The 63,158-nt window shown below is 41.9% G+C and overlaps 3 protein-coding genes across 3 annotated transcripts; 1 reads left to right on the top strand and 2 right to left on the bottom strand.

The window, feature by feature from the left end:
* Window positions 1-5,001: 5,001 nt before the first annotated feature.
* Window positions 5,002-16,813, bottom strand: LOC308296368 (gypsy retrotransposon integrase-like protein 1). The gene is made up of 8 exons (XM_080739628.1): window positions 16,533-16,813; window positions 15,316-15,509; window positions 14,957-15,068; window positions 14,557-14,695; window positions 6,433-6,487; window positions 6,007-6,267; window positions 5,520-5,642; window positions 5,002-5,424 (listed from the first exon to the last, which is right to left on the bottom strand). Exons 1-8 carry the CDS (start codon window positions 16,699-16,701, stop codon window positions 5,170-5,172), a joined length of 1,308 nt encoding a protein of 435 aa, XP_080595754.1. The 5' UTR covers window positions 16,702-16,813; the 3' UTR covers window positions 5,002-5,169.
* Window positions 16,814-17,138: 325 nt separating this feature from the next.
* Window positions 17,139-20,225, top strand: ogfod2 (2-oxoglutarate and iron-dependent oxygenase domain containing 2; the record flags this gene model as incomplete). The annotated part of the gene is made up of 7 exons (XM_080738558.1): window positions 17,139-17,270; window positions 17,504-17,560; window positions 17,809-17,919; window positions 18,243-18,342; window positions 18,450-18,574; window positions 19,107-19,364; window positions 19,793-20,225. 7 exons carry the CDS (start codon window positions 17,139-17,141, stop codon window positions 20,048-20,050), a joined length of 1,041 nt encoding a protein of 346 aa, XP_080594684.1. The 3' UTR covers window positions 20,051-20,225.
* Window positions 20,226-22,025: 1,800 nt separating this feature from the next.
* On the bottom strand, window positions 22,026-59,181 carry slc4a5a (solute carrier family 4 member 5a; the record flags this gene model as incomplete). Its single annotated transcript, XM_080737946.1, has 23 exons — window positions 59,114-59,181; window positions 58,698-58,858; window positions 57,795-57,941; window positions 47,243-47,359; window positions 47,025-47,080; window positions 44,404-44,561; window positions 43,687-43,774; window positions 41,125-41,279; window positions 40,494-40,616; window positions 39,196-39,370; window positions 38,564-38,697; window positions 35,114-35,385; window positions 34,598-34,659; window positions 33,650-33,841; window positions 32,861-32,974; window positions 31,980-32,141; window positions 28,849-29,027; window positions 28,578-28,650; window positions 27,384-27,452; window positions 26,651-26,824; window positions 25,358-25,513; window positions 25,002-25,060; window positions 22,026-22,200 (listed from the first exon to the last, which is right to left on the bottom strand). The coding sequence occupies exons 1-23, from the start codon at window positions 59,164-59,166 to the stop codon at window positions 22,026-22,028; spliced, it is 3,054 nt and encodes a 1,017-aa protein (XP_080594072.1). The 5' UTR covers window positions 59,167-59,181.
* Between the last annotated feature and the right edge of the window lie 3,977 nt (window positions 59,182-63,158).

The raw sequence follows: 63,158 nt of genomic DNA, 5'->3' as shown, positions 1-63,158 counted from the left end.
TGTGTGTGTGTGTGTGTGTGGTGTGAGTGTGTGTGTGTGTGTGTGTGCGTGTGTGTCCAGAAACGTTTTGGAAACGCCACCTTAATTGTCTTCTTGGCGATCATAAATAGCCTACGAATAACAAAACCACCAGCAAAATATCCTATAGGCCTATCCTTCATCAGATAAATTAAGGGGACTGGGGTAAAGGGATATAAGAAATTGTCCATTTTAGAAGTAGGCCTATTTAAGCCTTTTTGTTCGTTTAATGCACTTGCATGGAGCGATTGGAGCCTATTAGGCTATCTTATAGGCCTATGGGCCGTCAGGCGCGCAAATATGGATTGTTTATGTGATGATGATGATAATGAATCATTATCATCATTAGGCCTATTGTCGCGCTGTTGCATTAGTCCTATTCCTATATCATTATTAATGATATAGGAATAGGACTAATGCAACAGCGCGACAATAGGTGCATTTACATGACCAATCTGATCTAAATAAAGACAGACAGACAGACAGACAGACAGACAGACAGACAGACAGACAGACAGACAGACAGACAGACAGCGTCGTGCACAACTGTGCGCCTTGTCAGTAGCTATATATTCCATGTCCATCAGTTTTGGGCCGAGATATCATTTGATAACAAGACAGACCCCAGCCAAACTGCGAAAAATTGCCGATCTACAAGCTCACAACGAGGTGTGTCTACAGACTACACAACATGCATGCTTGCGAGTTTTCAGATCTGGTGAGCTACCCAAAGGCGTAGGCCTACTATAAAGCTTTGATCAGATTTGATTAAATAAGCCATGTCACAGTGACCCATTGTAATTTGGCAACTTTCTTGAGCCTATTTATTGTTAAATCAAGTAGGCGTATAGACTATATTTATTGCTCCTAATAATTAAAAATTAAGCCAGCAATATAGCCTACATTACAGCTACGTGATTTCATCTGTTCTGTAGGATATTATTCAATCATTAACGTTGCTGTCCGTGATTCTGGAGGCTCCAGTAGGCGGCTGCCCGGGGCTCCGGTGGGCCTGGCAGGCTGGCCCAGGTGCCCACTGAACGGCGGGGTGACAGGCGGTGGTCCGTGGGGCCCGGGGACCCCCGGAGGAAGCTCCGGGCCTGCCTGGGTGTCGGCGCCGCCTCGGTGGACGCACAAAGCCTTATTGCTCGGTCAATTCTCAAGCGATTTTTCTAATTTTAAGTACTGTGTATCTGTGAAGTGTCTGTATTCATTCAATGTATATAAATCATGTTTTACTTGTCTGGAGAGAGAGAAGAGGGAGAGAGAGATGGAGAGAGAGAATGAGAGCAGGAATTAGTCATTAGTAGCCTATTACGCACCAGGCACGGACAAAACCTGCGCCATAATAATAATAATTATAATAATAATTAATTATATAATAATAGCAATAATAAAGAGAGAGAGAGAGAGGGGGGGGGGGGGGGGGGATGGAGAGAGAGAAGAGGGAGAGAGAGATGGAGAGAGAATGAGAGCAGCATTAGTAGGCTATTACGCAATTTACGCACCAGGCACCAGGCACGGACAAAACCTGCGCCATAATAATAATTATAATAATAATTTATGATATAATAATAGCAATAATAAAGAGAGAGAGAGAGAGAGACAGAGAGAGAGAGAGATAGAGGGGGGGGGGTGTCGAAGTGTGTGTGTGTGTGTGTGTGTGGGGGGGGGGGGGGGGGGGGGGGGTCGGAATAGGGGGGGGTCGAAGTGGGGGGGTGAGGCGAGGTCGAAATGGGGGGGGGTCGAAGTGGGAGGGGGTCGAAGTGGGGGGGTGAGGCAAGGTCGGAATGGGGGGGGGGTCGAAGTGGGGGGGGGTCGAAGTGGGGGGGTTTCGAAGTGGGGGGGGGTCGAAATGGAAATCTGTCCCCGAACAGGTTATGGTAATGATTGCTATCAGAATAGCTATTTAACACATATTAAAAACTGTGCAGGCCAGTCAAAGTATTCCTAACTGGTCTCAACAAAGTAAACCATGTATCATGGAGGAGCATGGGGGTATTGTCATTCTGAAACAGAAAAAGTGTCTGTAATGGAAATTCAATTTACGTATATTTCTGGCTAATTATTCATGTATTATATATTCATCTATTATAACTATGTCTGGATAGAGTATTCTAGCAGGGAACATAAACAGGGAGCCATCTGCTTTAGAGTTTACTGGCCTGGGAAAGGAGAAATGCTTAGCCAAAATACTGCATCAGGGTCGCCTGATTACACTGTAGTGGTTAACCTTTCATCCTCCTAGAACTCTGTACCACAGTATGTGGGTTTTAGGAACATTGAGTTTTGTGTCAAACTCCCATTGTCTTTCGAGGCTGTCCATTTTCTTTTAGCACTGTCTATTCTCTTTTCAATATATTACTCTCCTTTTAACAGATCCCTGATGTCATAAATACACATCCTTGTCCCTTTTATGCCCATCTATGGAGATCTCTGATGTCATCAAAATTAAGAATACCCATATATGGACATTGTGTCAGTCTCATAGTATACTACTATAGGCTGATCTGTGCCATATTCCTTGTGCATGTTGACAGCAGACCAGCTCAGTGGCCTTGTGGTTAGTGTGCAACCTGGAGGTCAGGGTTCAATAGCAAGTTGAGCCATACCAAAGACTAAAGAAATGATACCCAACGACACCACAGCATCAAGGGTTGCAGGATAGGCCTACTAGCAATAGCATCATGTCCACGACGAGGTGATCTTGTACATCAATAAGTTGCCCAACATTACACACTGCTTGGAGATTGTTGGTTCCCAAAAGGTTACCTACTTACGTCATGCATATGAATTCGTAATAAATCGCAGAGCACTTGTCTCTGGAAGCTATGGTATACATTGTAAGGAAGCAGACAATTCAAATTGGACAAATTGCCTGTCCATCGGGTTGATGAGATCTATACTAACTAATCTGAGTTCCCATGAATGTGGGGCAAAGACAAACCGACACTTGACATAATTTGAAGCCTTTGATTTACTGGTGATATACAAACATAATGTTCATAAATAATGAACAGATTTTGTGGACTAGAGAAATATAAATAACATAACTCTGATAAAATTGGCGAAAAATAGACAAGGTGTGACAGGGAAGTAGACAATAGAGTAGACATGTCCTGTATGTCTTGTAATAACATCCTGTGCTAGTATGTAGACATTTCACTGCATACATTGCCATTATCATTAGGGCATGCCTCCTGGCAGTGGGAGGAGGGACTAGGAAAATAATCTTCCTTTTGCAAGGAAAATAAGTACAAAAAGACAAAAAAAATCCAGTCTCAAAGCCAGCCTCTATAGAGGGTATGCGCATGCATAAAATGAATGGCAAATCGAGTGGCAAAGTGAGTTTAACATCGTTTAACGTTTAATGCAGTCAGATAGGACTTTTCTGTTTGGATGTATGAACTGTCAAGGCCAGAAAGTAGTGTTTTGCCACTCAGATAGGCGTTCCTGCATAACTTCCGGGTATGATGATGTCATGCACATAACCTCTATTATAAATCTACTGTAGTTAAAGTACCATACCAGTGTGATACATCATGTCAATGTCTGTTGATAACATAGTTTACATAAACCTCCCAAATTGCTTTATTGTTGATATATCGTATGTTTTGTCCATACTCAATAAACATTAATTAAGGACTGTATCGGTTAAATGTTTGCCAATGTTAGCCTAAACTCACTGTATTGTTTAAAGCCCTTCTCAAGCTAAAGAGTTCCAAAATCACCACTGTTTTGCTAGAAGTACAAAAATGTACTCGCATGGTCCTCTAAAAGAAGAAATGTCAACATGACCAGGTTCCTGCATATTGTTAACTGAAAGTAACCATTAATAATCCAGCTCTTCCAGTACTAGGATTTCCATCATTCCGCCTGGATTTCAGCAGCTCATGAAGACATGTAGTCATGTTCCATCGGGTGACGGGCCTCCATTCCGAAACACCACCATTCCGAAACCCCACCATTCCGAAACACCAGCATTCCGAAACACCACCATTCCGAAACCCCACCATTCCGAAATTTAAATTATTTTAACTTTCACCCACCTCCACCCACTTTACCTCACCCACGTTCACCCCCCCACCCACCTCCAACCACTTTCCCCCTCCTCCACTCACTTCCTCCCTCCTCCACCCACTTTCACTCACCTCCACCCACCCACCTCAGTTTTGCAAAGTCCCACCCACCTCTACCCAATTTCACACACCTCCACCCACTTTTACCCCCCTCCCCCCCCCCCCCCCAACCACCTCTACCCACTTTCACCCAACTCCACCTACTTTCTCCCACATCCACCCACTTTGGCCCCCCCACCTCCACCCACTTCCGAGGGACAGGAAAGTGGGTGGAGTTGGTTAAAAGTGGGTGGGCCTGGGTGAAAGTGGGTGGAGGTTGGGGGAAAGTGAATAGAGCTGGGTGAAAGTAGGTGGAGGTTGATGGAGTGGATGGAGGTGGGTGAAATTGAGTGGAGGTAGGTGGGGGTGGCTGAAACTGGTTGGATGTGGGTGAAAATGTGTGGAGGTGGGTGGGGATGGGTGAAAATGGTTGGAGGTGGGGAAAATGGGTGGATGTGAGTGAAAGTAGGTGGAGGTGTGTGGAGGTGGGTGAAAGCGGGTGGAGATGGGTGGGGTGGGTGGAGGGATCTGGATGGAGGTAGGTGAAAGTTAGTGGAGGTGGGTGGGGCTGGGTGAAACTTGGTGGATGTGGGTACAGGTGGGGGTGGAGGTTGGTGGGGTGGATGGAGGTGGGTGGGTGGGGTAGGTGAAAGTGGGTAGAGGTGGGTGGAAGTGGGTGGAGATGGGTGGAGTTGGGTGAAATTGGGTGGAGGTTGAGAGTGGGTGGGGGTGGGTGGAGGTGGGTGAAAGTGGGTGGAGGTTGGTGGGGGTGGATGGAGGTGGGTGAAAATGAAACTGCATATTCGGAATGGTGGTGTTTCTGATTTTCGGAATGGTGGGGTCTTATAGAACAATGGGAAACCCCACCATTCCGAATAATGGAAGTCAATCTTCGGAATGGTGGGGTTTCGGAATAGAGGTGTGTACCCGTTCCATCGATGTAATTATAAATTGCTTGAAGACATGTAGTCATGTTCCATCAATGTAATAATAAATTGCTTTCCAACTTCGCTATTATTGATAGAATCAATCATCAGTGGACATCAGACACTTGGAGGGGATATTCTAAATCAGTATTTTTGTCATCTGAGCTTCTGGCCTTTGTAGCCAACACCGTCTCCACAGGAAAGGATAAGTACAGACTCTCCTTCAGTTTTTTGGGGGAGGGTGACTCCCCTGATCCGAACATGGGATCCGCAATCTTAAAGGTCATGGAAGGCATGTTCCGTAACCTCCGCTTTGCATTTTTCTTCTCTTGTTTGTAGGCTGCATTCATGTTGGACAACACCTGTCAGTAGGATACAAATTCATTCTTACCATGTCACACACACAACCCAACAGGGAAATCCAATATGTAACGGACTATAGAAAATAGCATTTTACCAGCTGCTTGACCGAGTTCTGTTGCTCCTGCATGGCGGTCATATATGGAGCAGCCTCTTCCTTTTCAGAGTATACATGTATATCCTGCTCCTGTTCATCATAATTAAGGAGGCTAAGTTTTGTCTGGATAACAGGGGGAGAAAAGAGTGCCTTGAAATATGTCGCCATCAAACAAATAAAATTGAAAATGAAACTTTAATTGGCACTTTTCAAAAGCAAAGGCAGCCAACCCTATTTGCACGCTTTAGAAAAAGGCATGACATTTATCATTTATCACAGGAGATATCACAGATTCATTAACATTATGCTGTTATGCATCCATTTTAAGTGAGACTCCCTATTATTTTATATATTATGATTTTATATTATGTCTGAAACACTTGATGAATGTTAAACTAAAAATACTACATAATAAAGTTTGTATTGCTGTTATTATTAGAAGTGGTAGCAGATGTAGCAGCAGTAATAGCAGCAGCAGTGGCATTACCTCCTCATTGGGTAAATTAGCCGTCCTGTTGAACATCAGGGAATAAGGGGTGAACTTGGTGGTGGGGTTGGTGGACGTTCTGAACAGAAACAACAAGGGCTCCAGGAAATCATCCCACTCTGCCTGTTTTTCTGTCACCATCTGGACTATGGCCTCCTTCAGTAGTACACTGGTACAGTCGTGGAGCGGGTTGAGCTGTGGCTGCTCCAAAGAAGACACTCTCTGCACCAGGCTCCACCTTTCACACAGCAGCTTTGTCACCTGGAACGCACCCACAACAACAAGGCTTAAGGTACTGTACAGCAAGATACAGTACAAATGATCATTATTATTGTCTTCTAGAATTGAAAACCATGCTATGCTTTCTATACAGATATATCTTGGATTCTTTTATTCTTATTCTCATGTTTATTAAATCAATCTCACCTCATCACAGAAATCAATATTCTGTGTGCAAACTAGGGTTTTAGGTGCTCCAAACCTGGTTAAAGAGAAGAAAAGGGATTCCATTCAGCATAGGGGTCGAAATATCTGTTGGTTTGGGGAATTTTAATTGTATCTGTTCAAGTTCTTGGTATTGCATAGAGGTTGAATGGTGTATGGCGACTATCGCATCGAACTTATAATAGTCACCGAGAGGCTAAAATCGGGGAAATATATACCTGCCAGACGCGCTGTTCGTCATGATCATGAAATCACGGCTCCATGGTACTGCGTTTTGTTCATTTATTAAAGTTTAAAACAGTTCATTTAATGGCATTCATTTAAAAGGAAATCATGACATTTGTTTGTGTGCTTACGAGCGGTCAGCAAAGTGTGACTTCCCCGTTCACCCCCTCTCCATTCACTGAAACCCGCGGGCCCGTGAACAGCTGACTTTACTACTACGTGACTGACGTAGGCACGTAGCCACCAACACCACGTGACCGATTTGTGAATGGTGATAACAGTGAAACCATAATGACTCATTCAAATTCATATACCTGTCACCAACATTCCGGCCCCTAATTATTACATATAATTACACAGTAATAATTACCAATGAATCAATTCATAATGGGAAAACAATACATTACAATTTTCTTTGCCCTTTTTTTTCTTTTTCACATTTCTGGGCATTTTCTTTTGCGATTTTTTTGCGCAAGACGGTCGATCATAGTTCGTTAGTCCATTGCAGGTCTTGGTTCACTCTTCTTGAATCGACCCCCACCCCAAAATCAAGTCAATTGAAAGTCACGCAAAAGTCAAAGAAGTCAAAGCACCCCGATGTCTTGCAAAAGTCAATTAATCCGTATCCATGGAAACGAAGTAAAGCCTTCACGCCTCTGTCGACTCCTGAAGAAGGCAGATCTTGGACACGGGTCTGCAGAGAACGCTGGTCCGGGTCTTGATCCGGACCTGTCGCACAAGTCCATTCCTATCTGGCATTGTCTCTATAATCCTCCCAATGATCCAAGAATTCCGAGGTGCGGAATCGTCCATTATGAGAACTATGTCTCCAGGGATAAAGTTCCGTTTGATCTTTGTCCACTTCTGTCTTTCCTGCAATTGTGGCAGGTACTCCTTAATCCACCTTTTCCAGAATAGATCAGAGATGTATTGCACCTGCTTCCATTTCCGGCGTGCATAGCTGTCCTCCTTGTGAAACAGACCAGGTGGTAAGCTGGGCTTGACTTTAAGAAGCAGAAGATGATTGGGTGTTAAAGCTTCCAAATCATTCGGATCTGTGGATTCTTTAGTGAGAGGTCTACTGTTCAGAATTGATTCTACTTCGCAGAGTACTGTATGGAGTCCCTCCTCATCCAAACTTTGTGTCCTCAAAGTGGAATTAAGAATCTTCCTGATGGAACGAATTAACCTCTCCCAGGCTCCGCCGTGATGTGATCCGGTAGGAGGGTTAAATGTCCACTTGATTCCTTTCATCGAGAGCACGTCGTTGATCTGCTCCAAGTTCCATCCTTCAATAGCTCGTTTCAGCTCACGCTCTGCACCGATGAAATTAGTGCCATTGTCAGAGCGCAGCTCTTTGATCTGTCCTCTTCTTGCAATGAAGCGCCGCAAGGCGTTGATGAACGAATCTGTGTCCAGAGATGAGGCAACTTCAATGTGTACGGCTCTTATTGTCAAACATGTGAAGATCACTCCGTATCTTTTCACAAGACTCCTGCCACGCTTGATGTCAAATGGACCAAAATAGTCAACTCCGACATAAGTGAACGGAGGTTCTCCCGTTGAAACTCTGTCACCAGGTAAGTCTGCCATTTGTTGTTGACCTGCAGCTCCGTGTAGCCGACGACAAATGACACATCTAGAAATGATCTTCCTTATGGCAACACCTGCAGCAGGGATCCAATAGCGCTGGCGCAGCCTTGACAACATATGGTTCCTACCGCCGTGGCCAACTTCTTGGTGTATTTGACGTAGGATGAGGTCTGAGATGTGGAGATCTTTAGCAATTATGGCTGGATGTTTAGACTCTTCGGGCATCGCAGCCTTACTAAGTCGGCCTCCGACTCTCAACACACCATCTTCCAGTAATGGACTGAGTCTGTAAACGTGACTGTTCCCTTTCACACACTCTCCCTTTTGGAGGCAAGAGAACTCTTCAGGGAACCTTCTTCTTTGACTGTACTTGATTATCTCCAGTTCAGCCTCTTTGATTTCTTCCAATGAGAGACATTTCTCCTTGTCGAGAACGTCTTTGTGTCCTGTAACCTTTAATGCTGGCTGAGAAGCACCTCCAGTGACTTCTCTCCTCTTCCTGTTATCACGAAGTAAGGTTCTGAGCCTCAGGATCCATGCCATCACTCTTGTGAGATGTCTCCAAGATGAGCTGCGTTTGATCAAAGTCATCACAGCATCATCCTCCTCTTGTTCCACAGAGACAGTGGCAGCTGACACCTTAACCTCTGGATCTTCAGGTGAAAGTTCTCCCAAGTGGTCTGGGTAAACAGGCCATGTCTCCTCTGGCTGTATGAGAAATGGAGGTCCAGATATCCACGTGTCGTTCTTAAGGAACAGCTCCGCCTTCATGCCTCTGGAGGCAAGGTCTGCAGGGTTGTGTGCTGTATTCACATACCTCCACTGTGAAGCATTGGACATCTTGAGGATCTCTGTGACTCTGTTCGCTACAAAGATGCGAAATCTTGAGGATTCGTTCTTAATGTATTTCAGCACAGAAGTACTGTCTGACCAGAAAACACTGTCTTGCAGCTGCAGTCTTATCTCCTTCCTCCATAGCTTGTCCATGCGAGCTGCAACGACTGCTGCAGTCAACTCCATACGTGGGATTGTCACAGGCTTTAAGGGTGTCACCCTGGATTTTCCCATCACAAAGGCGATGTGAGTCTGAGACTGGTTGTTGCGCAACAGCAGGTACGTGACAGTACCGTATCCCTCCTCACTTGCGTCAGCAAAGTGATGCAACTGGGCGCTGGTTGCTTCTCCAAAGTTGGACGGTTTTAAACATCGTCTGATGCTGAAGCCCTCCAACAGGTGTAACTCCTTGAGCCAATCAGCCCACTCCTGTGCCACAGATATTGGTATGACATCGTCCCATCCTAGCCCCTTCCGGCATAGGTCTTGAATGATCCTCTTGGCTGTGAAAACCACGGGGGACAAAATTCCAAGAGGGTCATAGAAAGAGCTGACAGTAGAAAGGATTCCTCTACGTGTCAGTGGTTTGTCCTGAAAGGTTATACTGAACTTAAAGGTGTCTGATTGGACACACCAACGCACTCCCAGTGCCCTCTCAACTGGTAGGATGTCGTTGTCCAAATCCAGGTCTTTGACCTCCTTTGCTCTTTCCTCCTCTGGTATCGCTGCCAGCACACGGCGACTGTTACTTAGCCATTTTGTTAAACGGAAGCCTCCCATGGAGCAGAGGTTTACCAAGTCCTGGTAGAGGGATATGGCTTCATTCTCTGAGGCTATGGAAGCAAGGCAGTCGTCGACATAGAAACTGTGCATGATGGTCTCGAACGCCTGCTGGCTGAAGAGCTGTTTGTTGTCTTCTGCGCACTTTCGGAGAGCGAAATTAGCGCAGCTTGGTGATGATGTCGCGCCAAACAAATGGACAACCATCCGGTATTGCACCATTTGTTGACTGAAATCCCCATTGGGCCACCAGAGGAATCGAAGCAAGTCTGCATCTGCTTCTGGCACTCGAACTTGATGGAACATGGCCTCAATGTCAGACATCAGAACAATGGGCTCCATCCTAAACCTGGTCAAGACTCCAACCAACCCGCTTGTCAGGTCCGGTCCTTGCAGGAGATGTGCATTGAGCGATGCACCTTGAAATGATGCTGCACAATCAAAGACCACACGGATCTTTCCTTTCTTGGGATGGTATACCCCGTGATGAGGGATATACCAAACCTTGCCGTCACTTCGCTCCAGTCCTGTAGTTGGCACTCTCTCAGCGTATCCACTGGAAATCAGGTTTTCCATAAATGCAGTGTAGTCCTTATGGAAGGACGCATCCCTGCTAAACCTCCTCTTCAGGTTGAGGGTGCGTTGCTCAGCGACTTTACGATTGTTGGGCAGGATTATAGTTTTATCCTTCAGTGGCAATCCAACAACGTAATGGCCGTCAACCAGTTCCACAGTTTCATCAGCCATTTCCAGAAATCTACAATCTTCCCTTGACTGCCCTTGCAGTTCATCCTGGCTGTTTTCAGGGAAATCTGACTTGAATTGTTGGTTCCAGAGCTCGTCGAGGGTGACAGCAGAGATTCTATTAACGGTGATAGCGGACTGAGTCACAGGATCATCACTGCTGTCTTCTCCAAGTGGTCCATTTACGGTCCATCCGAGCATCGTCTTGACCGCATATGGTCCTCCATCAATGCTTCGGATGACCTCCAGCGGTTCCAAGGCTCTGGGAACATTCAGGCCAATCAACATCTCCACGTCTGCATCTATCTGTGGCAGATAGACATGCTTCAGATGAGGCCATTTTTTGAGATCTTGCTGTCGTGGGATGTTCCTTCTGTTAACGGGCATCTGATGTTGTGTGAAGACTTTGGGCAATTCACAGTACCAGTCACTGTCCAATCCAGCGACTTCCAGGTCGGATGCAATGCGGCTATCAACCACCTTTTCTTGGCCCATGGTACGTAAAAGGATCCTCGTTTTCCTCCCAGAGAGTCCCAGTTTATCCATCAGACCCGTCGTGCAGAAGGATGCTGAACTCCCTGGGTCCAGAAAGGCATAGGTCTCCACTGACCTTTGACCTTTACTTGATTTAACCTTAACTGGTACGATGGCAAGTTTACATTCTTGGTCACCGGCCCCAGTAAGACCACCGGTTTGGATTTCAACTAGAGCTCGGTCCACTGCTCTGTCTGAGTTGCTCCTGCCTTTCTCTGCATCACCATTCTCCTTAGAGTGGATGTGAAGTAGGCTAGGGTGTCGTGAGCCACATATCTTGCAAGACAGACGTTCCCTGCATTCTCTGCTGATGTGCCCAATGCACAGGCAGCCAAAGCAAACTCCATTCCTTTTCAGGAACTCCATCTTCTCACTGTGGGCTCTACTCTCCAATAGAGTGCACGACTCCAGTTTGTGTCCATCATTTTTGCAGAAAAGGCAAGTCTTCACATGGGTTTCCTTAAGAGCTTCTCTTTCGACAGTTACAAAGGTTGTGGCAAAGCTGCTCCCTCTAGCCTGAAGACGAGGTACAGGTTTAGCTCTGCCACTTTCTTTGAAAGCCCCCATCGTTGGAGCGTCTTGTATGTCTCCAAATACAGGGTCTGTAGCGATTCTCACTTCACGCTCGATAAAGTTCACAATATCAGCAAACATAGCTCTTTTGCGAAGTCTTTCTTGGATGTTACATGCTTCTGTTCGCCACTTGTCCCTTAACTTGTAGGGCAGCTTCTTGATCACAGCGAGCATGTTTGCAGATGTATTCAGGTCACATAAGTCGTAGACATCTTTCATGGCATTGCAGCATCCGCGTAAGAATAGACTATACGCTTGCAAGGCTTTCCCATCCTCTGACTTGATTGCTGGCCATGCAAAGATTTTGTCCATATAGGCAGATGCTATGACGTGCTCATTTCCAAAGTGCTCCTGGAGTAAAGCTTTTGCTGTAGCATATCCAGTGCCGTCAGTCATGTGTTGGCAGCTTCTGACTAACTGTTGAGGCTGCCCCCTGGTGTATTGCTCCAGGTAGTGCAGGAGATCAACAGTATTGTCAGTCCTCCCTTCTATGGTCTGCTCAAATGACTGCACAAAAGCATGGTACTGCAGAGGGTCACCGTCGAATAGTTGGACGTCTCTTTTAGGTAGCGAGGCAATGCATTGCTGGTGCACCAACATCGCAGTTATTTCGTTTTGCTTTTGCATTATAGACATAATGTTGTTCTGTTCAGTGCTGGCGTTCCTAGAAACAGATTGCATGTCTTTGTACAGGGACAATGGAGGCCCTGTAACCTTTGGGACCATGCTCTGTTTCTGTGTAAGAGCTGAATGCTCTGTAGCATAATTTGGTACTGCCCTCCGAGTCTGTGTGAGCGCTGAAGGTTTCTGGAGGTGTCTAGCTCCATCAAGTTGCCTTTGTTTTGGCCTTGTGCCTCCAACACCTGCAGGTTGTCCCCTTCCATCCTTGTATGGTACAAATGTCTCTGCATTAATGTTGAGGCCCTTTTCAAAATAGGATTCCATTCCATCCAATTTATGAGAAGCAGCACGCCGCACTCCTGACTGAGAGGTTCTCAAAACGTTAAGTTTAGCCGCCGATGCGGCTATGTCTGCGTCCAGTTCAAGTTGTTCTTTTTGTTTTCTTAGTTGAACTTCCTGTTCTTCAATGGCATGTTTCTGTTGTTCTTTTTGTTTTCTTAGTTGAACTTCCTGTTCTTCAATGGCATGTTTCTGTTGAAGCAACTTTTGCCGAGCCCTCAAAGCAGCCATTTCAGCCTCTGCTTTGATGCACGCAGACGCAGTAGAGGAAACCTTTGATCGTATAGATTTTGTGCCACGATTTTTGCTGCTCTGGTTTGATATGCTGTCAATTGGTCTAATATCCTCCTGAGCATCATGCACATGTTGTGGCTGAGGCACAATCACCTCCACATCTTCCACGCCACCATATTCTACATTTTCCTCTGGAGAAACATCATAGACCTGGTGTGACTGAGACACGTGCATTTCCACATTTCCTACAACAGGTTCTCCATTTTCCTCATCAGCAGCACCATAGACAGGATGTAATTGAAGCACAGGCATTTCCACAACTTCCAAACCATGTTCTCCATTTTCCCCCTCAGCAGGCTTATGCTGCTGGGGCCCTTCAGAAGGCTTGTTGTGAGCCTCTAGCTGAGGTCCTCTGTTTATTGAGAACCAAGCATCAACGTCCTTAATGAAACCATTTTTATATTTATTGACCTTGGAAAACCATTCATTTTGCTTTTCATATTCCTCATTTGGAATCAGAGGCATTAAGGAATCATGCAGTGCATTGGAATCATCAGACAATCGCATCAACACATCAAGTTGTCCTTTAACCAGTGAAACATTTTTCTCATCTTTCATGAGTTCTTTGGTAGAGGTTATCAGAGCCTTTATTTCATCCACTTTCTTTTTGCGTTCCTTTTGAATTGATTCAATTTTATTTCCCAGGGCCTTTTCAGTGAGCATTATTTTCCTTTTTTCCATGTATTGTTTCCCAACATTTGAACCAACATTTGTTCCACTCATTTTGAATGCACAGCGAAGTGATCACATTGAGAAACAGCCACAGCGATCGGCGACGGCAAAACACAGCAGCGCATGCACGTTAAGTTTGTCACCCACACAATACAAGCTTGGCCCGGCGGGCCGCGAAACATCCACAGCGTATTTGACAAAATGACAGTTTCCACTCAGCGGCAGAACCAGCACAAACTGTTCCAAACGAACAACTTTTAGTTCACTGCAGAACGCAACAGGTTTGGGTTACATTACCGCTGGTCCATTGATGCGCTCCGGTCCTTTGTCGTTGCGTGCGTGCGTGCGTGCGTGCCGTGCATGCGATCATTCCATTGTTTGCAGCATAGCCACATTGATCGCTTGCTCCGCGTCCAATGCGTGACTTGTCGGGTCCTTCCGTGGCTCCAAATCCAATCCGTAGTGTCACGTTTTGCTGACAAATGTATGGCGACTATCGCATCGAACTTATAATAGTCACCGAGAGGCTAAAATCGGGGAAATATATACCTGCCAGACGCGCTGTTCGTCATGATCATGAAATCACGGCTCCATGGTACTGCGTTTTGTTCATTTATTAAAGTTTAAAACAGTTCATTTAATGGCATTCATTTAAAAGGAAATCATGACATTTGTTTGTGTGCTTACGAGCGGTCAGCAAAGTGTGACTTCCCCGTTCACCCCCTCTCCATTCACTGAAACCCGCGGGCCCGTGAACAGCTGACTTTACTACTACGTGACTGACGTAGGCACGTAGCCACCAACACCACGTGACCGATTTGTGAATGGTGATAACAGTGAAACCATAATGACTCATTCAAATTCATATACCTGTCACCAACAAATGGTATGTAATACCTGTATATGGTCTTCGAAATGCATCTAGCAACAGAGAGAGCATCGGTCTTTGGAATAGGGAAGGCCTCCAGCCATTTACTAAAATAATCGATGATGATTACCACACTGGTGTTTTGTTGTTCGGTCTCCAGGAAGGGTCCTGGTAAAGACATAAAAGGGGGGAATAAATAGAGCAAATACCAACAAGTGCAACATCAAAATACATTTGAATTCCTTGATCAGCATTACAAGCAACACAATCATATCAAAGCCATATGAACAATACTCCTGTGACGCTAAACATCTCAGGTCAAAAAGAAATGCCAATGTGTGAAACCAGACAGGAACTAATTATAGAGAGCCTCAGTCTAGGAAAGAAATTACAGGGCAGTAATCTATTTTAAACTCTTGAGGCACAAACCTATTATGTCAACCCCAACAATGTCCCAGGGTGCATTCACTTTAATAGGCCGAACAGTCCTTGCCATGTTTTTAGTCCTCTCTGCGTGTTGACAGGTCTCGCACACTTTAATCTGAAACAAGAATACTGTTCACGTTATTATGGTTTAAAATAATAGCTTTGTTATTTGAAATAACGCGCGTGCCGTGCGCGCACACACACACACCACACACACACACACACCACACACACACACACACACACACACACACACACACACACACACACACACACACACACACACACACACACACACACACACACACACACACACACACACACACACACACACACACACACACACAAGAAGCTTCACAAACCCAGTCTACCACATCCTTGACGATGCCCAGCCAGTAGTACTTGCTCTGGATGATGTGAACAGTCTTCTTCTGGCCTAGGTGATGGCCAATGTCATTGAAGTGGCTGTCAAGGAATATCTGCCTCTTCTTCTCAGACTCAATCACCACCTCTCGCTTCTCCTCTTTCTTTGGCCCCACATAGTACAACCTACCATCTTGGGTGAAAATGTATCATCAAGCATTTTATGGCATAATAGTAGTAGTGTACTGTACACTGACTCTACACATTGTGTAAACATAACCGGTTGTGTCTCCATGTTTGCTGCATTGCCTTGCAATATTTACCATATTAGCATGGAACTCTGCCCATTATATTACACATACACAATGCTTTAATATTTATTTGTGCACTTATATAACGTTACATACAGTACAGTATAGGTTTTGATACTGTGGCCCAGCAACATTTACTATAGCAGGAATTCTGATATTTTTCGTCTCATCTTACGATCTTGAATTTTTATGTTTACTTTACATTAACTGCAAAATGCTTAAAGGCTTTTACTTTCTGCTGCAATGACTTAATTCCCCTTGGGTGATGAGTTGTATTTAATCGGGATTGGCTGCGAGGAAGTATACAGTGGTGTAAAGTAACTAAATACATATATGTACTTGTTTATTGTACTTAAGCACAAATTTGAGTTCTTTTTTACTTTACTTGAGTATTTTCAAAATTTCAATGTTCAGTACTTTTACTCCACTACAATCTCAGAGTCAAATATTGTACTTTTACTCCACTACAATCATTTCAAACTTCAGTTACCAATTACTTTGTAGATTTTGATTATTATAATAGGCCTAAATTATACAGTAACCACGTCCCTATTCGGCCATTTGAAAATAGCCGATCTACAAGCTCACAATGCATCGCGATGTAACGCATTGTGAGCTTGTAGATCTGCTATTTTCTTTTCTATTACATTTGAAACGTGTGAAATGGAACATTCAACATTCTGCATAATGAGTGCTTTCTACTTTTGGTACTTTAAAGTACACTTTGATACTAATACGTTTGTACTTTTACTCAAATTCTGAATTCCAGATTTACTTGTGTAACAGAGTAGTTCTACATTGCAGTATTGGTACTTTAAGTAAAACATTTGTAATGCTTTTCCCCCCCACGACTGGACATATAGCCTATACAACACACTTGCCACGTCTTCATATAAGCTACGCACCATCGATGATAAACTTCTGAGCATATCTTTTGAGGTTCTTCTTCCTGATGGGGTTCATTGTCTGAGGATAGCATCCTTCTGCCACAAACGTGTAGATGTCGCCCAGTCTGTTGGAGCTGGACTCCACCACCTCCTCCTCTGCCACCTGCAGCGACTCCGCGCTCAACATCTCCACTTTGAAAAGGCAATCCGGTCTTCACAACCTTGCAATCTCATCAACTGCGATTAAAACTAAACCCAAATTCATTTGAAATGTAAGAAGAAAGTCACAAAGACTGAGAGCGAGGATACTACAGTTGCAAGACGGCGAATACAGCGAAAGCACGTCTTTTAACGCTAACCCCGAAAACACTCAACCTATCTTATAGTTCCGGCTTTATTTATTTTACTCCCAAATAAATAATACCAAAAATAAATACATTGGGAAAACACGTGTTAGCCTGAAATGCAGCTATTGTGGCTATTTACATATCTATTCTATTATGTACAAAAGAAAAATATAACTGAAGAGGAAAGAAAACACGAAGAGGATCCCATCGGACAAAAAGCACCGTTGGATCATAATAAACCACTTGACTTCCGGGTGTTCAGAGTTCTGTTGTTGTTATGGAGAAAAAGGAGGATAAACCTACATTTTACACTTGTAGTTGTTTCACTACCGATAATATTTTTCTCGAGGACTACAAGCTCCATGTTCGATTTGTGTCTGAGCAACAGTTCAGGTTGGACTATGAAGCAGTGGGTATTCTCAAAGCATTACACCTGAACTGATATATGCATAATGATGTGTAGTGTGTTTGCAACTTTGCATATATGCAAACACATACATAATATAAATTATAACCATTTATATATAAATGGTTATAATTTATGGTTATGTTTGCATATACATAATACCGTACGTCAGTCACATATAAAGGTTATTAGTATTATTATTATTGACACAACTGTGTGATATCTTCTCATTGCAGATACTTAAAAGGCTTGGCTGTTCAATGGATGAGCAATTTGATGACGTCCTCAAAAAGGCAATTTTGTTTCATAGTAGGCCTATCAACAAATCGATTAACCTATGTGTTATTTTGAACTATTTTCGATTTATTTATTTTTTATTACATTTTTTATGTACCATGGCTTCATCAGCCCTCTCTGTGTAATTATTTGCCAATAATTATCATCACAAAAGCCCAACATATGAGTTATTAATATATTGTATTGGTCATGGATACATTTTTTCATAAACAATTAAATTGAGTAACTGTTGCACCTCTACTAGATTTCACAAGAAGTGGACAGGCGGAGGCTCCTTGGTGTGAAGTCTGCTGAGAGAGCTGCAGCTATAAGGACCATTTACCAGCCCCTCCATCCTCACATTTACCACTTACAGGTAGATTTCAGCCATTGTTAATGTTACTTGAAATAATGTAGCCTATCGTCACTGTTGGGCAGAAACCTTGTTTCTCCATATTTGTTTTGATGTTTGTTTGTTTTTTAGGTTATCATTAGGGTCACCAGGTTGAGTGTGGTTAAATATGTTTCTGGGTTTTTATAAATATACATTCAATCCATTGGAACACTGGTAAATGTTGTATTGTCCTGCTAAGTAGTACGTTTCGGATATACAGTACAAGCCAAGGGTCCTGTCCAACAGCGACCATATCCATTGCTAGTAGAAAAAAAAAACTACATCTAAATAACACCTGTTTCCAGGAGTCCTATCTCTCCCCGGAATTCAAACAGATTGTTGACTATTGTAGGAGAAATGAAGCCAGCAGAGATGGACTTCTTAGTCTGTTACAAGTAGAGTCAGGTAAGTTGAGAAGTAGAAAGAAAGTGTATGTTTTTCTTTCTTTTTCTTAAATGAATAGATTTGTTAAACCTTTATAATCACATTTTACCTACTGCATCTCTTTAAAGCTCCAAGGGTGTATCGCGTCACTGTTTTCAAGAAAAGCTTCTGTGATGCACTGATAGAGGAGCTGGAGCACTTTGAGCATTCTTCAGCCCCTAAAGGAAGACCCAACACCATGAACAACTATGGGGTAGTACAGTATATTCCACTGTAATTAGTCTTAAGTTTCATGAAAATCCATGTGTCTGTTCTTGAGTTGTTTTGTTCACAGATAGACACACACAGACATACACTGACTTTCCTGGTACCATTCACAAATCTACTTAGCTATTGGACTATTATAGCTAGGTCACTCAGGACTATGCCATCCTCTTCCAATTGAAATCATTAAAGAGCAGAGGACTCGAAAGAAAGTTCTGTCTATACTGTAATGGTGGCCTTCCATTGCATCTTACTTACTTCTGTGGCTAGTAGGTTGCTCTGAAGAGTTTAAGAAGTCCGTAGCATTTAGGATTCTTAGTGAAGGCATCCCAGAACATTTTGTCTTAACCACTTAAACCCTAACCTGACTCCGCCAGATGGTGGCAGCAGTGCGTATGCCTGCTTGTACAATTGTTTTTGTCAAATGTTCATCTGTTATGTCTTGCCCAGAATAGGATTGCTAGAGTCCGTGTGGTTAATAATGTAAGCTGTAATGTTTTCTCCTCCTTTCTCGTATCTAGATCCTTCTCAATGAACTTGGGTTCGACCATGGCTTCATCAGCCCTCTCCGTGTGCATTACCTCCATCCGATTATGTCCTTGCTCTTCCCAGACTGTGGAGGGGGCTCTTTGGACAGCCACAAGGCCTTTGTGGTGAAGTACGACATGCACGAAGACCTGGCCCTCAGCTACCACTACGACAACGCAGAGGTCACGCTCAACGTGTCCCTGGGGAAGGACTTCAGTGATGGCAACCTTTACTTTGGTGATATGAGACAGGTGATAATATAAATTATTTTTTGTTTTAAATAAATATGCAGCTAGTGTTCCATTAACCTACATCTAAAACCTTCTATGTGAACATGTAATACAGTGGTTCCCAAACCTTTTAGCTCGAGACCCAAAAGAAATTAGACGTTTTCCCGGGGACCAAAACTAGTGAAAACAGCAGATCTACAAGCTCACAACGCTGTGCGAATATTTCACTACTTCTTAGACATTTGTTTTCTAATTTTGGAATTTATTCGATTTTTCTTTTATTTATTAAAAAAAACATTGCATTTTTTTATTTTATTCACGAAAGTGAAAAGATTAAAGGACCCATAAAAATGTGTCCACGACCAAAAAATAGGTCCGGACCTAGTGCTTTGGAACCAGTGTTGTAATATCTCTGTACTACACCAGACTTGTGCTATTGTCTCCTGTAGGTGCCTCTGAGTGAGACGGAGTGCTCAGAGGTTGAGCACAGGGTGACAGAGGGTCTCCTCCACAGGGGCCAGCACATGCACGGGGCCCTGCCCATCTCTTCTGGCCAGCGTTGGAACCTCATCATCTGGATGAGGGCCTCGCAGGAACGCAACAAACTCTGCCCAATGTGTAACCAACGGCCCCTTCTGGTGGAAGGAGAGGGCTTTGCAGACGGTTTTACTAAAGACTCGGGCACACCGTCATGTGTCCTAACATGATGGTGTTTATGAGCGGCACCAACAATTAATGCACTTTTAAAAACAAGTCATACTATGAATGTGTTTACCTTGATTTGAACCCATGAGATACTTAATGTGCACCTTAGACCACTGAACCACCAAGATGTTATGCTTGTATTGACAGAGAATTGGTGTTTAGGATTTTGCCAAAGACTGCCTTAATTGACAGTAGCTACTGTTTTAGTTTTGTTCACGATTCAAGAAGAACCTGTGGCTTTTGTTAAAGTAATGTCGTCCCAATGTGCTTATTATCATGTACTTGCACCAGTGACATACTGTACTGGTAAGTGTACAGTGTAATGTTGTCAAATTGTACAATAGTTTAGTTTTTTTGCTTTTTATGGACAGTAGGAAATGGGGGAGAGATGGGGAGTGGAAGACCTTTGCCGCCAAAGGTTGTTCGGATCGGGAATCGAACCGGTGAAACCGCCAGGCATCCATGCCTATGTGGCAATGCCTAAGTGGTATGCGCCTGGACCAGTAGGCCAGCCTTTTAATACAATTACAGTAAATTGTATTTCGTTTTGGTAAAATGCTAAACCTATGCATCTTTATATAATATGAAGGATTGGAATATTAATATACAGTACAGTTTCTGTTATTATGGTGACATCAGGACATAATACAATAAATACAGTACTCTCAGTAATGGTAGAATAAATAACATTTAAGGATCAACAATAATCATGAAGACAAAATCATGTACACAACCTTTTATATATGATTCATAATTACAAAATAAACATGGCGATACAAGAATGTCCTCAGTACTGTATGTGAAATCCTCAATGTTAATGTATTTGTAACACTCATAGTTAAATTAACACTGAGGATATTACTTTGTTGTATTCTGTAATATTTGTGTATAATTTGTCATACTGATTCTTGAGTTCTGACTTTTATAAGCCTATCTGCTACATTCAATCCCAAAGTGATCGTGTACAGCAACGTCACAACATCTTTGGTTGTTTATTTTTTCCCCAGAGTTGGCCTGTCACAATTATTACATTATCGCTTAATCACAATTATTTTGCATATTCGTCATAATTGTTTCCATGTTGAAAAATTTTCATATATTTTCAAATATATAAAAAAATCAATTAAATCATTCGTCTCAATTATTAATATTATTTGTATGACAATTAATAAAAGTAAAATATCATGATTGTGACAGCCCTAGTTGAGAGCGCTAACATGGAAAGCTACTGAACTGGAGTTACAAAGCAAGACGACTAGCATTTTGGGAGACCAGGGACCCACACTACAGAATATTTCTCCCACACACACACACACACACGCCATCACAGATTTTGAAGAGACTAACATAAAATGCTTGTATCATCTTTTTTTTACACTAATGATTAACATTCTGAATCTGAATCTCATCTCAAATGTCAACAATTCTATACTTATGGACCTGAATCAGAGCCGGAGGCTAGAGGACATACTCTCACTTAGTTTGATTTGGTCTGGGGTCAACTGACACTGATTTCAAGTTTGATTCAGATTCAGAACTATTGCAGTTCTGAAACATAACCAATACATACGAAGTTACAGTCTATACAGTATATATATAATAAAATATATTGAATATACTACTCATATTCTTCCTCATACATATCCTAGCCATTTCTGCTAAATCATACAAGTTATTGTGTTTCTTTTGTACAAGATTTGTTGCATGAAAATGTGCTGATTTAAACCTGAATGTTGCTGGAATTATGAACTTTTGAAAACACCATAGCACTTCTATTTCATTAAAATATGTGTAACACCCTAACCCTGCTCAATGAAGTGTCAGTATACTTACTGCTGTTAGTCCACCTTGTACTTTTTTTTAAAGCTATGTACAGTGATCGATTGCAGGCCCACACATAGATATACAGACAGTATATAGTATATAGACTATATATATTTGTGGGCGAGATCTGGCACCTCTCATACAGAGCTTCCTTTACAGCGTTGTCTCGCTACCATGTCGTCGGTGGTCATGGTCGTGGTCGGTGTCTGAGTCATAATCCGACTCCATCTCAACCTTGACCTGGGGCACGGGGCAGGCCATCCCTGGACCCATGGGCACTGCCCCAGTCAGAGAGGACGGGCAGGAGATCTTCAGGTGCAGAGTGAGGCTGAGGAACGGGCAAGTCCAGTTATCATATACCATACTACATACATACATACTGTACAGACCCCACAGATGTGAAAAATGTTTGTGTGTGTGTGTGTGTGTGTGTGTGTGTGTGTGTGTGTGTGTGTGCATGCTTGCGTGCGTGCATGTGCGAGTGTGTGTGTGTGTGTGTGTGTGTGTGTGCGTGCGTGTGTAATGAACTTGGGTTGAATGGTCAGCGGAACAAGATTACAAAAACTAAATGTTTCTTTGAAGAGTCTCTGAACCCCAAAAAAAGCGAGGTACAGTAAGAGCTGGCATTGTAAAGTTGCAACATATTGTGAGCTTATAGATCGTCTATTTCCAGCAAAGGTTTTCTCTACAATATGGATGCTGGGGTTTAAGTGGTTAATAGAGTATGAGAAAGCAAATGAGTGAGTAGCAGTTCCACAGAAAAGGTTGGCTTTGTGATTATGTGTGATGTGTAAATAATAGATGACAGTGAAATAGTTATTCTTGTTTAAAAAAACAATTGACAGTCATTTCATAGAGTACTGTATACAGTATTTGTAATCAATGTATCTGTTAGTTCCAAACCATGCCTCTTTCAAAGCAATGCAGACATGATGGGCAGGTTTGAATTTCTCAAAAATAGACAGGCACATAATAAATGTATGGTACAAACAATAGTGGAATAATGTCATAATATCGGGACAGAATTACACTTTCAATATAATTATTGACGTGCCAGGCCCAATGTAGTAGAGTGCTAAAAGCTATTCTTGGTGTCCATTATTCAACTGCCCATTGTTAAAATCATGGACTGAATGCTAAGCAGATATATTGACATTATTCACATGCAAGCAATTTTGTTCTTACTCCATGCATAGGACATAAGAGCAAATTTTCTGCTGTGAATAAATTGCACATGATGGAGAAAAGAAACAACCAAATCACTGAAGCTGTGTTGCCTGTGGACGTATACAGACACAATTCTGACCAAATATATACTAAATACAAAACAGACTTAAATTAATGCAGACAGTATGTTTTATTAATCTATTTGAATTCCAGACATTTCTTCTAAACAAAGAGCCCCCACCATTGGTCTTGAAACAATAAAATAAGAGTAAAATATACATAATGCATCAAATTAATTTGAATTCACCACAGTTTATAACCTTTCCCAAGCAGTCACCGGCTATCTTAATATTAAAATAAAACACATCACACACATAAATAATTGTATTGTAACTGTATGTTGACTTGATAACTCACAGATGGTAAAATTAGAAGTAAGGATAGTGAATTTACAGCACATCCGGTCACAGACATCTGCATTGCCTTAAAGTGCATGGAGAGGAAGTTAGAATATTATGGGATACAACACCTCAGCCCTAACGATACATTGGAGAAAAACATAATTGCTGTGTGAGTGTGTGCATGCATGTGTGTGTGCGTGCGTGCGTGTGTGCGTGTGCATGTGTGGTTTGATAAGTGGTTTGACAGTGATCAATTAAGACTAAAATAATAATAATAAATAGTCAAATGAAATAACACACAAATGAATGAACAAATTAAATCAATGGACTACAATAGCTACAAGCTACAATAAGACAATGAATGACTTTGCACATTTGAACTGCTTGCTAGCATCTAATAAGTGTGTTATCTCAAGTGTCAGGTGTAAATCAGACAGCTTTACCAGTGTAGCAGAACTGTGTGTATTAATAATTGTACAACATAATACATTATTAAACTGACTACTATATATCAAGTGTGAGTTGAGTGGTTTCTATTGCTGTAGGGCAGAAATCTTAATATTTGAATTCTTTATATATTTTGTCATCTAACTGTCACACAAAAGTAGTGAAAATATTGCTCCCAAGCTTGTGGTGCTTGTAGATCGCCTATTTTCACTATTTTATGTTATTTCTTAAATAGTAATACAAATGTAACAAGGTTTCCCCTACCGACAGCGACGACATGAAGGTGGGATGTTTCAAGTGTACACACAGAATGCATCAGTATGCTGCCCTCTGATGCATTCCTATGTATTTAATGAATTGAATACATAGGACCGCAAAGGACACATGGCTTTTTGTGTTTCTTTTTAGCATCACTGTATAATCATAGTACCTAGGCTATTATTTGCAAGCTATTAATAAAATATTCAATGAATCAATCAATCAATGAGACTGAGTACTAGTACCACTACTTAGAGATGTACTGTATCAAGTGATGTTTGAGTGTATCAGGGGTCACCACCATGCTGGCTTGTGGTAAACATCTTTGTCAGAATTCAATTTTTGATATATACAAAATAATAGCTGAATGTGAATGACCATACCAGGTCTGTAACTCTGAGAGGGTAGAAATGTAATTTGGGGGGTTCTTACAAATAAAACATTTGAGAACCACTAGTTCTAGTTGGACTCATAATATGCCATAGCGTCGTAGTAAATATAAGTGTTATACATATTCTGAAGAAAACCTGGAGACTTGACATTCAGTAATTGGGTCTTACGATCAAAATAAGAGCATTATAATAGTGTGTCAAAAAGAAAATCTAAAATGTTCCATGGACATACAAGACCAAGTCTTTGCCACTGACACATTTGTCCGCGTACAAACATATTGATGACCCCTGGTGTGTATTACTGTAAGTGGTATTGTGTGTAATTGAGTGCTTTAGTATAGTGTATGTCAAGGTGCAGGTCTCATTGTTTCAGCCCAGGCCGGCATTGAGCGGCCCATTCGGACTGGGCTGCATCGGGGTAGACCAGGTCTTTGTAGGGGATGTGTAGTTTGAGGACACAGTACCTGCGATCCACCTCTGACTCCGAGGTGGGAGAACAACTGGTGTAGGGATGGCACTTGTCCTACAGGACACAAGACCAGAAGTTATAAACATGCCATGATCCTTTATCATCAGCAGGAGGCAGCAGAAGCCTGCATTGCTGTACCTAGCCTTGTAAACCAGTGAAATTCTGATTAGATTTCTAGGAGGAGCAAATGTAATGTAGCTTTCCGAAGGAGGCTGGTTTACAAGACTATGCTGTACCCCCTCCAACTGTATATACGTTCCCCATTTTCAACAGGTTTCATTATATTGCGACGCCTGCTTTGGCAATGTAAAGGTTTTCTTGTGCCAATAAAGCTGCACTGTATTCCCTCACCTCATCGTCGCTGTCGTCCTGCTTCGATTTCTTCTTCTTCTTGTCATCTTCTTTCTTCTTCTTCTCCTTCTCTGGCAGGATGTCGTCCAGCCAGGCCAAGTCATGCTGGGAGAAGATCATGTCCAGCATCAGACGCACTCCCATCAGGCCCAGGATCTAAATAAACAACACACACATCAGCTACTCCATATACCGTAGGCCTATAGCCTATATGTACTGTATAAACGTATTACTCTGAGCATGTGTGTGTGTGTGTGTGTGTGTGTGTGTGCGTGCGTGTGTGTGTGTGTGTGTGTGTGTGTGTGTGTGTGTGTGTGTGTGTGTGTGTGTGTGTGTGTGTGTGTGTGTGTGTGTGTGTGTGTGTGTGCGCGCACACGCGTGAGTGTGTGTGTGTGTGTGACTTCTCTAGAATGTAATTGAGGCATGCCACGACGCTACTAAAACCCAGATGACAAAGAGCCCTTCAATTATGCATGGCTCGCTGCGCTTTGGGGCATCAACAAAAGGTATAGACCTCAGAAAAATCGACCGAAGCATTACCACGCACAATGTCTGGAAAGTAAAGTATATACGATTTTTTTTTTATTATTTGTTTTATCCTGAGTGACCAGCTCAGTGGCCTTGTGGTTAGAGTGTCCACCCTGAGACTGGGAGGTTGGGGGTTCGATTCCCCGGTTCGGGTCATACCAAAGACTGTAAAAATGGGACCCAATTCCTCCCTGCTTGGCAAATTGGGGGGGTTGATCACCATTACTGATTCCTGAGTGTATGTATGTATTTACAGTATGTAAGTACTATATGCATACATAACTTACATAATAATTATACAGACAGACATATTGTCACTGTCGGGCAGAAACCTTGTATCTCCAAGTTTCAAATTTGTATGTTTTTTCATAAAGTAAAGCCCCGCTTCATCATACAACACTGTCGCGGTGCTTGCAGATTTTCTCTAGTTTAAATCATTTTTAAAATGATAAATACAAAACGAACGGTTTTGGACATTTTGGACTTTTTCACCTGACAACAACGATGTGGAGACGGTTGAATGTCTTAGATTGTGTATATATCCTGTACATAGTACTACATACATGTTGTACAACATACAATATATGTACTGTATAACTGTATATTGTATGTACTATACACGCAATGTAAAACATTCAACTGTCTCCACTGTGTAGAAAGACCTGCTGAATTTATGTTTGAGCAAAGCCTAATTTATACGCTGTCACCCAACAGTGTCACTCGATAAGAATGACTACTTTTCAAGCTCAGCAACACACTGCGTACCATGATAGGGAAGATGATGGCCAGAAATGTGGACTTGAGGGTCCAGAGTACTGCCAGGCAGATGATCTGAACCAGGGTGAAGAGATGCACCTTCCTAAGGGGGACGTGGCGCAGGAAGGTGAAGTCTGGCTGGTGTTTGGATGGCATCCAGAACAACTTGATCCTGTCCCAGAACTTTGGGACCGGAGAGGGACCAGGAAACCGTTGGTGTCGGGAGAGAATACATCAGAAGAAGTTAGAGTAGACCTAGATAGAGCTGAATGAAATGCAGACCTGTTACACACCACCAACACCCGATAAATTACTATTACTATATTTGCTAGTGAGAGAGCCTCTACTTGATAATATGTAAAGAGTAAATCTGCTTACATTTAAACGCTACATGTCAAAATGTAAAACGTGACTGCTGAAATGCAGAATGGCACTAAGTCCCGTTGCATCTTCCTCCATGCTTGAAAGGCCTCTCTGCACCAGCCAGTTTGACAGAGCGAGAAAGAGACTGTTGCTCATCCTAACGGAGCTGTCCCTTTCACCTCACATCTCTCCACGCCTCCCCTGGCTGCAACGCTCTGGCTCTGGCACCGAACTGGGGAGGCGTGCCTCGCATTTCGAAAAACACTGAACTTCACCAATGACATTAATTGTGCCTCTGCAGCAGCTGTGCCTCTGAGAAAGGCTTTTGTAAGCAAAACGGCCAACCTACTATTTGCTGCTGATGAAGCATATACTGTACCTGGATGCCACCGAGTGAAGCCACGCCCATATATAGAAAGACACCGTACAGCACTGGCATCGGGATATACTAGAACACAACAAAGGAATGGAAATCAGATCAAGATGATGGCATTTCACAGTTCTAAATTCAGAATACATTTTCATCTGAATTAACTTGTACAGTCACATGTACAGTAGGCCTACTATGGGCTTTACAATAGTGTACTGCTGGTGTTCACATAAAAAATCACACCCGTGTGAACTGAGCGGTGGTCTGGGGGGGGGGGGGGGGGGGGTGCCTGTGGGGGGGGGGGGAGGGGTGCCTGTGTGTGGGGGGGGGGGGGGTGTGGGGGGGGGAGGGGTGCCTGTGGGGGGGGGGGGTGCCTGTGTGTGTGGGGTGGGGGTGTGTGTGTGTGTGTGTGTGTGTATTGCAGTTGATGCTCAGGGCAGGCTAGACTCAACAGCACCTCTCTGGTCACCCAGGGTACTGAGGCTACATACACCAGAGGCTACAGACAGACAGACAGACAGACAGACAGACACACAGACACGGATACACACACGGCCACGCTATGGAGACGGTGTGACCACCGCTCAAAAATAACTGTCTCCTATTAGACCTGGTGGCGCTGTAACAGGCCCCATGTGAAAAAAAAATGGGGCAGTGTTTCTGCTCTGGCACCCAGGGAGTCTGCGTGCACAGTTTGGCTGCCATCGTGCCAATGGTGCCAGAGATTAGCTGTTCACAGACAGACGGACGGACGGACACACGGACATACGGACGGACGGACAGGGTGCAAAACAATGTCGTCCATAATAATGTGTGTTGATAATGTAAACCATCACCGAAGACTAGTTATTATTATTGAGCGGTGGTCACACCGTCTCCTCAGCGTGACCGTGTGTGTAGCTATGCGTGTACGGTATGTGTCTGTAGCCTGGCCTGCAATACTGCTGGGTGACCAGAGAGGTGCTGTTGAGCAGCCTTGAAATGTACATGCATGCACACACACACACACACACACACACACACACACACACACACACACACACACACACACACACACACACACACACACACACACACACACACACACACACACACAGCCTTGAAATTAATGGACACCACCGCTCAGTTCACACTGGTGTTATTTTTATTACTATTATTCAGATATAGTGAACGTACAGTATGTCATTTGCTATGTGTCCCTACCTTGAGTATGGGTGCCATGAAGATGGAAACTCCAGTCAGAACAAAAACTAAAATGCCTGTAATTCTCTGCTCTCTATGATGTATAGGAGAGAGAGAGGGGGGGGGGGAGAGAGAGAGATTTAGAAAAGCTAAAACATGCAGTTTTAGCTTTAGCTTGTCATAACTTCAAGTGCATCATTGTCGTCACATGAACATGTATTTTAAATGTGATTAAAATAAAACACGAGGTTGTCAAATTAGCACTCATTTGGATCTACTTGTGTTGACCGACCTGACCCCGAGGAACTGGGCCGCCTCTCCAGGGGCGCTGGACTCGCTCTCCATCTTCAGAGAGTCGATGTGAGCGATGGAGATGACCGTGGCTGCCACGTACCAGGGCAAACCCAGGAAGGAACAGGTTGCCATCAGAATCCCCACCCAGAGCAGATCCAGGTGGTACCCACAGCCTTTCTGCTCAGGGGAAAGATCAATATCAAACACTTTGATTGGTATAAAACAGTGGTTTTTAACCCTTTTCATTTAGTCAGAATTTGAGCCACGGACCACCATTTGATGAGATTTTCTGTAGCCACTCAGACCCAAAACATAGAATATTTGTTGTCGTTGGATATGATTTTGTCCACAATTCCATGCTGATGTTGTGCCATAGGAGAGATAACAGGCAAACGTTGACCAAGATACAAATGTTCTACATTCTCTAATTGTGTAGACTTCTTAAGTAATGCAGTAAATTAAGTAATGCATCATTTAACTCTCGAGAGAGTAAAATGAAACCAAATGGACCCGTAAGGACCCGTATAATAATTTACACTTGACCCTTTTTTACGCTCTCAAGAGATAAAGATCTATAAGGGTCCATTTCGTTACCAACCCACCGTCATTTAGCTGGGGACCATGTAGTCTGTGATCACTTAACTTTTCGAGGTTTGATCCGGTCGGGAGAGGAAACCACTTTACGTCATGTTGTAGTACAGTACTCAAAGGACTACAATTTGCCAGAACTATCAAACCGGATTCAGTTTTAACCCAAAATATTCCCCTGCGCTCAAGGACATACTTTTAGGGCCTACCTGATAAACTCCTTGATGCGGCGTAGTTTTGCTTTCGAAAGATTTGTTTGGTATGTGCATCTTTTAGTCCAACTCGTAGCGACTGGCAAGACTACACTAGGCTACTCGAGCATTTTAATAGGGATTGGGGAAAACAAACGGGGGGAACCAAATCAAAGCGACGCCGCTTCTTCTAGTGGTTTCCGCGCTTTAGGCGGAAACCAAACGGTCTGTTGTGAACGAACACCAGGCTAGCCTGGTGGGCGACGTTAGGGACCATGGAACCCCCTCAAGGACCACTGTTTGAGAACCACTGGTATAAAAGAGCCCTATTCATTGTACCGAGTAGATTTGTACTGTACTACTGTACTGTGTTCCCACCATTCCTGTGATGTTTCAGAGTTTCAGACAACACTGTAAAGCTGAACCCCCACCCAGAGCAGGCCAAGTCTCTAAGCACAGCTTTTTCGTTCCAAAGGAACAGAATGAAAGCAGCTACTGTAATTACCATAAGATAAACACTCACAGAAACAGCTGAAGAAATGTAATGTTCAACATCACTGGGTCTATTTTGCATCAAACAATGCACCATATTAAAGATACATACTGTATGTGTAGCCAGTAGCCACAATGTTCTTTGAAGGCAATGGCATGTATTCATCTTTCATTGTCTTTTAAGTGTCTTTTATTAGATGTGTATATATTTTGTTAAAGCTTATTTTATTTTATTTTGTATTTCTGTCCCTTATTTTTGTTCTACTTACTTTTTGTCTTTCTTACATGTTGTTTTCTTACTTTGTATTGTTAAAAAAAATAAAAATCTTTGAGAAATAAAGAGTAAAAAAAAAAAGCTGCAATCGGTAAGTATCTTTTATGTCCTATTCATAATTTGAACCTATGCCTCCTGCTTGAGAGACCAACGTCTACTGCTCATCAAGAGGCAATCCTCACGAAATATTGCACTTGTGAGCCTCAGGCAGTCCTACTACCGAGGCTAACCTGCCGACGCTGGTGAATGCTAACCTGATGAATGCTAACCCTAAGCCTAAACCAAAGGTCTTCAACAGGGGTCAGAGCTACTACAGGGAGTCCTCCAATTTTGTTTGATAGAAACCTTTTTTTTTCCTTTTATGAATGCCAATGCCGTCTCTTGACATCTTTTTTCAAAGGGCCCCGTGTGCCAATGACATCTTTTGAAAAAGGGATTTTTTTTTCATATATATATATATATTTTTAAAGATGTCAAAATGACCTGAGATCAGAGAGATGCTTTTCTCTGTTTGTGTGTTGGCTCCCTCATTTGGCTGATTGAGAAAATGTGTGTTCATTCTAGTGGATGGACACTTTTTTTTATTCATTCAGCTCTATCTCTGGAACCATTTGTCCGATTGACAAAATTATTTTTGCCACTGAATCACAACGACTGTGTCTGTTTCGGCGAAGGTCAAAAAAAGTATTGACGGTTACTTTGTGAAAACACAAATTGACATGAATCCAAAATGCACAGATGATTGTGCTGTCAAACAATGAAACTGTATGGAATCTATGAAAAAAGGTTGTGGGGGTCCTTGCTTCATCTCTCTCTCAACTAAGGGGTCCTTGGCCTGAAAACGTTGAAGACCCCTGGCCTAAACCCTAACCCTGACCGGACTACTGGGACCTCGAAACAACGGGACCTCGGAATATTTAGATTTTCCCTCCTACTTGACCCCGAGGGTCCACATTTCTCAATGGAACAGTAGGGAGACCACCTCCAACCACTGCAGATGGGATAATTGTACTGTATTAATATACTCTACCATGCAGATTGGTTAAAACAACATGCAATTGATTCAAATACGTTGCAGCGTTAACATTTATTAGCAGTGGAAGCCCAGAAACTAAGGACCACTCACTCATCATCACTGGCATCATTTCACATGAGTAGACACTGCCTGTCACTTGATGATCTGCTCGCTGCTGTATGATTACCCCATTGTTACAAAGAATTCCTCTAGCAGCAATCTATTCTTACAGCTGGTTTGCTCTTCTTGGCATCCAGTGCTGTGTTGTGCATAATTGCAGCCTTTGTGAAGGAAAGATCATAGACCAGTAGCATGACATTGAAACAATGCTAACAATGTGCCAGTTATAACACAGTTACATAAACTCTCCACTGAGGATTGGCTGAACACAGAAGTTAACTGCAATCGGTCATTTCTGGTGTTTTGTTTATACCAGGGGTCTTCAACAGGGGGTACGGGACCCCTAGGGGGTCCTCAGAGTTATTACAGGGGGTCCTCCAAATCTTTGTGTCCCGGACCCCCTGCCGTAGGCAAATGGCTTTATCATGCTGTCATCAGCACAGCCTTACCTTGAGTTTGTTCTCCTTTCGGTTGACAATGACAGCGCTGATCTGCTGGTCCATGAAGATGAGGATGGTGACGAGGAGAGCAGGGACGAAGCTAGCCACGTATACCCACACTGGGTTCTTACCAAACGGCATTATCAGCCAGCCGCGGCCCGGACGAGTTGGCTAGAGGGTATACAATAATAATAAATAACATTATAAAATGGGTCACTCAAATCCCTCTGACTTACTGGCTGATAGGTGTGGTATAATAACCATACCATGACTATGCAGTCTGCCTTTGTACAATTCTATGTCACTCCACAGCCAAGAACAATGCTAACGGAACAGTGGCGGCTTGTCTGTAAATATCTCTAACTGTTTCACCTGTGCAGTCCAACAGATAAGGTTTCTGGTAACCTTTTAGGCTTTGCAATGGCAAGCTTAAAAGTTTGTAGCTTCCATGCATTTAAAGGGGAGGCTCTCTCCATTCCGACATGTCGCCACTCCGAAATTGACTTCTTATTGTCGGAGTGGCGACACTCCCATAGGGGTTAGGTTTAGGGTTAGGGTTAGAGATACTGTAGGGTTAGTGTCGGAATGGAGACATGTCGGAAAGGAGACATGTCGGAGTGGAGAGATGCACCCCATTTAAAGGGGATAGTAAAACTGCATTGTTTGAGCAATATAGTTGTGGACCATTACAATTTTATTTTTAAATTTAGTTTTGTATAGAAATTGTTTCTGTATGAATTGGAATATGTCTTTGACTTTTGTGTTATATATAAAGCAAAGTAAAATCCAAAAATCTCACTCACAAGCATTTGGAGAAAAAAAAGCACTCTTGCTACAGTACATAATAATAGCAAAAGCACAAACATATTTCATACTGAAGTGTACCTTACCCTTAATTCTGTGGGAACGATTAGTTTGGGAGTTTTTAGGCCAACCAACATGTCCAGTCCCACAAATGTCAAAATGGACATTGCGATAGAGAAGTCACTTATGAGTTTTCTGATCTGATGATCGCACAGAAAGAAGAAGAAGAAGAAGAAGAGAGAGAGAGAGAGAGAGAGAGAGAGAGAGAGAGAGAGAGAGAGAGAGAGAGAGAGAGAGATTAAAATACACAATTAAAATAACCACCACGTTATAACAATTTACGGAACGTGCTGTACATTGAAATGATCAGTTGGATTTGAGATCAGGGACGTGCTGGCCATTGGGAAAAGCGGGACAACTCCCGAACGTCCGGTTCATTCCCGGCTGGTACAGGCCGGCCATTAGGAAAAAAATAAACTGTTTGCACAAAAGTAAAAATTAAACTGTTTGCACAAAAGTAGCGAAAACAGCAGATCTACAAGCACACAACGCCTCGCGGTGCGAGGCGTTGTGTGCTTGTAGATCGGCTGTTTTCACTAGTTTAAATCATTTTTAAAATGATAAATACAAAACAAACGGTTTTGGACATAGGTTTCCACCCGACAACGACGATATATAACTCATGCAATTGGCCCACTGGCTTGTCACTTTGTCACAAATCTTTGAGTAGCAGCAGCGCTATAGAGAGAGATCTCTCTCTATAGTGCGCAATGAGGGCCTCTCTAACTCTTTTTCCCGGGCTGAATCAGGGGCCCAGCACGTCCCTGTTTGAGATTATCCAAAAGCCATATTGGGCCCATGCGTTGTCAGCTCACCTTGGTGGGGAAGTAAGGGCTGAATTTAAACTGCTTAAGGGTGACGGTCATGGAGTAGGTGCCAAAGAACAGGATGAAGGACATGAGAGCCAGATCAGGGACATATTTGCAGGTCTTTCCCACCAGGGCGCCTCCGTACTTCACACACTCCTTTTTGCTCAGTTGGCTCCAGTCCAGTGCTGTAAAATCGAACTGGCAAGAGAGAACGAGAAGATAGGACAGAGAAAGGGAGGTGAGAGGGGTACGAATAAAGGAGGTTTATATTCAAGAAGAAGAGTTATAAGAAGGTGATAAAGAATGAGAAATACTACATGAAGGTGAGAGTATCTCCACTGGCAGCCTGGCTAGCTATAAACTAACAGTCTTTTACAAGTGTCATATCGTTGTTGTCGGGTGGAAACACCGTATGTCCAAAACCGTTCGTTTTGTGTTTACCATTTTAAAAATTATTTAAACTAGTGAAAACAGCCGATCTACAAGCACACAACGCCTCGCGATGCGAGGCGTTGTGTGCTTGTAAGTCTGCTGTTTTCACTAGTTTTGTGCGACTCTCTTGTATGATGAGGCAGGGCTTTACACACATTTGAAACTTGGAGATACGAGGTTTCCGCCCGACAGTGACGATATGTTTAGTGGTGGACTTTGGAACTAAGAAAAAATACAGTAAAATATATTATACACATTAAACCTAAAATATTAATCTTTCATGATTGATTGATTGATTGAATAATTTATTAGAAGTTTGCAATAGAAAAAAGTACAGTTTCATGACAGTACAAATCACTGGTACAAGGTCAACTAAAAGGAGATCCTAGAAAGCCGAGGCTTATTTCCACAGGAACCACACTTTAAGTATCTCATATAAATGCGACATACTAAATGCGAAATATGACAATCTCTTTGGAGCATAATGGTAGTTTACGGCAAAGCATAAAAACTAGCACTTACCCCAAAGAGACTAGAGGTGTTATCTGGAACTGGAACTAAACCATTGAAGATCATTGAAGCCACTGTTTAAAAATTGGGAGATTGAAGACGGAGGCAGGAATGAAATAGAACATGAAGGGATAGGAAAGGGTAGTGAAAAACAAAACAGGAAAGAGAAATGGAAACAGACATGAGTTACTGTAGTGTACATAATGAGAATTCAACAGCTGGACAATGACACTGCAAAGAGCACACTGAGTCCCATGCATGCAAAGTAAGATATACTCACTCGAAAAAATAAAACAGCAGCCAGTGTTTGTCGTGGTGAAAGCAAAAAGAGAAGACAAATCAGTTACAGAACTCAATGTCATCATTTTTCTTCTGCTGAAACCATAACATGAATTTTGAATGAACAGCACCTACAATTGATCTACAATCTCTCTAACTAACTAACTATCTGTCTGCATGTCTCTCTTTCTTTCTAGCCACCCACCAATCCACCCATCCACCCATCCGTCAGAAAAGGGTTGAACTCACGTGGGCTTGGGGCCAGGCATTCACACTTGTAAGCCGTGACATAGTCAGGCTTAAAGTCGGTGTTGATGGGGTAATACTTGAAGGCGCCCACCATCTTTTTGATGGCGTCAGAGATGAAGATGAAGGAGATGAGGCTGGAGAAGCCCTCCTCTGTGAATCGCGTCATGTACTTGATGACGTAGCTGGCGTCGCACGCCACCAAAATCAAGCACTGCAGGCAGGAGTGCATGCCGATCCACAATCGCAGCTCCATGTAGTCGATGCCATTGTTCCTGAGTTAGAGGTCAGAAAGAGACTCAAGATCAGGCAAGATAAGAAAAGACAGGACACCACACACCGGAGGAGAGGACGACTGATTAGTGCTATGATCACATGATCCGAACATCCCCTGTTTAGTTCTGGTTGGAGACCTGTGTTTCACAAAACTATTATAGAAGGAGACTGCAACAGAGCAGACAGCACACAACACTCCAAATTAAATACAGTATTTTTGGTGCACGGCTCAAAAGTATCATGAAGCAAAGAAGTAGTCACCAGCACACAAGGAAATCCTTTTCCCATGATTTATTTAAATCTCTGGACAGGACAACGTACGCGTTTCGACCTAGTAGGTCTTCCTTAGCGTTGTCAACGCTGAGAAAGACCTACTAGGTCGAAGCGCGTACGTTGTCCTGTCCAGAGATATAAATAAATCATGTGAAAAGGATTTCCTTGTGTGCTGGTGACTTCTTCTTTGCTTCACTAAACTATTATGTCTAATATAGAAAAGCAAAAACATATATCATTTTAAAATGTAAGGTATGAGTAAATGACATTTATCGGGTTAGGGGTAGGGTGCCATAAATGTTCTCAGCAGTACAGTAAGTGATTGACTGCCCTCTCCATGGCGTCACTACATGGTAACTTTCTAGACATGTTCATTATTCAGTGTGTTCATAATATCATTTTAATGAGACCATTTAGTATGTTCTAAAAATACGCATACATTCTGGATGGCAAACGCCCTTAGTGGATTAAATTAATGGCACAAAACTGACACGTTTTGGAGCGAATGCTCATTCATCAGAGTATAACACTGAGGCAAGACAGACATATACTGTACTGAATGCATTACATGAGTGGAAATGTTATATGTTCTGTAGGTGGAACATGATTCGCTATCCCCAGCCTGACCCCCCACCTGTAAAATGAAATCATGGCAGACTGTATTGTGAAAGTGGCAAAAAAGGGTCATATAGGCATTCAGCAGACAACTCTCATTGATGTCTGTGAAATAGGAGTGCCCCATAAAGCCTGGAGCAGACACAGACTGCACCAGTCAGACCCAATGTGGAGGAAATAATAAGCCAATCTCTCCAGGTCACCTAGGTTGAGGCAGCCACAGAGTAAATCAAACAACACTACAAAATCCAGAGTGCTAATTTAACTCTGAACGTATCAAATTGCATCCATAGGTTTGCGGACCATAATTATGTTCAGCTTGTCACTTCATGACCCTACTTCAGGGGTCATTTAATGACCCATTCTTGATTTGTTTCATGCACCCCACTTTGGGGCTCACAAGATAGAGTGGCCCCTATTAGGTTGAGCAAGACACTGTAAACCTACAGTAACTACTTTGAGCTGGTTGGTGCCTTGCATGGTTTCCTCCGCCAACCTTTTTGTTTTTTCATAAATGAATACCCTACTACTAATCATGACGTAGTGAGAACACAAAACTAGTGAAAGCGTTTAGTGAAAGTGAAAGTAGTATAAATATACATAACTAATGAACAACTACATTGTATCCATTTGAACCAAGGTCCTCTTTTTTTTGTTCTTTGTTTTGACTATTTTGTACAATGTGAGCACGTGTTCACATTGTTATGCGTCGCAGGAAAACAACTGTTTCATTTTTGAACAACAGTTTCACAATAGTTTCATAGAAATAGTTTTGATCTCGTTTTTGCAGGGTTATTCTCTGTTTGGCGGGAGGCAAGAGAGGAGTGGGAAAGTTTTAAGACAAATTGAATTTCAATGTCAACTCTGATAATGACTTTATCGATGCCATAAGTCTCACCCACCTGGTGCACAAAGTATATTAAAACTTTACAAATGATTTCCAAGCTATGTGACCCAGGTGTGATAGGCACACAAATATATTCAGGATACTGTAATTCATAATTCATACATAGCAATATTACACTGGTGGCGCGCATGCTAAGAATATCTGATGAGCAGAAGCATTCCAAAAAAGAGCTGAGGGAATTGCTGTCATTAATGTTTTACCTGACCTAAGCCCATTATTAACCCTTTTAGTGCCCGGAATCTCCACTAGATGGCGCCCAGTGGCCAGATAATCCACCATAGACATACGCTGTATATGCACAGGCCGTGCGCAGCCATGACGCGCGTGAACACTTTCCTTTGTGTCATGAACAGGAACAGGATGAAGTTAGCTTGAAGTTAGCTATTGGCTACCACTCATTTTAGAAGCCCAATTTTCGGCGATTTAGCCGTGATTAAACCTTGCGCCCCTCATAGAAAGGCATAGAACAGAGAAAATGAGCTCCAAAGATCTGAGATTGCATTGGAGTGGACGGCAAATATCAGCGGCGCGACGCTCTCGCGGGCCGATGTAAACAAATCGCGGCCGGCGGACCGCTCGAAAATTTTGCCCGGTGCTTCGGTAAGGCCTCTGGGTGTTTAAATAATTTTATATAAAAAGCCGGACTAGTTCGGGATCGGCACCCCGGCCGATAAAAAGGCTGAAATAAAGCCGAACTGGTTCGGGATCGGCACAATACAATACCGGTAGTTGGACTAGACTCTCATAATTATAACACTGAACATCATTTGTATTTTGTTTATTTCCTGCCACTCAGATACTGTATGTAGCATTTTTACTGCTGCCTGATAGTCAGTTAGTGCCCATATCTTATTATTATACACGATATGAGTCATAAGGACCCACGCTCAAAAACGACACGTCATGTCTTACATGTCTTCCCTCTCTAGGTTTCCTGTCTCTCTACACTCTAAAGAAAGCATAAAATGTCCCTATAAGGAAAGTGCAGCATTGCTGCATTTTTAAACGATAACTTCCCTACAACAACAGTGATTTGTTGATGTTTCTGTTGATTGGTGCAGGATAAAAGTAAAGATTGAAGGAAATGGATATCTGCACCAGCTAATACAGCTCCCAATACTTCATTGACCAGCAACATTTCAACCCAACAGCATGTTCATCAGGCAGATGCCTGTTGGCTTGAAATGTTGCTATATAAACAAAGTATCGAGAGCCGTACTGCATGTGGATTGTGGATATCCGCTTAGTTCAATCTGTCGCGTCCGTTTCCCACAAGACACCATTCCTCTCGTCCACAACAAACAGAGCATCCACCGGCTGTTGTTCCAACTGTTCCGTGTACAGCTGTGGGATATTGTGTCTCAGGGGCTCATGAGGCTCACTTGCTGAATTCGTAGAGGAGCTTTTCGAAGATGAGGATGGGCCCTGTGGAGCTGAGGATGATGAGGGGCTGACCGCCGAACAAACAGAACACTGTCCCTGCCAGAGCAGTACCCAGGAAGCTCTCCATCACACCCTGAGAGAATGAAGAAAGACACATGAGCTGTTATGGAAAAGGATTCAGTGGAATGGACAGACGGACGGACCGGACGGACGGACGGACGGACGGACGGACGGACGGACGGACGGACGGACGGACGGACAGACAGACGACAACGGCGATGATAGACAGACAGAAGTGGGTGCTGTGTGTGAATGCATTAACGGAAGTGCAGTATTCAAGTTGACAACATGCGATCAATCACAGACCTCACTACTTATCTTAAGTGATTCCCGTCTGTGTTTGTTCATGTGTGTCTTGCTGTGTGTGTATGTGTGTGTGTGTGTGTGTGTGTGTGTGTGTGTGTGTGTGTGTGTGTGTGTGTGTGTGTGTGTGTGTGTGTGTGTGTGTGTGTGTGTGTGTGTGTGAGTGTGTGTGAGTGAGTGAGTGAGTGAGGGTTTGCATGGGGCTGCCTGATCTTCAAAATTGACCTAACCTAACATGGTGTGTAGAAGCCAGTTGCAGACTTTTCACCTGATAGTTGTCAGTAGCGTCTCCCAGCAGGCCTCCAAAGGTGATGGCATTGGCGATGCAGCCCAGGTAGATGAATAGAACAGCAGAGATGGACTGGATGTGAAACCCTTCGTAGATATCACTAGGAAACCATGGCAGCTTCCTCTTAATGTCCAGCCACAGACCACCACAGAACCTGTTACACGCACGCACGCACGCACGCACGCACCCACACACACGCACGCACGCACGCACGCACGCACGCACGCACGCGCACACACACCGTGCACAAATCCTGATTATTTTGATCAAATACTACTCTCTTTCCAATCCTTTCCTGGCCCGTCTAAATGTAGCAGAATGGTTTAGAAATGAATTTCAATCAAAAAGTCACTTTGTTTTAACTGTATGTGCAGAATAAAAATTAAACTCCGACCAACTAAAAACTTCTTTGAGCCTGATTAGTTTCTCCACTTCAGGCACCGCCAAACCAAGGTGAACATATTTAAAATGCCCCTTTAATATATTTCCCTTGAGTCTCCCTGCCACTGCTGCCAGGCCAGATAAAGAGAGACAACACATTTGGTGGTGCGCCATTGATTGCACTGTGCCAAGCAATTAATCAAACACAAACAAAACTGCTTTATACGACTGGCAATTCGATTTAAAAAGACTCTTTGACATTCACAGCAAAGTTTACAGGCGTCTGAAAGGTGAAGTTTAGAAGATTGCGCAAATGTAGGTTAGGTCAGACTCTCACCGTTAGAGTCTGAAATCAAAGTAAATGGTGGTTCTCAACCTGTGTGTCCCCAGGGGGGTCCCCAAATTATTTTGGGGTGTCCCCAGATGATAAACCTAATGTGCAACATTGTTTTCTCACTCAACAGTAAACAAACCAACATAAAGTTAAATGTATAGAGGGTATCTGCACATTTCTAAAGTGACAATTTAAGAACTTTTTAATACCTCTAAAATGACAAATTAAACATTGGCCAAATTGTCAAATGTTAGAGGTAGAAATTGTGAAAATAGCCGATCTACATGCTCACAACGCCTTGTGTTGCGAGGCGTTGTGATGTAGGCATGTAGGCCTGCTATTTTAACAATAGAACCGTATTATACAAAATGTAATTCCTCAACTCTTAGTGCTCGTCAGGGAGGGAGGGTCCCCAGTTCAAATATGATTATTTTGGGGGTCATGGCCTGAAAAGGTTGAGAACCACTGTCTTAAGCCACAGACACAAATGTCCTCTCCAGTGCCAAGTACAGATGGGTTCAGAGCCTAAATGGGATGCCTGGTTAAGTGTTTTTGAGACTACCTCCCAGTGAATGCCAACTCCTCTCCCAGTTCATGAGGATGAGGCATCTCCTCATCTCCATCTCCGCCTCCTCCAGCTGCACCATTCATTAAGCCCTGCTCATTTACAGAGAACACAGACTTCCTGTGGAGAGAGAGATACAGGGATATTATATATCGTTGTTGTCAGGTGTTGCCTTGTATGTCCAAAACCGTTCGTTTTGCGTTTATCATTTTAGAAATGATTTAAACTAGTGAAAACAGCCGATTTACAAGCACACAACGCCGAGGCGTTGTGTGCTTGTAGATCTGTTGTTTTCACTATCTTTGTGCGACGGCCTTGTATGATGAAGCAGGGCTTTGCTTTGCGAAAAAACGTACAAATTTGAAACTTGGAGATACAAGGTTTCTGCCCGACAGTGACGATATATGAATGCAGTTTAGTCTTTTATTTGTCTTTGGCTAAAGGTTAAAGATGTTATGAGTTATGAATTTTGAAGATATAAATTAAATGTTGTTACTTGTATTATACAGCACCAATCTTAGGTGTTTTTCACAGGTACAGCTAATTAAAAAAATCTAAGTGAAAATAATAAAATGTATAGAATGAAATTAACTTGAACACAACACAGACTTTCTAGTATTTTTCAAACCTTTTGTCAGCCGAGGTGACCTTCTTTGGAGGCTCGATGCGGATTTTGGGATCCCATTCTCCTGGTGGAAGCACGATCACCTCGTCCAAAAATTCATCAATTCCTGCGATCAGATCCTCGCGATCTCTGGCCTTATATGCTACATCACTGAAGAGCTGGATGGACATGGATAGATTTGTGTGTATGCAAGAAAGGGAGAGCAGCCGAGAGAGAAGTATTATTGGAGGGTGATGTGTGTGTATAGGTGAATACACAGTGCAGGCTGTACAGAGGTTATCCACAGTTACAGGTAATATACAGTACTAGAAAGTAAACCCCAAAGTGATACAACCTATAATTCTTAAGTAAGAGTTAGAGAACAGCTGGCTACTCCTTTGTGACAAGGGAAAATATTCTATACTGCATTCCCAAGTGTGGGATTTGGTATCTTTATCGATCTTTCCCCCACACACTTGATTTAATTCATTGTGCTGCATGGGGGCATTGGGGGGATGCCGATTTTATTGCCACCTTCTCCCTGCCTGCACTGTAAGTTGAAACTATCCTCCACTTGTTCTACGACAGTCGAAGGGTTATGGTTGTACTACTTAATACCAGATTATGTGTATGTATGTTCGGTGACTGAGTTATGAAAGGTATGGAAGATAAACATCCATATAGTAATGCATTTACCTTGTGCAGGTCTAGCCTTGCATTGCAATGGCAAATTCGTCTGGCTACGCGAGGCTATGCAAGGGTTGTGTGGCAACATTGAGATGTGACCATTGTGGTTATTGATTACCTACTAGTACATGCTATATTTCATGTAAAATCCATTTATTACACTTTTTCATCATAAAAACGGCAGTGCACTGCTCTAACGAATGTACATTTGTCCCTTAAAAAACCCAACACACGCAAAATCAGTGCAATGCATTTGTAAATCATAGTGAAGCAGCAGCAACATTGATCGAAAGACACCGTTAATACATTCGGTGTGAGAGATACCGAATGCCTGCCAGGTGCTCTCAAAGAGCTTGTTATGAGTTATAGATTTCTTTGTGTGATAAATATTGAAGTCTTGACTTCGCGGCTCAGAATTCTAAGCGGTTGCTCTGCCAGAGATAAGCAGCAGCAATCGTGACTGTGAAACAGGATGCAGGTCAGTGTCATACTGAATCAGCCTGAAACTAGATAATCTGCCGGTTTTGTGTTGATATGTGTCTAGAGGCCCCGTGGGGATTATTATCTCACATTCACACAAGAGGAGCTGTGTGGAATTCTCGGCTCCATGACGAGATCTAGCTGGACCCCTAATGTTCTTCCACTATAAACTTGGTCATACGCCAGATCACCAGTCATCAATATTTTTGCTATTTTTCCCCACTATTATGATGTGCATGCATGCGTAGAATAGGGTCATGTGTGTGTGTTTTTTAAAGTATTTACGTATTATTATCTGTACTGGCTACCACGCTTAGCTCATTTCTTGTAGGATCCAGTACAACTAGTAACTTTAATGACAGGTACCGGTAACTGCACTCGAAAAAATAACAGCTATATCTCTCAATAAGAAATAGAGAAAGCTGGGTTTCAGTCTTCAAATATTTACAATTTTGTTTTATACGTCTATTATACGTCCCTGACTGACTCTAACTGTTCTTCTATTATTATAATTATTTTGCATATCTGAACCACTACAGCCTGTCATGCATACAGTACATGCATGCATTATTGACAGGCAGGTCCAAGTTCAAGTTCATAGAGCCTCCCTGATTAGTTGAGGGATACTGGGAGCAGCCAGAGTTCAGAGGGCACAAATACACAGGCAAGGTACAACACAGAGGCAATGATGCTACTGCACATTTAATCTTGTGTTTTGGTAAACATACTGTAATTACTGATTGCAGTGCAACCATGTATCTTAGGGTAAGTGATTAAAAACGAAATGTTTTGTTGTTGTTGTTGTTAAAACATTAAAGCAATATATCGTCGTTGTCAGGTGGAAACCTTGTATGTCCAAGACCGTTAGTTTTGTATTCATCATTTTAAAAATGAACTACTACTTTTATTACACTACTTTTATGCGACGGCCTTGTCTGATGAAGCAGGGCTTTACTTGGTGAAAAAACGTACAAACTTGAAACTTGGAGATACCTGTACGTGGTTTCTGCCCTCTTTAATTAAAGTAAAGAAAAATTAATCTGTCTAATCAGGAAAGAGTTCCCATTTATCAGCTTCATTTTTAAAGTGTTCCGTTTCCAATTGTCTCTGCTCATTTCATTGTGCCATTACTTCCAATTTTACTTCCTATTTCCTGTATCCTGTATGAATTCTCTTTCCTGATTGGATAAAATTGGCATCCCAACCTGAACATTCATTTTCTATTACTAAAGAGCTGGAGAGACAAGAGACCCCCGTTACTGAAAAGAAAAACACTATATTGATATAAAGTGAATGTACTATCAGAATATACTGTATAGGGATATATAACTCCTATTTTAAAATATCACTTACCTTTAAGAGGAACACTTCAAGTAAAACAACAAAAATAAAGAAGAAGAAGAAGATATAGCCACTTACATCATCAACCATCAGGGTTGCGATGGCTCGTCCAATCTCATTATAGGACTTAGCTTTTCCCTGGGGGCCCAGTAGGACAAACAAGAACCTGACACATCAGGGGACAAAGCAAAGGTCAAGTACGTGTGTCTGTGAAAATGACCTAATTAGCAGGGGCGTCACAAGGGGGGGAAAAGTGGGACTGAGTTATTAGGGCCCAAGGTGTAGGGGCCTTAATTATTTTATACTTTAGCTATTGAAAAATAGTAGATATTGAAGCTCACAGCACTGTGAGCTTGTAGATCTGCTATTTCTAAAAAGTCGTGAAAATGTGTGCAAATCTTTGAATATATTTTTTAAAGCGAACATTTTAAATTCAAATTTTGCTTCTGGGGGGTCCCTGGAACTAAATATTTTGAGATGGGGGTCCCTGGCCAAATACATATCATTTTGGGGGTCCTTCACATGAAAATGTTTGAGCACCACTGACATAGAAACATAGGTTTTTCAAAAAAAAAAACACAGAAGGATTTGAAATATTCAAAGACTTGCACATATTTTCATGATTTTTCAAAAATAGCAGATCTACAAGCTCGCAGCGCGGCTGAGCGCTTGTATATCTGCTATTTTTCAATAGTTAAAGTACCCATGGCCCAGAATTTGGTGCGACACCCATGCCTGTGAAAATGACCTCATTAGACAGATAACAGTCAGGACAGTAATAATGAGGCTGTATACCTTGTGGGCACAGCGACCTCAGTCAGGCCTCCTAGCGTGGTGGCTTGAGCGAGGCGCACGAACGCTACGAAGGGCTTATCCAGGAAGTCCACTTCGCCCACCAGCACGTTTGAGGCCTCGGCATCTCTGGGTATCTTTTTCATGAACTTGTTCTTGAGCTGCAACGGGATAGCGGTGGGGACACAAAGTGATGTCATCGTGTCATGTTCAAAAGTAAATAAATTATCATGTTCTAGGCAGGTGGGTTAGCTAAAAGAGGATTGAGCATTATAGGCGACTGTCCTGGCCTAGTCTGTGAGAATATCATCAAATTCACCATCGCCATCTTATATGGGAGAGTTCTGCTGCGTAAACCAGCATACCGTTAGGTCCCAGACCATCAATACGTATCCGCTTATCCCTCTCTCTCTCTCCCCCTCCCGCCCCCTCTCCCTCCAAATAACCTGACCTGTGTCTGACAACAGGATGTGGTGTAAATTGTACCATGGTGCTCAATAGCAATGAGCGTTCAGTGTCGATATCCACAGCCTACAGTATATCAGCTGCTGCATGTGAGGTGGCAGGCACGCGGACGGGAGAGTGACACGTTTCCCAGATGCCAGTTTCATATTGATCCAGACAAAGTGTCACGTGTGTAGGAACCCCACAGATAAACACAAAATCCTTAGTGTGCAAAACGCAGGCACGCACGTATGCGCACGCACAAACACACACACACACACACACACACACACACACACACACACACACACACACACACACACACACACACACACACACACACACACACACACACACACACACACACACACACACACACACACACACACACACACACACACACACACAAGCAAGTGTTTAGTCACATACTGTACGCAACCACACATTCGCAAGCACACAAAGACAAATGCATAGTGCACAACTAATCCACATGCTTCCACTTTATATAAATTGCACATTCATAAACACAAACACAGGCACAAAAACAAGTAGAAAAGCACACACAACCAAAAAAAAACATTTTAAAGTCAACAATAGTGAAAGAATAGACTCTGCACACTGGAATATGCTCCATAAGATAAATGGTTTATTATGCTGCAATGGTGGTAATACATCTTTTGGAGCATATTACACTGTGTAGACCTTTTTCTTTCACACACAGAAACACATACAGTATAAAATATATACACATGGGCAAACATACTCATTCACACAGACAATAATCATACACAAACACTTCAAAATAATTGCTTGTCAATTGTTAAGTGGCCTGGAGAAGGCATGTAAATACATCCTTACAATCCCCAGCCTCTGAACCAATGATCGGTATTTTCTAGAGATGCTTGTTTTGGCAAAATATACCTTTCACTTAATGAAACCATTTACACAGTGTCCTCCAAATCAAATCCCCATTGACGCTAAACCCGCTTATTTTTGCGCGCTGCCTCTCACAATTATTCTGGCAATAAATATAAGCGTGACCGGTTCAACACAAACCTGATCTGTCTCGTTTTATGGCTTTGTAATCCCAGATAATAATGGGCATGTCCTTACATCGCCACAGCTCCTAATGGCACTCTATTGAACCCTCCCTCCAAATGAGAGAATTATGTAGCGACATGCCGCTTCCATCACTGTCTGTAACCTTTTCTACAAAGAGATATTGATGAGTGCTGGGGGAACAAAAATAAACCCTGCTTCTCGCTGCTTCATTGGACAACAAACAGTCCCTTAGTGAGAGGTTATCTTGCCAATAACAGTAGGCGACAATTGGAAAATAAAGGCATCAATCCCCTCTTTATCCTCCCGGGAGACATAAATACAGATAGCCAAAGACAAACTGGAAAATGAGTTCCATTGATGCAAACGCTGGGGACAATTTAGTCAACCCTCCAAAAAACAAAACATTTTTTTTTAAAAACATATTCATTTTACGTAATCAAACCCACATTAGGCTTTCGGCAATGGTTATCTTTTTCTATGAATGCATGATTTTCTAATGTTTTTGGCTATAATCAACTGTATGTGTTATTGGTGCACACCGGGAAGCGGTGCAACGTTTCAAGTTGGGAATGCATGACCCATTGTACATATTGTGAGGTACAGTGTCACTGACAAGTTGATGACGTACATGGGCGTATAAATGGAGAATGGAGATCCTCAGTCAGTCAGTCACAGACAGATACAGACCATCCATGCATTGTTCTGTATTGGAATGGACTAAAAAAAGTGACGCAAACTGTAGAATAATCCATGATTTGGCTAATCCTTGAGGCCGATAGGTTGGGGGCTGGGGCCAAATGGCCAATCAAGGAAGCCCAAGACACACAGGCACGCACGCGCGCGCGCACACACACACACACATGCTTGGTCAATCAGTGAGGCCGATGGTTTGGTTTGGCCAATCAACAAAGCCCGAGAAAGACACACAAATACACATACTGTACATGTCAGAAATGTATAGATAGATTATTATAGTAGTATCAATGTGTGAGGAGAAGTATGCTCGTTATAGCAGCAAGTACTGTAGTGTAAAGTTACTAAAAGAAATAGTGTCACTATGAAATAGTTCATATTTTGACCCCTATTTAATGAACCCGGCCATTAGTCATGTCATTCACCTGGTCAGGGCCGGGCGTATCAGCAATGTCATTCATACTTCTACTCTGGGCATGACCTGGAAGGAAACACAGCACAGAAATACTTCGATTTGCTTCACATTTACATGATCACAGCTTCAACATGATATAACCACACTGCTCCCACGACAGCTTCAACATGATATAACCACACTGCTCCCACAACAGGGGGACAGTCAGACAAACTGACAGACACTCACGCAGGCGACCGTAGCTAGCAGACTGCTGCTGTTTCATGCGGAGGTCTTCAGTGGAACGGTTGAAGTTGGCCCCCGCCCCTCCTCGGGACTGTGCAGGACTTCGAGCTGGACTTCGAGCTGATTGGGACAGAGAACAAAGCAGTGTTCAGCTGGGAACTTCAGCGCAAACTGTAGGACGTGATTACTCAGAACAGGGCAGAGTTTTCTTTTCGATTTTGCTTTACTTTTGCTTCTGACATCAGAAACCAAAAGTCCACCAGAAAATCTTACATGTGCAAGTAGTTTTCTTTTAACTGACAACAGAGAGCTTCAATGGCCATCTGCGCGGCCTGTTGTTCAGAATGGTTTAAGGCTTTAATCACACATAAGCTATTCAACTTAACATTGCACATGGGCCACACAGCAAAATGTCGCCAACCAATCATCAAGGACGATGATACACGAAAGAAGAAGAAGCCTAAAATATTGTCATGGGGTTTCGAGCCACATGGATTAGAAGTTACAAAATGATTGGACAGATTGCTGTTGCAATAAATCAGTGAATGGTAAATATAGCCTACTCAGAATTCCCATTTTCTCTGGCCAAGATGGCACACTGGCTGTTATTTTCCTCCATTTAAGCATTTAAAGAACAATTGTTTAAATGTCATTTAATCATTAGTGTTAATGATTTGTCTTTGTTGTGATTTAATGATTAGTCCTCAGTGAAAAGAGAATGAATATGTTTTTATTGGTAGTTGGCAATAAAGGGCATGTGAGATCGAGAGCTGTGGGCCTCATGTTGAGCATCATTTAGTAGATGCAGTTGTTATACATATAAAATAGACAACTAATGGTTGGAAGGTGAGAACTGTAATGTGATTCAATGAGTCAGATAATAACGTCCCTGTATGCAATGTGCTCATTGTTCTGGGTATCTTTAGGGCTTTGTACTTTACTATTTTTACATTGTTATAGTCCTGCGTCTCTAGTGCTGGCTGACTATGAGATTAACAACACGCATCTAACCTAAATAGGGCATAGCAGTGGGCATGGTTTACTGGTGCCACAACATAGAATCTCCCATTCATTTTCTCCCATACAAAAATATTTATATAAATTATTTTAAGTCTAGAATCAAGCCATCCAGGATCCTGGTGAATCCATGACCACAACACCTTTGATTCTGAAAAAAAAAAAGGAAATCAATAAAATAAAGGGTAAATGTAGTATACATCATTAAATATTCAAAACATATTTTTCACAGAATCAAAGGTGTTATGGTCATGATTCACCAAGATCCTGGATGGCTTGGCTTAAAATAATTGATATAAATATTTTTGCAAAAGTCTATGGGGAAAATGATTTTTTAGTGGCACCAGTAAACCACATCCACTGCTATGCCCTATAGAAGTGTTTCCCATCTTTCCCATATTATGTAAATGCAGAATTAGGAAGACAATGTCTCTGTGATGTTCATCATTTTATTGAATGGTCCGTATGAAATACTAGCCAAAGGGAACTTGTTGTCTAAGTGTAGGAGCCTAGGAGGGACCCGCAGCAGTGGCGTCCGATAAGAGCTTAACCTTATGAAAGAATAGGCTCTTCTTGTACAATGCAGAGGTATTTGGCATGTAAGGCCAAATATCCTGGCGCATACAGAAGTTGCTGGACTCTCCCCTGGTGGGAGCAGGTCAATGATCTAGCACAGGGTTCTTCAACGTTTTCAGGGCAAGGACCCCTTAGTTGAGAGAGAGATGAAGCAGGGACGCCACAACATTTTCATAGATTCCATATAGTTTCATCGTTGACAGCACAATCATCAGTGTATTTTGGATTCATGTCAATTTGTGTTTTCAGATGTTTAACCACTTGAACCGCCAATACTTAATAAACTTGACCTTTCACTCTGTACTTAGTGTGCGCTGCGAGACGTTGTGAGCTTGTAGATCTGCTATTTTTGTCTAAAGTTCTCGCTAAAGTAACGCTGATTGCATCTCAAGTCAAGGGGTGACGACCACTCTTTAAGTAGTGCTAGGTATGATCTCTGTCGGTTGGTTAGATATGTCGGGTAGCTTCATATATGGAGTATGGTCCAATATTCAGTGGGTAACTACGGCGACCTAGCCAACACCCATGTTGACGCTAGTGTAAGTGATATTTTTGGGAAAGTGAGAGCACTATTGTGATAGTAATCATTGCTAGAGTGTTTGTTCAGTAACAGAGGTCCCCTGTTTCTCCAGCTCTATAAACATAAAATAAATGTTCCAATTTTCTCTGCATAGTACTGTTTTATTCTTTCAATGTTATATGAATTTTTAAAAAGTATCTCAATTTAAATAATCTAGTGCTTTCTTGAGCTTATCCTTTTAGTTGACCTTGTACCAGTGATGTGTCATGAAACTGTACCTTTTTCTATGCAAACTTCTAATAAATTATTCAATTAATCAATCTATGACAAAATGTCAGCCAATCACAAGAGAGTACCCATATCAGCTTGCTTCAATTATATAGTGTTCCAGTTCCAAGTTCTGCTAACTTCCTATGTCACTTGATTAATCTGTATCCTGTCTGACTTCTCTATCCTGATTGGATAGGCTATAATTGGTATCCCGATCTGGTTTAATAAAGAGGTGGAGAGACATGGAGAACCCTATTACTTCATGAATAAACACTCTATATCAATGAGTACAAACAGTGTGTAGGGCTTGAATATATTGATTTCACTATGGTGAGTATGCTTTGACAAATGGTCGTATAGCAGGATCATTACATTTGTGCATACTTATTATAACCAATATAGTGTTTTCCCTGAGTTCCACATCAGGGCAAATATTCAAATATTAATTCCAGCCTAGCCTTGTATAATCCGTCACCATTTGTGTGGCGTTACTGAAGTGGGTATGTCACCAACATTCCGCTGCATTAGAGACCAGGGAGGTGCAGAGAATGTTAGAGAGGCAGGGGCTGAAATTTCTAAAAGGGCCTTTTGGTGGAAATATCAAAAATAGCATACCTCCGAGCTTGGAGGTCGGCTATTTTTGATGCTTGATTTCTACACAGAGAGTACAATTCTTTCAACATAAGATGCTGCATTCAAGTTCACGAGAGTTTGGACAAGGCAATTCTCTTGATTGCTGACTTCAGGTATGGCATGGAAACGGGGCATTTGCATTTCTTTCACCATAGTGAAAACTGCATGCATGGAGAGGGCACTTTTTACAGACAGATAAAGGGCAGGGGCTCTGATGTCTATGTGTGCACGTGCCTGTTAGAGACCATGACAGCCATATACCTAAACACCTACTACAACAAGTCACATCTCTCTTCCCATTTAACTGGAGCAGCGTTTCATAAACGTTTGAGCGCAAGACCCAAATCTAAGTCTCCCCGTGACACAAACGTACAAAAATACGTATATACAGTACAGAATTAATTTAAGTCTTATTTAATAGCTGATCCACATTCTCACAACATGGCTCAATGTGACACAATTTGAGGTTGTAAAAAACGCTATTTTCACTATGTCTGAAAGGGTTCTTAAAAGTTTCAGAAATTCTTTTGAATATGGTTTATTTATTTATTTTACATTTTAGAAAATCTATTTAAATAATACCAACAATTTGTAGGAAACACAAGTAAAAGGGATATTTACTCATGTAAATAATATCTCAGAATGTACCTACAATAGACTGGAGGATTCACAGAAGAAAATGCATTAAAAGCCAGTGTTTTTGTTTTAGGTGGGTTAGTGTGATCTTCTGCTGCTGTCAAACTTAACTAGAGATCATGATATCTGAGATTTTATTGCTTATGAAAAAACAGAAACAAGTATTAAATATAGCTGCAAGCAGCGATAAAGTGGCCAAGGCACTAAAAGCAGAGCAGGAAAGCAAAAAGGCATCAAGGGAAAGCAAAGAAGACATCAAAGAAAAACTAGAAGCAGTGTTCTTCCGAACAGGACTCCGGCAGGTCAGGTAGGTTTTTTTGGCCTAGTGGTGACTCTATAATAGGCCAAAGTGAAAAGGGTGCCATGCGTTCTTGGGCCTTTCACGGCAATCGTACGCTGCATGCGGGATTTGAGGCATTTTGTTCCAAAAATGTGTTTTGCTAAAGTTGACCCGCTGGTGGCGCTATAACAGGCCAATGTGAGAAGGGTGGCATCTGTTCCTTGGCCTAGTGGGAATGTGTGTGCAAAATCTCACACGCATAGCAGGCTACGTTCATGATTTGAGACATTTTGTTCAAAAAGGAGCAATCCTGCAAACCTTGGAATTCAATGTTAGCCAATTAGATAGAATATGATATCGGACAAATCCGTCATGATTACATCACTGTAGAGATACTGTGTGTACTGATTTGTGTGATTTTCTGATAAAATCTGAAGGAGTAATATCGAAGAATGTGTTTTCGGCCTTCTGGTGGCAGATGTGAAAAATGCAGGGCACAGGTTTTTCCTTGGCCTCTGGGAAGTGTGCATACAAAGTTTTACACTAATCGGGGGAGTTATAGGTAAAAGCACAAATTGACCTTTACACAACATGTATGCAAAATACTATATGCAACAGACATAAAATACTGTGATACTATTCACCCAGTTTGATACTGTACATAGTAAGCCTTGCCAAGCCATGAAGACCATATGACTCGCCCGAGTCATGAGTCTCACAGGGCAGGAGCCTATCTCCTGTTTAAGTAGCATGAGGCAGCTTGATGTACAAGTACACCCCCTGGACATGACACTAGTATGTCGCAGGGACTTACCCCCAATCGAACCCTTGATGCTGAGTGCCAAGCAGGAGGCACTGGGTCCAATTTTGTATAGTCTTTGGTATGACACAACCCGGGTTTGAACCCGGATCTCCCAGTCTCAGGGCAGACACTGAAACCACTAGGCCACTGAGCTGGTACATGATATCATTGCAATCCTTGGTCATCACAACATAGGTGTAGACATCACAGTTTGTATTATAATGCTTGGTTCAGGAGTTATGATGCAAACTACATTATTTAGTAATGGCAGATATTATTATTATTGGGAAGGCTCCATATCAGACATTGTTCAAGGATCCAAACTGTAAAGTCTACCAAATGTCATGATTTTAAGCTTATATCAACCCCAAGCGGGATTCGATCCAACGTCCTTCTGCATGAAAGGCACATGCCCTGACCACTACAATAGACAGCCACAGGATCTGTTAACCATGTTTGTTTTAAAAAAAAGGAAAAAAAAGTTCTATGTAGGCTGAGTGCCTTGATTTTATTGATTTTCTTTTTCTTCATATTTTGGAGGCTTGGAGTGAAATCAATCTGAGTAAATGTAATCTGAGTATTTCTGAAATTTTCGAGTGATCATATTTTCTTGTGCACGTGACCCCATATTGGAGGCTCGGTCTAGCCGCCTGTGCCCTATAGACATATGCACTCTGCTTAAAGATATTGCACGCACACGCATGCACGCACGCCACACAGCGAGAGAGCTGCAAGGCCCTATCCATGGGCTGTGTTTATTATTTTTCCTTTATCTTGAGTTTTGCCTTTTGTTCCTGAGTTCTATTTTTGTCAAAGTTTATTTTTGCTATTTTTGAATTTTGGGTTTCATTGTAGGCTACAAAATTGCATGGAGGAGGCTAGATAAATGAAAATCTTAAATCACCCCTCTTAAACCGTTCTTTAGAGCCTAGGCCATCAGCCAACTTCACACACTGGTTTAAAAATATTAGAATGCCCAATAAGCAACTATAGTATTTTTAGAGACACAAATTGCTTATAAGCAGACATGGCAACCCAGGTACATTCAGAGCCCAGAACGCCAACTACTGACACTTTAATGCAAGGACAACAGGAAACCAAATGATGTTTTTCAGGACAGCTTTTTCAGCCTCCGCCTCTTTCAGGATATGAACAGGATAACGGGGGCGGTGCCAGGAATAACATGAATATATAGAGATAAATACTGAATAAAAATACAAAGGTATTGGCATCAACTTGAAATTTTTTGAAAATAGCAGATCTACAAGCTCACAATGCAATGCAACGCATGAGCATTTACTGGAGTAGCCTAGAAGTAAGAGTATACAAGTGAAGTATAAAATACCTCAAAATTATACTAAGGATAGTATTTGAGTAAATGTACTCAGTTACTTTTACACCACTGGCATTGTAGACCCAGATGCTTGTGAAACATGATAAAGAAATAGTCATGCAATAATATGAATTTCAGTTTATTTACACAAAGATTTGCAATTGCAGATTATTATAGCAGCATTATTTTTCTGTAAGTGGCTAGCAGAGTCAGACTTAAATTAAACTAAACTTAAATTGTTTTTATTGAAAAAAGTTGAAGTTTTCATTTGTCAACGGATCTGAGCTTCGTGTATCTATTCGGCATCTAGAGTGAATATTTTAACGCAAATAGGCCTATTTACTTTTGGGATCCCTGGAACAAAATATTTTGAGATGGGGTCTGCAGCCAAATACCTTTTTTTTCTTCCATAACTCACTTCAGTGCAGGTCCAACTAACTACCTTGTCTGTCCCTGTGGCCTCCTTTAAATAGAAGTGGACTGTACCACAGGACACAGCCCCAATTAGCAACAATACTTAAATAACCCATTGCCTAAAATTAACCTATACACTAAAGATGCATTATTATTACATTGTTTTTATTGTTTTTTCAATTTTACAGCTAAACACATACATGTCACAAAAAAGATGCGTTACTATTAAACAAATATAATTTGGGTGGAAACTCATTAACAATTTAAATAAACAAATTACTCTGAAACCCTTGAAACCCCTTCTCCTTCACAGCACTTGGCATGTTCCTATTACTTGAGAAACAGCCCACAGCAGTCCAGGAGAAACAGCCCACAGCAGTCCAGGAGAGACCCAGGAGAAGTGGCCACACCCATTATAACCACCACCCCAATCATTCAATAAACTGGCAGGCATAAACATTAAAATGCATTGGCTTGTAGTTGGTCCACTAGCAATTTATACTTTCCCTCTACAAAGCATATGCTACACCTGTTGTTGCAGAAGAAGGTGTTGGTTGGAGGAATTACATTGATGACAACATTAAATAAAACTCAAGAGACCAAACTGTATTGCGAGAGATTATATTGAAAAAGGAAAAGGAAAATAAAGCATGAATGCATACAGTTGATATTCACAATTGATTCCCAAATATCAGTCCGGTCAAAGTTATTGGTAGTCAAGTCAGTCAGAGTGTTCAATGTTCATAGGGCAAAGTGTAGATTGGGATTGAGAGAACTGGGGGGGAATGTTTGTGTATGAGTTGCTGCCGCTGAGTTTCCTACCCATGACCATAGGTGAAACAGGACTGGGATCATACAGGGATTGTACAGGGCTGGCTTGCCATCATTCAGTTCAGTTCCTAGCCAAAAAACCTGGACTGGATGCAGAGAAAAAGGCAAAATGAATATAAAATAAAATGAATACAAAATAATAAAATCAGTTAATCTGCCGATCTACCATCTTAAAAAAAATATTCTGCTAATCTGCTGATCTACAAGCCGTCTTTAAACTCAAAATACATCAATTCAATAATCAACTTAGCAGCTTACATACAAGCATTACATTCAAAAATAAATATTTTTTACATTTAAATCCCAAAAAACATTATATTACAGAGCACATGGTCACTCACCAAGTCACAATGTTCCTCATTCACACAGCCAGTGTAGCGAGTGGATCAGGTAGGTATGGTATCTAAAAGTCAAATTATTGCATGGGTAAGTATAAATAATGAATTAATTAAACTGTCAGAACTTGGAATAGTTGTTGAAATAAATAAAGAGTACATACCTGCTGCCTGTAACACCTCCAGTGTTGTGGACCACACTGAGCAAGTTACTCCAGAAAGACTGACTTTATACTGGGTGTGGTTTGATTGCAAATTGCTGGGCAGGTGTTTGGGTCTATTCTGCATTAGAGGTGGGATTTATGGCTCTTTGAAGTGAGACAGTACCATCGATCTGGCTCACTAAAAAGAGCCGTTCAAAAGACTGGCTCATTGGCTCCTTGTATATTTATATATTTTTAAGAAGAATTTGTTTAAACATGAATCCACAAGGTGGCACCACATTCCTCTGCTGACAGTTGAGATCACAATTTAGTATTTACCCTTTTCATAAAATGTGTGTGTAAATTAAGCTACCTTGACTTTTGTTATTCATAAAACACCTAAAAAAAACAAGCAGGCAACAATGAACTCGCTCCTCCACTTGTTCTCTCTCTCTCACTCACTCACTGTACTCAGTCAGTACTCAGTGGAGTAGCAAGGAGATGTTGAATTGGGGGGAGGGGGTCTCCCCCCCAAATGAACGGCTCTCTACTGCGCGAACCGGATCCCATCGTTCACTTCAAAGAGCCGTTCAAAAGATTCGATTTGTTCGCGAACGTCCCAGCTCTATTCTGCATCTAGCCTAAGGCCCAGATCATGGGAAACCCCTACTCACGTCAGGATGGGGGGTCCCCAGTTCAAATATGATTCTTTTTGGTTTCAACGATATTTGGACTAACCTTCTACTGTAGTTCATCATGAAAATTTTACTTTGCATGTATGTTTTAGAGGCAGAAGAATAATTTGCATAAAACTTGCAATGTTGATTGAATTATAAAAAAATCGAACCTCTGTTCGAAGTGGAGCTGTGTGTGTGTGTGTGTGTGTGTGTGTGTGTGTGTGTGTGTGTGTGTGTGTGTGTGTGTGTGTGTGTGTGTAGCACCTCTCTGGTCACCCAGGATCATGTGTACCGATTTTTGTGACATTTGAAGAAAATATGTAGGAAAAGGTGCAAAAAGTGTGTTTTGGAGAAAATTCAAGATGGCGGAAAATCTATCCTGGCGCAAATGGGCGTGGCCTATATGGGGAGATGCGTCTTGACCCAAGGAATCCAGGGAAAAAAGAATATTAATTTTCCGATCTACGGTTCAAGAGTTACGGGGCAAAACGCAAAGTGGGCCGTTATAGCGCCACCATGAGGCCGAGTGATGTAATTTTTTTTGGATTCATTCTTAAAATCATTATGAATCTCCTCTCCGAGGTTTGAAACTGTAGCTCCTATGGTTTACGAGAGAAAAATACTTGAATGTGAGTTTTTGCAATTCCCATTATAAGTCAATGGGGAAAATTAATTCACTAATAAATTAATATCAATTAAACTATAGAACCTTTCTCTTAGCAAGTTACTAGCAGACGATTCCCGAGTAAGCCGGTCGATTTGACATATGGCGCGAGTGTGTGGTGCAAAAACTGTGGGAGGAGTAGCGTGCCAAACTTTGAGGCTACATACAGACAGACAGACAGACAGACAGACAGACAGACAGACAGACAGACAGACACGGACGGACACACACACGGCCACGTATAGGGAGCTTGTGTTCCACACAGCTCCAAAAAGCATGTTTCAATTTTTAAAAAATCCGATCTGACAGATCTTTAGATATTGGTCCAAAGTTCATGTAAAAAAAGTTCTGTGCACGTGACGCGAAAGTTCCGGAATAAAAGCGGGTTTAAGTGTTTTACGAACTGCTCAAAATGGCGGAAAATCTAAGGGCGGAGCTTACTTAACAAAGACACAGATGACTTCCGCTTGAGTCAAGGCACGCGTGTAAGCAAGTTGCATGTCTTCAAACGAAACGAGGCATGACTTATGCCCCTTTAAAGTTTGAGTTTTCAAACGCTTCGTATAGCGCCCCCCTTTGGCCAATTGGAGTAAGATTGCTTTCAGTGATATTTGGACTAACCCTCTACATATTTGCCAAATGCCATGAACGTGTCACTTTGCATGTATGATTTTGAGGCAGAAGAATAATTTGCATAAAACTGCATTATACAGTGAATTATTAAAAAATAATGTTTCGCTTTAAAAGAAATCCGGCCGCTGTGCGATGACCACGTTGGTCCAAAGCGTAGTTGGTCAGAGCGTAAAAGTTGTTCGACATGAGGAGACGCATAAGTGTATACAGGTTTCATTGCTGTACCTGAAACAGGGCATGAGCTACACCAGTTCAAAGTTGGCATTTTTCAAATGCTTCCTACAGCGCCACCCTTTGGCCGATTGTTGCGAGCTTCGCGTTTTAGCCGTTTGGCATAGTCCTCTGCCATGCTGCCGAGTTTCGTAAAAAGCGACTGCACGGTCTAGCCGCTAGAGAAAAAGTGGCGGAAGAATAATAATAATGATGAAGTCCAATATCAATGAGTGGCCATTTGCCACTTCGTGGCCTTGGCCACTAATAATAGTAAAAATAATAATAATAACAAAAACCTATGGGACATAATGGGGGATGTGAACTGGGAGTACTTAAAATGAGTTGATATGAGAATGAGAATGATATATGGTGTTCCATGTTGGAGTGCCGGTTGGGCAGATCTTCATGCCCATACATGTTGTTCCGTGTCCAGGCCAGTCTGTGATGTCAGTACTACATGACGCCAGAGTATGACGTAAGAGAACTGAAGACAGACGGCGGACAGACATTCGCTAAATTAATAGTTAGATTACTGTAGATGTGATGTCAATGTTAATTGTAGAAAATGTGGAACTCACTGGGAGTGGCAGAGGCAGATTTCCCCCCCATGTTGAGCATGGACTTCTTGGTCCCGTGTCTGTGTTTCCGCAGCAGAACAAAGCTGATCTGCTCTCTCAGGTCTGGAGATATCAAGCCCTCCTCAATCTGCCGCTCGATGATCTCATCTGGAAAATACATCGATTTTTATTGACAAAAGTTCATATACATGACCATATGTATTTCTACAATATATGTCAAAAGGACAAACACAAAAAACCATGAGAGCTTATTACCAGTGTGGCCCTTTAAATGTTTCTGTAGGCTAAACTGAGAGTTTTTTCTTTTTTTTTTGTTTTGTACTAGACAAGTACAATAGCAAAGAATAACATGGGTAGTACTGTAATTATATGTTCCATCAAAAGTAGTCTTTCTTGTAACAAAGGCTTTATGTTTCCTTTTTGAAATTCAGGACTGGATCATCATTGCTCCCTGAAGTCTGAATAAAAACCTTATCTGGTGATGAAAAGGCACCCAGGAACTGTCAGCAACTTGAAACCAATTTCAACTCAAAATACATTTTCTTAAAACGTTGGAAAAGTAGTGGTTCATGAATTTTCGAACCGTAGCTCTACAAATCAAGAAAACACAATGGCGTCCGTGAGTTGCACTGCCTGCAAAGTAGTACTCAAAGTGTAGTACACCCATCACAGACAGTCAGAAAGTTTTACATGTACAGGAAGACGCTCAAGAAAGGACCATGGGTTGGAACTGGGTTAATGACTGGTCATTCTCTCCAAATCTTTCCTAATATCTAAAGTACTGCTCTAATTCGGTGAACTGAACACTTAAAATGGCCTTAAAATAAATAAAATAGCCCTAAAGACAGTATGAGCATATCATCCTTCTTTAATAAGATCCTATTTAAATGAATGGTGTCTCACCAACTATCTGAGGTAGTGAGTATCCGTCCAGGTCCAGTAGCACTGTGCCTGTCTGGAGACATGTCCTGAGCTCAAACAGACTGTGCAGGGATAGAGTGGACACATGGGGCTTGCTCCATCTTTCTCCTCCCGTCTCTACTTTCTCCTCAAACTTCACCCACCTGAAGCAAACAATTCATCACCATGTTAGTTCCCGAGCGATTTGAAATCCACAAGAAACACCTGGGAGGTTTTTCTTTGCACAGGAGAATACAATTTGTCAAAAATGTCTCTAACCAAGCAGGCTTTTTTGAAAAAAGTTCAAAGGTGCATGGTGTGTGTGTGTGCGTGCGTGCGTGCATGCGTGCGTGCGTGCGTATGTGTTTGTGTGTGTATGTGTGTGTATGTGTGTGCGTGCATGTGAATCTTCCAGTCACCTGGCAGACTCCTTCCACTCCAGCTCATCTCCATCGCGCTGCAGAGTGTCCATCTCTGTGAACAGCGTTGGGTTGGGCATGTCATCGTCCTCACCCAGGATGTACCGAAGCCGCTCCGCAGCTGGAGACACTACAACACAATCACACAACCATATGTTCAACTTTGACAAGAGATCCACACAGTGCCCTCAGACAAACCACACAGTGAAAGCATTGCTCATAGAAAATGTATGTGATCTGCACATTTCTATACAGGACTGTCGCACAAAAGACATACAAGTGAGCTTGTAGATCAGATATTTTCACTATTTTCTTTCTTTCTTCTCTCTTTACAATATTAAAAAGTATCAGTTTTGAAGGTTTACACCGACAGCTACAAAATACGTATTAATTGCTTTGTTAGCATGCAAGGAAGGTCATTACAACTTAATAACAGAAAGCAAGGGAAACCTGCTTAAAAAGATTTTTAACCTGAATCCCATTGTTCTAAATGTGAGGAGATATAATTAATAATAAAAGCACAACGTTTTCTGCGTTGTTCTCCGCAAGATTTTGGCGTTAGGAAACAGTGACGTTAAATGCTGCATTTCGCATCATCAGGCATATATTCCATACGCTCAAAATCAGTGAAGTTTCCCTTTAAGTACCTGTGGACTAGCAATCTTATTAGACTAACATTGTAAATGCTTTAACACGTCCTGAGGCAATCGGTGTCATTAACTCAGCATGAGTTGCAAAGCGCAAAGAAGCTTCCTTAATCCAATTCCTGTACCTGCTAGGCAGTAAGCAAAAAATCGATTCCTTTCTTAAAGGACGACTTCAACCATTTTCAACATATTATTATGAGCATAGTGAGGACCAATTATGAAGATATGTTGAAAAATAATGCTGTATTATAAATGTTGTGTTGTTTATCTTTGAGACAAAATATATGCATTTTCTAGAGTGCTGCCTTCACATTGCCTACAGCACTGTTATACCCAAATATATTATGATGACTCAGACTGAGTAGGTATTTCTAACTAGAAACGTCAACTTAATCTTTAGTTATCAGAACTTAATTTCTTTGCTTTCTATTTATGTGACCATTTTCCCTCATTTGTTCAAGTAATTTACTCTGATCTTGGACTTTGTAAGTCGCTATGTCTGTCTGCTATAATATTTTAAGCGCAGCGAGAAATAAAAACATTTAATAAAACTTTTCATTCTTACGTTTCAAGAAGTGCTCAGTGAGATTACTCTAGAGCCGAAGGACCCTGTCTGACAGACAGTAAACACACCTATTTTCACCTTTTGTCTTCAGACATAAATCCATAATCAATGTAATGTCTAAATTGTAAATTGGATTCAACTCTGCAATACAAACATGAAGCTGAAGGCAACAGCTTTTCTATAACAATTATGTGTTCCACTGAATAGGAACATTCTTAGCCCTGGGGGGCTATGCTGAGAGGCCTGTGGTCACTGACACATGGAATCATTCTGCCTGTCACCAATGTTCAAAGTGATTTGTGACAAAGCTACATATAAGTGAACTTATAACCCACTACTGTGTTTCTGGACCAATCAATAAATAGAATCAATCTATTCTGCTGGTGATCACATTCTGCAATGTATTATTGCTGTTAGTCAGGCCTACAATGACTAACATGGGATGGCAGCAGGGACGTGCTGGCCATTGGGAAAAGCGGGACAACTCCCGAACGGCCGGTTCATTACCGGCCAGTCCAGGCCGGCCATTAGGAAAAATGTAAATGTCGGCCTTTGTTCCATTTTGGGAGCTGGGCAGTCAACAAAGTAAATTGTCACTGTCGGGCAGAAACCTTGTATCTCCAAGTTTCAAATTTGTACATTCTTTCGCTAAGTAAAGCCCTGCTTCATCATACAAGGCCGTCGCACAAAAGTAGTGAAAACAGCAGATCTACAAGCACACAACGCCTCGCGGTGCGAGGCGTTGTGTGCTTGTAGATCGGCTGTTTTCACTAGTTTAAATCATTTTTAAAATGATAAATACAAAACAAACGGTTTTGGACATACAAGGTTTCCACCCGACAACGACGAAATTTAACTCATGTAATTGGCCCACTGGCTTGTCACTTGTCATGATCTGAAATGGCAAAGTAGCAGCAGCGCTATAGAGAGAGATCTCTCTCTATAGCGCGCAATGAGGGCCTCTCCAACTCTTTTTCCCGGGCTGAATCAGGGGCCCAGCAAGTCCCTGGATGGCAGTGTGTCTTGGTGGTTTGAGGAACATTGTTAATATGATTTGGTGAAACAATAATTCAGTAAATAATGAGGTGTGGTGCAGCTGAGGGCTGTCAGCGGTACAGTGGTGTGTAATCACAGAATGTCCTAAAGGATATTATTTATTCATTAAGATGCATTTCCTGAAAACTGATCATGCCTTTACTGCCAGGGTCCCTGTGCTCTGAAACAGCCTTGTGGCTTCAGAAGTTTCTACATCATTTACATTTTATGTTTAATGTTTTTATTTTATTTCACACTGCATTGTTTTATGCAAAACGCTTTGTGAATATAGTGTATTATTATTATAGTTGTTGCTTACAAGTATACAACAAACATTGACAATGCAATGTTTCTTGAAAGTAGTTTACGCGTACATACTATGTATTAGGGCATTCACGAATAGCAATTTTTAGTATTTGAATTATTCGACCTCAAAGTATTCGAATGGTCGAATATTTGACAGGACTGGCCAAACTGTCAAATATTAAGTAAGCAAGAGGCGAACATTGTAAAAATTGCCGATTTACATGCTCACAACGCCTCGCGTTGTGAGGCGTTGTGAGCATGTAGATCTGCTATTTTCACAATATTTATCTGTGGAACCGAGTCACATTAAAAGTACCTGTAATACCAAGTGCTTGTCAGGGTTCTTATGACTTCCTATCTAGCCAACCTTTATAAACCATGAAGAAATATATATACAGTATTTTTAAAGACAAAACAATAAAAAATATATATATATATTAAGCGAATATTCGATTTTGGTGAACAACGTCGAATAGTGACTTTGATATTCGAATATTTGGTGAATGCCCTACTATGTATACCAAAATAACTCTATCTACTGCAAGAGTGGCTTCATTAGCAAAGAGGTAGACATCAATAAAACACAGTTACCCATACTGTAGAATACAGAACGTGTCACGGAACGTGTCTTTGATCGATCAGAATGCCTGACCTAAACTGCCCATTGCATGATCTAGAAATTATGAATCTATTTCTGCTACTCTGTAATCAGTTCTGACTGCAAATAATCAGGAACCCGTTTTCTGATTACTTGCACTACTGTAGAAATAGTCAATTAATTAGCTTGTTTTACATGCAATTTATCTGAATCTGCTGTGATCGGCCCTGCAGGCTTTGACCCATCAGTTGGTGACAATATTCTAAACCAATAAAGACAGCTATAGGCTGTACAGAGGGCATGCTGTTAAAGGCAAACAGGGATCAATTATATTGAACTTGAATTGTCAATTGACTCCGGCAGGGAAGTAACCCTTTTTTAGTTGACTGTTTGCACATTATGCTCAATGCCCGCAATGGGCTTTACTTGTGAAATGTTTGAATGTGAAAGAAATTTCTCCATGATAAAACAGCATTAGAATACATTTGGAGATCTAATTAAGATTCAGAAACCCTCTATCCATGTGGGATTCTATCTACTGTATGATCACTTATTCACTTGTTACAATCAAGTGAACTAGATCAAACTCTGATGAAGACCTATAGAATCGATATGCAGTAGTCACGTTGTTGCGATTGTGATAGATCAGGCAAGGGAATGTGTTTCAATCAACTGAACTATTTAGACTATTTAGAGAATTTGCATTAACAAAAAATAAATCATTCTTAAAAGTATATGAACACCTGTCAAGTTTCAAAAGAATGGAAAAACACTCTAGATTCTGATGTAACTTGCTTTTTTTTAAGAATCCTATGATAGCTGTCTGTAGATGCCAATTAGAAAAGAAGGGATTCTGTGTGTGGCTATTCATAATATGATGATTTCTTGACTTGA

The sequence above is a fragment of the Nannobrachium achirus genome, assembly GCF_963921795.1.
Source record: "Nannobrachium achirus genome assembly, chromosome: 12".
Lineage (NCBI taxonomy): Eukaryota > Metazoa > Chordata > Actinopteri > Myctophiformes > Myctophidae > Nannobrachium > Nannobrachium achirus.
The sequence above is the reverse complement of the archived record's forward strand: the minus strand, read 5'-3'. Positions and strand labels throughout refer to the sequence as shown.

What these genes read in the sequence shown, in the direction of transcription:
- LOC308296368 (XM_080739628.1), bottom strand. Translation starts at nt 16,701, where the DNA reads ATGTTGAGCGCGGAGTCGCTGCAGGTGGCAGAGGAGGAGGTGGTGGAG. An exon ending in TCAAGGATGTGGTAGACTGG is followed by an intron (nt 15,069 to 15,315) that starts GTTTGTGAAGCT and finishes TTCTTGTTTCAG; the next exon opens with ATTAAAGTGTGCGAGACCTG. An exon ending in TGTTGGGGTTGACATAATAG is followed by an intron (nt 14,696 to 14,956) that starts GTTTGTGCCTCA and finishes TGTCTTTACCAG; the next exon opens with GACCCTTCCTGGAGACCGAA.